The sequence below is a fragment of the Lotus japonicus genome, chromosome 1 (assembly GCF_012489685.1).
Source record: "Lotus japonicus ecotype B-129 chromosome 1, LjGifu_v1.2".
Classification (NCBI taxonomy): Eukaryota; Viridiplantae; Streptophyta; class Magnoliopsida; order Fabales; family Fabaceae; genus Lotus; species Lotus japonicus.
This window is the reverse complement of record NC_080041.1, coordinates 133907558-133968505: the sequence shown is the minus strand read 5'-3', so window position 1 is coordinate 133968505 and position 60948 is coordinate 133907558. Positions and strand designations below refer to the sequence as shown.

General features: G+C 36.8%; 12 protein-coding genes, 1 long non-coding RNA gene and 1 other non-coding gene across 18 annotated transcripts; 9 read left to right on the top strand and 5 right to left on the bottom strand.

Annotated features, from left to right (window-relative positions):
* The first annotated feature begins 1299 nt into the window (after nucleotides 1-1299).
* LOC130731129 (F-box/LRR-repeat protein At4g14103-like) lies at nucleotides 1300-3037 on the top strand. 2 transcript variants are annotated; one of them, XM_057583320.1, is made up of 4 exons: nucleotides 1300-1872; nucleotides 2005-2108; nucleotides 2198-2365; nucleotides 2448-3037. In XM_057583320.1, the coding sequence occupies exons 1-4, from the start codon at nucleotides 1365-1367 to the stop codon at nucleotides 2634-2636; spliced, it is 969 nt and encodes a 322-aa protein (XP_057439303.1). In that variant the 5' UTR covers nucleotides 1300-1364; the 3' UTR covers nucleotides 2637-3037. The 2 variants fall into 2 exon arrangements, with proteins under 2 accessions (XP_057439303.1, XP_057439302.1); XM_057583319.1 differs by having other exon boundaries at nucleotides 1301-2108.
* Nucleotides 3038-3252: 215 nt separating this feature from the next.
* LOC130731130 (uncharacterized) lies at nucleotides 3253-5115 on the bottom strand. The gene is made up of 6 exons (XM_057583321.1): nucleotides 5024-5115; nucleotides 4681-4795; nucleotides 4372-4541; nucleotides 3905-4178; nucleotides 3609-3772; nucleotides 3253-3478 (listed from the first exon to the last, which is right to left on the bottom strand). Exons 1-6 carry the CDS (start codon nucleotides 5070-5072, stop codon nucleotides 3321-3323), a joined length of 930 nt encoding a protein of 309 aa, XP_057439304.1. The 5' UTR covers nucleotides 5073-5115; the 3' UTR covers nucleotides 3253-3320.
* Nucleotides 5116-6104: 989 nt separating this feature from the next.
* Nucleotides 6105-6176, top strand: TRNAD-GUC (transfer RNA aspartic acid (anticodon GUC)). The gene has a single exon. It is a non-coding gene; the product is annotated as a tRNA-Asp (tRNA).
* Nucleotides 6177-6227: 51 nt separating this feature from the next.
* LOC130731128 (autophagy-related protein 18a-like) lies at nucleotides 6228-8696 on the top strand. The gene is made up of 4 exons (XM_057583318.1): nucleotides 6228-7117; nucleotides 7492-7708; nucleotides 7785-7911; nucleotides 8303-8696. Exons 1-4 carry the CDS (start codon nucleotides 6305-6307, stop codon nucleotides 8403-8405), a joined length of 1260 nt encoding a protein of 419 aa, XP_057439301.1. The 5' UTR covers nucleotides 6228-6304; the 3' UTR covers nucleotides 8406-8696.
* Nucleotides 8697-11757: 3061 nt separating this feature from the next.
* On the bottom strand, nucleotides 11758-14047 carry LOC130731127 (pentatricopeptide repeat-containing protein At5g43790-like). Its single transcript, XM_057583316.1, has one exon. It carries the CDS (start codon nucleotides 13938-13940, stop codon nucleotides 12453-12455), a length of 1488 nt encoding a protein of 495 aa, XP_057439299.1. The 5' UTR covers nucleotides 13941-14047; the 3' UTR covers nucleotides 11758-12452.
* A 3892-nt stretch (nucleotides 14048-17939) lies between these two features.
* On the top strand, nucleotides 17940-20422 carry LOC130731126 (dephospho-CoA kinase). Of its 2 annotated transcripts, none has more exons than XM_057583315.1 (4): nucleotides 17940-18268; nucleotides 19345-19509; nucleotides 19611-19756; nucleotides 19854-20422. In XM_057583315.1, exons 2-4 carry the CDS (start codon nucleotides 19402-19404, stop codon nucleotides 20305-20307), a joined length of 708 nt encoding a protein of 235 aa, XP_057439298.1. In that variant the 5' UTR covers nucleotides 17940-18268; nucleotides 19345-19401; the 3' UTR covers nucleotides 20308-20422. The 2 variants fall into 2 exon arrangements, with proteins under 2 accessions (XP_057439298.1, XP_057439297.1); XM_057583314.1 differs by having other exon boundaries at nucleotides 19342-19509.
* Nucleotides 20423-21863: 1441 nt separating this feature from the next.
* On the top strand, nucleotides 21864-23551 carry LOC130731124 (heavy metal-associated isoprenylated plant protein 36-like). Its single transcript, XM_057583313.1, has 3 exons — nucleotides 21864-22122; nucleotides 22243-22318; nucleotides 22484-23551. The coding sequence occupies exons 1-3, from the start codon at nucleotides 22066-22068 to the stop codon at nucleotides 23230-23232; spliced, it is 882 nt and encodes a 293-aa protein (XP_057439296.1). The 5' UTR covers nucleotides 21864-22065; the 3' UTR covers nucleotides 23233-23551.
* A 1990-nt stretch (nucleotides 23552-25541) lies between these two features.
* Nucleotides 25542-27431, bottom strand: LOC130731123 (uncharacterized). Its single transcript, XR_009016575.1, has 3 exons — nucleotides 27117-27431; nucleotides 26909-26978; nucleotides 25542-25880 (listed from the first exon to the last, which is right to left on the bottom strand). It is a non-coding gene; the product is annotated as an uncharacterized LOC130731123 (long non-coding RNA).
* A 462-nt stretch (nucleotides 27432-27893) lies between these two features.
* LOC130731122 (bifunctional protein FolD 2) lies at nucleotides 27894-30497 on the top strand. The gene is made up of 5 exons (XM_057583312.1): nucleotides 27894-28094; nucleotides 28173-28356; nucleotides 28452-28609; nucleotides 29290-29502; nucleotides 29976-30497. The coding sequence occupies exons 1-5, from the start codon at nucleotides 28002-28004 to the stop codon at nucleotides 30210-30212; spliced, it is 885 nt and encodes a 294-aa protein (XP_057439295.1). The 5' UTR covers nucleotides 27894-28001; the 3' UTR covers nucleotides 30213-30497.
* A 946-nt stretch (nucleotides 30498-31443) lies between these two features.
* On the top strand, nucleotides 31444-35925 carry LOC130731121 (protein LOW PSII ACCUMULATION 1, chloroplastic). 2 transcript variants are annotated; one of them, XM_057583311.1, is made up of 9 exons: nucleotides 31446-31802; nucleotides 31911-32014; nucleotides 32466-32601; nucleotides 33006-33237; nucleotides 33453-33610; nucleotides 33885-34076; nucleotides 34176-34276; nucleotides 34746-34842; nucleotides 35657-35925. In XM_057583311.1, the coding sequence occupies exons 1-9, from the start codon at nucleotides 31557-31559 to the stop codon at nucleotides 35729-35731; spliced, it is 1341 nt and encodes a 446-aa protein (XP_057439294.1). In that variant the 5' UTR covers nucleotides 31446-31556; the 3' UTR covers nucleotides 35732-35925. The 2 variants fall into 2 exon arrangements, 1 of the variants encoding a protein (XP_057439294.1); XR_009016574.1 differs by lacking the exon at nucleotides 35657-35925 and having other exon boundaries at nucleotides 31444-31802; nucleotides 34180-34276.
* A 3577-nt stretch (nucleotides 35926-39502) lies between these two features.
* LOC130731117 (dol-P-Man:Man(5)GlcNAc(2)-PP-Dol alpha-1,3-mannosyltransferase) lies at nucleotides 39503-44007 on the bottom strand. The gene is made up of 12 exons (XM_057583307.1): nucleotides 43754-44007; nucleotides 43503-43675; nucleotides 43351-43419; nucleotides 42831-42988; nucleotides 42681-42747; nucleotides 42531-42584; nucleotides 42191-42279; nucleotides 41521-41637; nucleotides 40389-40525; nucleotides 40228-40306; nucleotides 40026-40082; nucleotides 39503-39917 (listed from the first exon to the last, which is right to left on the bottom strand). Exons 1-12 carry the CDS (start codon nucleotides 43938-43940, stop codon nucleotides 39749-39751), a joined length of 1356 nt encoding a protein of 451 aa, XP_057439290.1. The 5' UTR covers nucleotides 43941-44007; the 3' UTR covers nucleotides 39503-39748.
* A 1114-nt stretch (nucleotides 44008-45121) lies between these two features.
* LOC130731119 (translocator protein homolog) lies at nucleotides 45122-45868 on the top strand. Its single transcript, XM_057583309.1, has one exon. The coding sequence runs from the start codon at nucleotides 45213-45215 to the stop codon at nucleotides 45756-45758; it is 546 nt and encodes a 181-aa protein (XP_057439292.1). The 5' UTR covers nucleotides 45122-45212; the 3' UTR covers nucleotides 45759-45868.
* A 1045-nt stretch (nucleotides 45869-46913) lies between these two features.
* On the bottom strand, nucleotides 46914-48713 carry LOC130731118 (xyloglucan 6-xylosyltransferase 2-like). Its single transcript, XM_057583308.1, has one exon. The coding sequence runs from the start codon at nucleotides 48470-48472 to the stop codon at nucleotides 47117-47119; it is 1356 nt and encodes a 451-aa protein (XP_057439291.1). The 5' UTR covers nucleotides 48473-48713; the 3' UTR covers nucleotides 46914-47116.
* A 7023-nt stretch (nucleotides 48714-55736) lies between these two features.
* LOC130731116 (thiamine pyrophosphokinase 2) lies at nucleotides 55737-58899 on the top strand. Of its 2 annotated transcripts, none has more exons than XM_057583304.1 (6): nucleotides 55737-55978; nucleotides 56069-56165; nucleotides 57314-57386; nucleotides 57578-57679; nucleotides 57931-58183; nucleotides 58569-58899. In XM_057583304.1, exons 1-6 carry the CDS (start codon nucleotides 55813-55815, stop codon nucleotides 58685-58687), a joined length of 810 nt encoding a protein of 269 aa, XP_057439287.1. In that variant the 5' UTR covers nucleotides 55737-55812; the 3' UTR covers nucleotides 58688-58899. The 2 variants fall into 2 exon arrangements, with proteins under 2 accessions (XP_057439287.1, XP_057439288.1); XM_057583305.1 differs by having other exon boundaries at nucleotides 55739-55978; nucleotides 57934-58183.
* Nucleotides 58900-60948: the final 2049 nt, after the last annotated feature.

Below are 60948 nucleotides of genomic sequence, written 5' to 3'. Positions count from 1 at the left end.
TGTAATTTCTGCTCCTTACTCTTACAAAGCTTGGTTAAACTTTCATCATGTCCTTATTCCTCAACAAGAACCAAATAACACAAACCAAGCTTCTCTTCATCTTCCATCACCAACACCATTTGATCCTTCTTTCTATAGCCATGACTAACCACTATTCTTCACCTCATGAATCCATCTCCAAATAACCATTTCCTCAACCACACCAAACCAGAACCTCCCATTTCAACACTCAAAACAAAACCTCCCACTTCACCATTGAAACAATTCCAACCTGAAGACACCACCTCTTCTCCCTGTCAATCGCCACAGTCATTCCCCAATCACCATAACCAAAAGGAAAAGATGAAAGGAAGAACAAAAACCCCAACATCACGCACCACACAGAACCCAAACCGCCATGCTATTAAGCCACATCTTAAAAACCCCTAATTTCCCCTATCACGCCAATCAGAGAAGAAGATGAAAGAAAACACCCCAACTGTCATAACCATCTCTCGGTCACCTTGGTTCTGATGTCTTCATCGTTTGCCTCTCCTCATCGTCGTAGCCAGCTCCATTGTCGCCCCAGCGCTCCATGGCATCGTCCTCACCGAGTCTCCATCGCCCCACCTCCTTGAACGCTGCCGCGTGTTCCAGCCGACTCCGTCGTCCCTCTCTCTCTCTATCTCCGCAGTCGGCTTCTCTCTCACGTTTCTGAAGATCAGGTTTCTGAAGAACCCCGACCCTACCATCACCTGCAACCGATCGCAAGAAAGGCACCGCCATTGGCAAAGGATATAGGTTCTTTTCGCGATTTGGGGTTGGTGGGTTTCAGAAGATAAAGAAGAAGATGTGGGAGGAAGATGAACACGAGAAGAGAAGAGGAATGGGTGAGGAGAAGAGGAACGGAGAAGAGAAGAGAAGAAGAAGATGAACGCGATTGAGGGACAAAGAGGAGAGGCAGAAGAAGATCAACAGAGGAGATCGGGAGAGGAGAAGCTGTGATGAACCCTAATCTTTCACTCCCTCTTACTTACTATGAAGATGAGGATCTGAGGAGCTTCCACTGTTTTTTAATTTTTTTTTCTCAATTTTTTTCTTTATTTTTTAATTCATTTTTAACGAAATATTCTGTTAGTTTCTCACGGAAGTGTAACAGAAAACCAATTTTGCAACCAGGTATAAACTTCAGGGATGGTTTTTGCTAATTTTGAAGTTTGGGGACGATTTTCGCAGGAAGGTTAAAGTTGGGGGACCAAAAGTGTAATTAAGCCAATTATTTTATTCACCCTGCCACTGCCAGCTAAAAAACCATCGACACTTACACCTCTGACTCCTGTGAATCATAAACTGATCCAGGTTTTGAGCGAAGGTTCGAACAGGACATGACAAAGGGTCACTGTTGCGATTGGATTAGCACCTTACCAGACTCAATCCTCTGTTTCATCCTCTCTTTTCTCTCAACCAAGCAAGCCGCTGCCACCAGCGTCCTCTCCAAGCGGTGGCAGCCACTGTGGCGTTCAGTCCCCACTCTCGACTTGGATGACTCCATCTACTATGACAGAGCCAAACAGGGTCATGCTCGTCTTGTTCAGCCTGTTTCTGCACTCGTTCATCTTCACCATCCCATCTACAAATTTCGCCTCAGGTGTATCTCTCCTTTCACTGATCCTGCAAATATCACCACATGGGTCAACGCTGTTGTGCAACGCGGAGGACTTCAACACCTTGATCTCTCCATCGATCGCAAGTATCGGGAACCACACATCAACTTGTCTTCCATTTTCAGTTGCAAAACTCTGGTGGTTCTCAAGTTGAGGGGTAGCAAGATCACCAAGTTGGAACCTATTTCCTCTGTTTACTTACCCTCCCTTCAAGTTCTCCATCTACAAGGTTTGACTTTCTCAGAATTTGGTTGTCTGGCCAAGCTTCTTTATGGATGCCCAGTTCTTAAGGACTTTAAAGAAAGTCATTTATTGTTTGAAAATGATTTCTTGATTGATGAAGATATTGTCACTGACATAGAATTTAAAGCCTTGCCCAAGTTGCTGAAAGCAGATATTTCTGATTTCCATACAAAGATTATGTTGGAAGTGGTTAATAATGTCAAGTTTTTGCACATAGATGAGGTATAATGTGATTTAATTTATGAATCATTATTTTTTTCTTTACTAAGTGAAATGTGATATTAGATTTCTTGTTCTTGTAACTCATGCAGATTGATGGTATTCTTGTTGAAGGCACAAGCCCCTACATTTTCCCCATGTTTCACAATTTGACCCACATTGAACTTGAATATAGCTATTACTATTATAATAATGATTGGTCTGAGGTAGTGGAATTGCTCAAGTCTTGCCCCATGCTTCAAGTTCTTGTCATTTACCAGGTTTGATTAAAAGGAATAGAATGATTGCTAGTGTTTATCACTTCTTCATTTCATTTATTTATTTTGTGTTTATTGTTAACAGCCATATTTTGATGACCATGTGTCTGATCTACCTCAAGAAACAGTATACCCACCATCTATGTTACATCTTAAAAGATGCACCGAAGAAAGATTTAAATTTGCAAGGTATATAACAGAAGATTCTAAAGAAGATGACAATATGCAGTGGCATTGGGGAAGGCTTGAGCCTGTGGTATCTGAACTCAAATGAGCCTGCAGGTTTTCTATCTTCTTTAAGTTTACCTGAAATATGTGTTTTCTATGTGCATGTTTGCTGAGGGAGAACCTAGATCTGCCTCTCTTGAGCTTTTGGTAAAGGGAGTCAAATCAAAGTGTTATGTGCAAAAGCAGTGGACATGAACTGTTTAGTTTATCACTCTATGTAGTCTGGTACATACTGGAGTATTTATAGATGAACAACATTACATTCTCATATAAAAAAGCAATTTAATCAGTTCTGTTCTTTATGTATGTTGAATGGCTATGCTCTGTAATTTTTAGCTGTAATTTAGTCCATTGTTAACTAACTATGAACTTAAGTACATTTTGCATGTATTGTATCCTTGGATCCAGAGCTTGTATGTTATGCAGACATATTGTGTTTTCCTTTAAGTTTAAGCAATAAGAATAATTGTTTTTCTTTTAAGTTTAAGCAAACAGAATAAGAGTCTTCTTAAACCTGATGCAGGTAAAATCTCTTTCACAACCACACTTTCTATTTCTAATACCAATATCATGAATTCTAACTAATTTATAATCATTAAAATACTTATTCTGCGAATAATATTTTTTATATATTACAATTTAATTCAACTGTGGTACACAGATTACTAATTAATTAGTAATAACATAATGACAGTAGCATTCAATAATACATGTATAAACATATTAATTATCATATTCCTGGTTTAATTAGGCCAAGAATTGTAAATTCAGCTTCAAGGATGCAACTATCACCCAACAAAAGCCCATTCTTCAGATCTCTAACTTTAGCCAAGGCCACAAGCCGTCTTGAACCCCACACGGAAGCCGACTCCGAGAACTTTCGACAGACTACAATAGAGAAAAATGTGAGATATTATAAGTGATGTGAAGAAAAAGAAAAAGGAAGTGAGTAAAAATGAAATGAAATAAAAAAGTATAGGTCAAAGTTGTTTATATATTTACATTCACATGGCCTTACATTTTTGTATAGCATGTTGCTCTCTGAGTTGGTCTTTTGCGCGCAGGATGCAATCGACAACAAGCTTGGTGTTGGGTGGGAGAGTTGACACATCCAAAACTAAAAATAGTGACATACTATTACCCTTTCCCTCAACTATTCCATTGGGGTATAAAACGAGTTTCCTGAGGAAAAAAAAACAACAACTTAGCCAAAGAACAATGTTGAAACGAAACTACTCCACACAATTGATTTTGAGTTTAGAATAAAGGATTAGATGATAAGGAAGTTAGAAGCGTTTGTGTATGCATATATACCATTTGTAGTCTCCCCCAAAAAATGATTCAGACTCGTGCTTTTCTATTGATTGGGAAAATTTGAATTTCCAGCTATGGGAAACAGTCACAGGTCCATGTAACATTGATAAGCAATCGCCTTTATGTGTGTTCTTGACAACGAAAACCTCAGCTCCAAAAACACAAGTATCATCAATCAGATATCCTTTTGAAGGGTCATTAAATGTGCCCAGGTCCATGAATTTGGGGACCCCCCACTCAGTTTTCAGGGCATGGAAACGCCTTAGACTTGTATCTGCATCATTTCAACTTGTTAAATTTTTTACCATACTCTTCCTGTAATTATTAGAAGTCACCAGCATATAGCACAATTAAAGAATGAAAAGCTAAAACAAAGAAATTAATTAATGATGCTTGATTACTGGTTAAGTAGTTGTTAGCTTTAAATGTTGGCGAATTAGTAATTTACTCATCAATTCATAATGTACCTTGAGTTGTAACATACTCATCATCAAGAAAATTGTATGCAGAAAAATTGACTATGGCTTTGACTTCCCAATCAACAGGTAATGAGCTTGTGTCCATAAGCACCAAATAAATAGAAACATGACCTTCTCCTTCTCCTTTTGTGTTCCCTGTTGGATAAATAGATAGGCTCCTGCGCGGCGGGCACATCGATCCATTGATGATATCAGATTGAATGTATACAACAGAGACGGAATCATAAAAAATGGATAGGAGGAGCAAGAATTTAACACATTAAGAAAAATTAACAATGTGTAAAAGCACATGCATACCATTTGTAACCCCCTGCTTCAAATTCTTCGGAAGCACATTTTTCTACTGAGAACTTGGAAAGCATTGAGAAGGACTCAATTCTGAATGTGTAATGAATTGGCCGAGTTTCTCTTCCTGTAAAAGACATTATACCACTAAATAAGAATAATTGAACCCAAACTAAACATATTGGTAATTTTAATTAACTCCCAATGGAGTAATTTTAATTAACTCTTGCAAAAACAAAAGCCAATGATAAATAATGTTTTCAAAAGAGCATTTGCTAGATTCATTTATCCGTTGATTGATGCCCCATATTCTTTGAAATAGAAAGGCACAAAAGTATGAGTATGACTATGACACCTTTCATGGGTGTTGTAGACAACATTGACTTAGCAGTTTTGGTTTCCATGATTGATGAATGCAGGCACAGTGAAGGACTATATATTTTTTGGTTTTCCAAGGTAGTGAAGGACTATATATAAGGAACCTTTTATCTTAAATTTTGAGTTCCTCAAAGATTCTAACCTTCACATGCATGTAGGTGCAGATTCTTTCTTTGTTCCATGTAATTTCTCTTCCCCCTGTGTCGTAACAAGAAAAGGATTGTTTGTTAGTTATGCATTTGGTAAAGATGCTTACACCTTAAGTAGCATTTTCAAATGGATCACCAATGGCATACCAAATACACATTTGAACACAATCCTTTTCCTATTACAGCAGAAACATGAAGAGATTGTTTAATTGTTTAGCAAAATTATCAAATATTCTTTCCTAGAAATTAGATTGAACTCCCTCCTTGAACTTTGTGGCCACATCATACGCCAAACAAAATAAGATTCTTTATATTTTCTTTGATCTAAAGTTCTGCATCAAAGGCCCCGGAATTTTACTAATTATTTTTAAGATTCTTAACTTTTTATGTATCTAACCATTGTAAAATATAGCTGAACTGCTGAATAGGGTTCCTTAAAAAAATCAAAACTTTTAGTAAAAAAATTATGAAATATGTGAATTTAGTCCATATCGTTCATAATGTGCATTACTAATACTTTTAAACGGCTGCAAAACACGTTAGTGGCAGTTTATACCGCCATAAAATGCACCGCATGGAGTAACTTTACTTATTTCATTTAAGTTAAAGACTAAAAGCAACTGTAATTTTTTTTTTTTTGGACTAACCAATCTAATTCACCTCCTCTTTTATTGGATTAAAATATTTTTTCAAAATACCTTATACAAAAGTTCTATCAACTTATATAGCAATTCATAAAGATCAAGCTATGTAAAGGTACGTTCAAAAAAGCTATGTAAAGGTGAGGTGGAAAAAGCTTACAAAGTGGTTTAGGCATAAAAGAATCAGGTTAACCTCAATACTAAAAGATAACAAAAGAAAATTGAAAATCTTAAATATTTAACACAATTAAAAGATTTCTTACAAGAAGTCGTTGTAGTATAGTGGTAAGTATTCCCGCCTGTCACGCGGGTGACCCGGGTTCGATCCCCGGCAACGGCGTATTATTTTTTATTTCCTATTTCTTCTTCCTTCTTGTTACTGTTCCTCACTCAAAGTTACATGGTTACGTGCGGAGTGGGAGAACACAAGAACAAATCGCACAATCATTTCCAATTCCAATTCAATCAATGGCAACCCTTTCTGAACACGCTTCACCACCATGGCCAAACCCAAACCCTAATCCCAATTCAACCACCAACCCTAATTTCCTCCCCGAACAATCTCAAACCCTCGACTTCGATTCCCTCATGCCTCCCCCACCGCCTCACCACGACTCGCCGGAGTTTTCCCCTGCTCCACTTCCACCGCTCCCGTCGCTGCTCCACTTATCCTTTAACCAGGACCAGGCCTGCTTCGCCGCCGCCGCAGACAACGGCTTCCGCATCTACAATTGCGACCCGTACCGGGAGCTTTTCCGCCGCGAGTTCGACGGCGGAGGGATCGGCCACGTCGAGATGCTCTTCCGCTGCAACATACTGGCTCTCGTTGGTGGTGGGTCCCACCCTCAGTACCCTCCCAACAAGGTCATGATCTGGGATGACCACCAGGGAAGGTGCATTGGGGAGCTTTCGTTCCGCGCTGCCGTTCGCGGCGTTCGGCTCCGCCGTGATAGGATAATTGTAGTCGTGGAGCAGAAGATATTCGTGTATAACTTCGCCGACCTTAAGCTGATGCACCAGATTGATACTATTCCGAACCCGAAAGGGCTATGTGCTGTTTCGCACCAGTCAGATTCTCTGGTTCTCGCGTGCCCTGGTTTGCATAAGGGTCAGATTCGAGTTGAGCACTATGCGCAGAAGAAGACCAAGTTCATCTCTGCCCATGATTCGAGAATAGCTTGTTTCGCTCTCACGCTTGATGGACAGTTGATCGCCACTGCCAGCTCCAAGGGTACGCTGGTTCGGATTTATGATACGGATCATGGCACGCTTCTTCAGGAAGTATGTGACTATGTGCTATGTAGTGTTTCTCAGTTTTTTAAGTTTAATTTATCTATGGGTTTTTGATTTGATTATGTTCTGTGATTTGTAAATTTCGTATGAATTGCTTGTTGGTGATGAAATGTTGTGCTTCAATGCTGTCTTTTTATTGAAGGTAGTAAGTTGAACTGAAAGCCAGATAGAATTAGGTCCAAAATGTCGATAGTAGTTTAGTATCTGGGGATATAAACGAAGTGCTTGTTTTAGCTTTGGTGTACTTAGAATCTGATATCTATTTCTGTTACCTTATTTTCTCAACTTTGGAACTTGGATTTACTATACAGATTTCACGCAATTCGTTCCTCATGTATAAATTTATCTGTTCTCAAATTTAGGTAAGAAGGGGTGCAAATGCAGCTGAGATCTTCAGTTTGGCGTTCTCTTCTTGTGCTCAGTGGTTAGCAGTCTCAAGTGACAAGGGAACTGTACATGTTTTCAGCCTTAAGGTTAATTCCAGTGTCCCTGCTGAGCATGGAAAGTCACAAAGTTCATCAAATTCAGACCCCACTGCTGCCCCATCTAGCTCATCTCGCTCCTTCATTAAATTTAAAGGTAAGTTTTCTTACTGTTTTTACTAACTAGAGTGTCTCTTTTCTCTTGTTGATCCTGTGTTACTTTGCACTTGCAGGAGTGTTGCCCAAGTATTTCAGTTCAGAGTGGTCAGTTGCTCAGTTTCACTTACAAGAGGGCACTCATTACACTGTTGCCTTTGGTCTCCAAAAGAATACTGTCATAATTCTCGGCATGGATGGAAGGTATGATTTGAGGAAATGACACAATGCTATCTTCTCTATATGCTATAAATGATAGCTTATCTATTTATCCAAGACGCCGTATGCTCTATTCTTCTATTAATTATAGTAGCAAAAGAGGTTGCCAATGTTATTCACTTTGAAGTATTGCTGTGTTGATGTTTTGAAGAAAGATCATGTATGAGTGGCAAGTGAAATGGAGTATTCTGAGTTTGCTGCTACTGTCTTGTACATTATACTTTTAAGATAACATGAAAAAATTGTAATGCTGTCCTAAATTTCCTATCTGGAATCAGTGAAATGCTTGCATTTTGGTTGACATTTTTCTATCCCAGTAAAGGTGGACTTTTATGTTATTTGATGTTAATGATTTGGAGTTGATTGTTCAATGCAGCTATTACCGATGCCAGTTTGATCCAGCGCATGGAGGGGAGATGGCTCAGCTGGAATATCACAACTTTTTAAAGCCAGAAACAGAAACAGAAACAGCCTTATGAGATGAAATCTTGTAGTGTTTGGAATTTAGATGCACCTTGTAATTGTAATAGATGGAGAGTGGAGTGAAGTAACGCTGACCCCTTTATTTTCCTTTATCATATACTCGGGTCGACCTTGTTGCTTCTAATGTAATATTGTAAGTATATAGTTTACTAATTTCTTTCAATGATAAATATTGAGAGCAGTGGCAAAGCATGCAATCTAAGGATGGCCATAGATTGCCTCCCCGATGGGACAATCTGAAACTAATTTTTAATGACACTTCGACATGTTTGGGGTTGTTTTTAGTATTACTTTTTTGGAATTTTTAAACATTACATTGATGATTAGACTGGTAATGAATATATAATGATTAAAAATTTGAAACACACCATTTCTTTTAAAATAAAATGATTAAATAAGCTTTTGGTCTATGTAATATACCTCAATTTTTAATTTAGTTTTAGTAATTTTTCTTTTTCATTTTTGTAAAATAAAAGCCAACAATTAATTACTCCCTTTGTTCCACAAAAAATTTATTTAAAAGGTTGTGGCACAAAGAATAAGATAACGATAATTGATAGTATAATGTTACTAAAATACTTTTATTTAATTTTACTAGTACTCTTTCAAAAAAAATTACTAGTACTATGTGCAACTATTAAATTATACTTGCTGAGAGAAGAATGTAGTTGAATTGTGGTTGATTAATATGAAAGGTGGTAAGTGAGAGAAAATTTATTAAATGAAAGGGTATATGTGAAAAAAACTAGCAAAATATGCATTGGTTTTCTAAAACAACAAACATTTTGGAATATTGAAAGAAGGTCCAAACCAACAATCCTTTCGAAACGGAGAGAATAATAATCAAGTTCAAATATTGTTCAGACTTCAGACGCGCAAACACTCACAAGGTCAGTGTGTCAATTTAGGTGCAATTTCATCACATTTACTAATTTTTTTGGTACAAAGAAGTTTAAAAAAACCAAAAAGGACCACGCAGCACTAACGCCTCAAGAAGACAGCACCTAAAAATTTAAGTGAATCGTCAAGTGAGACCCATGTCATATGTTCAGTTAGAAATTAGAGCATTTCCAATGCAAAGTTGCTAATTGAGTTGCTTAAACACTATTCTTGTGGGATCAAACTGTCACATAGGATTAAAGCAACCCATGCAAAATTTTCTCCAGCCACGGTTATTTTACTTTTAGTTGGGTTTCACTATATTTCATATATTTATATTATTTTAAAGTCATGACACTATTAAAGATCATGAATGAAAGAGAATAAGCAATCGTTGCTTAAATAAGCAACGTTGCTAAAATTTAAGCAACCTATGTAATGGTTGTATTCTAGGTTCACAATGAATGATACATTAGGCATTGAGGCACTAGAATGAATAAAAGTATTCATGACTTATGCTTTCTACATGTGAACATAACCAGGTCTCTTCTCACAAGACACATACACAAGCATTGTTAATCTAATGTCAACATTTTTTGTACAACTTTAGTTCCAAAGTATGGTTCTAATTTTGGGGTTGTATCATTACCTATAGAAACAAATGGAGCACACAATGTTAAACACATCAGAAAATAAAGTGAGTAGTAGGAAACTCAAGATAATAAGCTTAACAAATCACGTCAGAAAAAACAGAAAACGAAACTCTTGATCAAAACACATAAAATGAAGTGATTAGTAGGGCAACTCAAGCTGATAATCTAAACAAAGCACATCAAAAAATGAAATGAATAATATGAATATAGAAAACATACACATCAGAAAATGAGTTTAGGGACTTGGTTGAGAATCCAAGTAGATGTTAACCCTATCGCCTCAAAGTTAGGGTTTCTCGCTCTCCATGTCAAAAACAAAAACAAGATAAATGATTCTTGCAAAAACAAGCAATCTGAAAATTAAAACAAAGCAAAAATGAATTAACTAATAAAGAAGCTAAACATGTTACATGCGCTGTCATCCGCCTCCGCTTTGCCGCTCCTTTCTTCTTCTTCTTTGATTCACTTCAACTTGCTAGAAAAGTTGTTATGGAGGCTGATGAAGTTGGCATCTAGGATATGCTTAGCGTGGGGTAACATGTTGAGGTTAGAATGGACAATGTTTACAAAGGAGTTTGGTTTGATGACATCATTGTGTGCTTTACTCTTTCCCTTATCTCTTGCACCCCGTGATCTTTAGTTCGAAAAGATTATCCTTAATCTTAGAGAGAAATATCTAAAAGCTAAAGACCCTCTTCTAGTGTTTTTCATATTTTCATTGTCTTGAGTCTTTTGGTGTTGCTTTTTTGTTTGGTTAATATTACTTTACTTTTTTTATTTTGGTGTGTAGTCTAACTTATTTATTAGTTAATTCATCTTTGTTTTGTTTTAATTTTCAGATTGCTTGTTTTTGCAAGAATCGTTTCTCTTGTTTTTGTTTTTGACATGGAGAGCGAGAAACCTTAACTTTGAGGCGATAGGGTTATCATTTACTTGGATTCTCAACCAAGTCCCGAAACTCATTTTCTGATTTGTGTGTTTTGAACTTGAGTGTTTGTTTTCTATCTTCATACTATTCATTTCATTTTTTGATGTGTTTTGTTTAGATTATCATCTAGAGTTTCCCTACTAATCACTTCATTTTATGTGTTTTGATCTAGAGTTCCTTGACATTTTATGTGTATCATTCATTCTGAACCTAGAATACAAACATTACATACACAACTCCACGACCATCAAGGAATCTATATGCTCTTTTTGATTAGGGATAAATGCAAACTACTACCCTAAATTTACTCATGTACAATTTAGACCCTAATATTTAAAAATGTGCATTTATCCCCTAATGTGCACCACTTTTATACAACAATTAGCAGATCCCATGGAATTATGGTTATTGTAGATTCATGCTTCGATTTTTTTTCTTCAACATCCCTATTTATTTTCTAATTACATTTGTAATTATCACCTTATTTTTACTTCATTTCCTATTTTGCTGGAAACAATAACTATGAATTTTCCCTATTTCCTATGCAAAACTAACTCGAAACTAAGAAAATAAAATTGAGAAAAGAAGTGGATAAAATCTTGAAAATGTTTTAAAAAAATTATTATAAAAAGCTACTTATAAAAGTTCATCAATCAATCTAAGATTAAAGGTAAACAATATAACAACGTCATTCACTATTCACTTTATGCATATCTAAATTTAAGTTCAAATTCAAATCTAACATAGTTTTACAATAGTAATTAGTAACGATATCAACACAACCGCTCCAAATCTATCATAGTTCAACGTAGTTTAATAACAATACTAACAAATAAGGTTTTTAAACAAATATGTCAATGTGCTCACTGTCCAAGAACAATTTAAAAATAAAAATAAAAAATTATTCTGACCCGCGGGCTGGCTCGTTTAACCCGCGGGGGTAAATGGGTTGAGTTGCATTGACTCATATTCTATCCAAGTTGAAATTAGTCAACTCAACCCGGCTCATTTAGCCAACCCGTTGGGCTGGCCCGCGTGTTGCAACTCATATTGACAACTTACATCTAAACTTAATGCTCTGTTTGGTAGAGAAGAGAGAGTAGAGAAGAGAGAAGAGAGAGTAGAGAGAAATATGTGAGAAATAGAGTAGATTTAGAGGTTGTTTGGTATAATAGAGATAAAGGAAAGAGAGATGAGAAATAATGAGGTGGATAATAATTATTAGATAAAGAAAAAAATATTTTTTTTCAAAAGAAACTTGTATCTTAGATACTGACAATTTAAAGAACCACTTTACAGGGATAAATAAGGAAAAAAAAACAAAGTTGTCAAGCCTCTTCTCATCTCTTCAATTTTTAAGCAGAGCCCAAAAAGTGTCGTTTTTTTTTTGATAATTTGACGGGCCGAAGCCCAAAAAAAAGTATTTTCTAACATGTGCTAGTTCTCTCTTCGCTACGGTAAATTGAACCAAACGGAGGTAGAATCCTTTTTTCTTGTCATGTTCTCTCTTGGACATCTCTCTCTTCAAAGTCTAGTCTCTGATACCAAACATAGTGTTAAAGTTGCATGAAAATGCTGAGACACTATAGCAAAACTTGGCTAGTGTGCCCCTGTTCTTCAACCTCCACAGAACTACACCCCAAATCCTTTGTCAATTGTCTGTCTTTCATCATTCCCCTCACTTTCTCAACATCATCCCATCTTCCCATCTCTGCATACAGATTCGACAGATGAACATAATAAGCACTGTTCGCTGGCTCCAACTCAACCAGTTTTCTAGCTACGAACTCGCTGAACTCCAAGTCACCTTGAGATTTGGAACTAACCAACAGTGACCCCCACATAGCTTTGGTTGGGTCAAAAGGCATACATCTCATGACCTCAAATGCCTCTCTCAAACTCCCAGAACGAGCTAAGAGATCAACCATACAAGCATAGTGTTTGACATTAGGAATAAACCCATACTTTCCCTCAACCAAGAAACCAAAAATCTGTCTTCCCATATCCACCAAACCAGAGTGATTGCAAGCAGAAAGAACAGCAAGCAAAGTCACTTCATCAGCTCTAACCCCATCCTGCTCCATTCTATTAAACAACCGAATTGCCTCTTCCCCGCTCTTAGCCAAAGCTAGCCCTTTAATAACAGCATTCCAAGTAAACACATTCTTCTCCTTCACACTGCTGAAAACTCTCACCCCCTCTTCCACTCTCCCGCATTTCGCATACATGTCAATCAAAGCCGTCCCCAACACCACATCAAGCTCCCACCCATTCCTCCTTATGAAATCATGTATCCAAGCGCCCATTTCAACCGCGCCAGAATCCGCACAAGCGGCCAGAGCATTCACCATGGTGACCCTGTTAGGCGCCACACCCGCGTACTGCATCTGCTCAAACGCGAGCAGCGCGTCATCAAACTTGCCAGCATTGCGAAAACCCATGATCATAACAGTCCACGACACGACATCTCTGTGAGTCATTTCATCGAACAGTTGGCGACAGAGTGAGAGGAGGCGGGGTGAAGCAGCGTAGACTCCCAAGAGGGAGTTGTGGACGTAGATATCGTGGAGGTGGCCGAGTTTGAGGACGTGGGCATGGACGGATTGCGCCTGAGCGAAGTGGCAGGGGGCGGAGAGGGACTTGAAGAGGAAAGGGAAGGTGTAGTGGTTGGGGAGGATGGTGTTGCGGTGCATGTGGGCGAAGATGGAGAGTGGGGTGAGGGAGTTGTGGTGGTGGTGGGAGTGGGAGAAAGCTCTGATGAGGGAGTTGAAGATGAAAACGTGGGGTCTGGGGACGAAGAGGGTGAAGAGAAGCAGAGCGGAGTTGAGGAGGTTGTGAGACTGGCATACGGTGATGAAGTGGTGAGCGATGGTGGGGTTTGATTGGAGGTTATGGAGGATAAGTTGGGCTTGAATCTGCTGAACGTGAAGCCGAGAATGGCAGAAATCTTTGAGCAGAGTCACAGCTCTATCAGAGAAACCACTCATTCTGAGAGTGTAATCGAAAGTCAAAACAGAACAGAATGGTAATGTTGTGGAAGGTTCATCAATGCTACAACACTTGGAAATCATATACAACAATTCTCCAGAACGTTACTAGAGGAATTGGGGTCTGAAACAAGGTGAAAAGCCAATAGGAAATAGTATTTGAAGGAAGAAGGGAGAAATCGCGGACAAGAGAATATGGTACTAGTAACCCATAAGAGAGATTTGGTTATTATATATTTCAAAGAAAAGGCTGAATTGCACTTTAATTACCTCATTTGTCTATTCCGATTAAGTGATTTAGATCGTCTGCTTAAAAATAATCAATTTTGATTTTTTAAATCCATGATGTGAGAAAATCAAGTCATTCCACTAGAGGGGATTTTCTAATATGGATGAGAGATGAATTTCAAGTTTTTCAAGCAGTTTATGTGAGAGAGATTCGTTTCTTACATAATTGCTGACTATGGAGTTTGATCTTAGATAATGCTTGGTAATTGGGGCATTCTAATGTTGTCACTGTGTTTGCTAGTCGGGGAAGCAGTGAATGTTCTTACTGACGATACAAACGTTCATAGCTACTGCTGGAGAGAGAAAATTATCAGCATTTGCACCATGTTGAATAGAGATTGGGTTGGCTTATTCTCATGTTTCTTGATAGCTCAATTTGGTTGCAGATACTTTGACTCATCAGAGGTCTAGAGACGCAACTCCTTGGCAAATATGAAAATTTCATCCTTCCATCTTAGTTCCACTTTTGTGTCTTAATCTTCTTGTTTAGTTCTTTTTTCTTTTCCTTTTTGTTAGTGTTCTTTAACTTTCTAATATTTTGTACTAAAAAAAAATTATGAGTGTAAAAACAAGGAACATACAACTACTAACGAAATGTGTTTATGTGACATTCATTTAATGACGTAAATGTATAGGTGTGTGACAGGTAACTTTAATTCATTTAAAAAAAAGACTTAAATACTCTTTTGGTCCTTGAAATTGGAAAGGAAATCAAACCTAATCCCTGTGAAATTTCCGCATCAAATTGGGTTCCTAAATTTATTTTTTTAATATAATTAAGTCTTTTGACTCAATTTTGACCGGTCAACGGTCCAGTGGCAAGCCTAGTCAGCCGAAGATTGCCACATAGACTTTTTCACATCAATTTTAGGGCAAGCTTAAAAATACTGTTTGTGTTTTAAACAGTAGCCATGTCCCCCACTTAATAACCAATAAAAAGATGCCTAGTGTACTACAGTGACATGTCATTAATTTGACCAGCAAGTTTTATGTTCCAAATATGAGTCCTAAACCTTTTGAGTTTTGCATTTTATTCCCCAACTATTTATACTTTTTACTTATTTTGGAAACTAAACAAATGAAATTTACCCTAAAATAAGATTTGAGAATTAAAAAAAAGAATTAAGAATTATAATTCCTCTTTAGAAGTCAAAAAAAAAAGGTTCAGAGTTAGCCAAAAAGGGTTTGGAACACAGCAACCCTTCACCGCCGCCGCCGTCACCAGCAGCCGTCACGGTTCTCTCCTGCTCGCGTTCCTTTCTACTCCGTCACTTATCTGGGCCGCGTTGTTGTTCACCAGTTCGAGGTTTCTCCAGTTCGTGTTCCTTTTCTGGAGGGGTTGAACCACCGCCGCTGTCCCCGTGTTCGGTCCAAGGAATTGTAGATCGAAGAACCCAAGCCAAAGATGCTTCACCATGGTCGTCGTCCCTGTGCACGCTACAAGGAATTGAGATCGAAGAGTTTTTCCCTGTATCTCACTCCTTCGATCTCCGATATCTTTTCTTCGACGTCGCACCTCCATCTCTATCGCGATTTCACGATCGGTCGCAAGCTGCTGAAGTTGTGGCTGCCGAGCGAGGAGACTAAGCAGTTGGGTTGCCCATATCCTACCACGCCGTTGTCGCTCATCTTTCACTTTGCTGTTACCGGATAACTCAGTATTGTAGCTCTGATCCACTCCTCAGTCTCTTTGTAGTGAATAGTGATGCTTGTGTGCCTCAAGACTACTTTACAGAACCTTGCAAAGAAGGTGTTCGATGATTTGCCTCAATGAGACATGGCTTCTTATAAAGTGACGCTGGGGCTGATGACACGACAGGATGAAGCACGATGGCACGGCAGAGGCAGAGGCAGACGGAACATAGCAACGTCAGAGAAGAAGATGAACAAAGGAGGAAAGGAGGAAGAATTAGATTAACAAATTTTCCCCAAATAATTGTAGTTTTAACATATAATAAAATTCAAAATATAAATAGTTGGAGGACCAAATTAAAAATTTTATATAAGTTAAAATGACGTGGCACAATTTTACATTTGGCATTCACTAATTGGGTATTAGAGAAACACCATTATAACCCTCCCTCACAAACCAGCATGTAAAAAATATTTTAATCAATTTTAGTCTCTGTTTTTCCACCTTCATCTTCCTCCTCTTCCACCTTCTTCCCCTTCCTCCATAACTCAAATCCTTAAACCTAGAAATTCAAAACCCTAAAAAAACTATATGTTCATCATATTCATCTTATTCTTCCAAAACCTAGAAAATCAAAGGCAACAAAAAAATATTTTTCAAGGTAAAAGAACAAGGACTAAAATTGATTAAAACATTTTTCAAGGGACTAAAATTAATGTGAAAAATTCCACGTGGTCATCCTCAGCTGACTAGGCTTGTCACTGGACCGTTGATTGGTCAAAATTGAGTAAAATGACTTAATTTGATTAAAAAAAATATTTTAGGGACCCATTTTGATGCGAAATTTTTCCAGAGACTCAATTTGATTCACTTTACAATTTTAAGGACCAAAAGGTTATTTAAGCCTAAAAAAACTAGGCTTAATTGCACTTTTGGTCCCCCAACTATTGCCTTCCTGCGAAAATCGTCCTCAAACTTCAAAATTAGCAAAACACGTCCCTGAAGTTTACACCCGGTTGCCAAATTGGTTTTCCGTTAACTTCCGTCTAAAAACTAACAGAATATTCCGTTAAAAATGAATTAAAAAATAAAGAAAAATTAAAATTGAGAAAAAAAATAGTATTTTAATTGAAATCCAGAAATACCAACCTAACATCTCACCTTCATCGTTCTCTTCCCTTTCTCAGCCCCACTCTCTTCTTCTTCTTATTCTTCTTCTTCCCACTCAACCACCACACTACCACCACTCAACCACTGCACCACCACAACTTTCACGCCACCACACTCTGTTCTTCTCAACCCCACCGATCCCAACATTCAAATCAATTACGAAATCCAAATTTCTCCCAGCAAACACTCCCAAAAGAGAATCAAACCCAAAATTCACAAAGATCCCTTCCCTCTTCCATCTCCAAACCAACATTCACAGCAAAACCAGGAACTAAAATGACCAAGACTTCAAACCAGGAACCTCAAACACCAAACCCTAAACCATAGCCACAGGCCCCAAATTCCAGCTCCATGTTCTACTGCCGTGAGAAGCGGCGTCGATTTGGGTTTTGTGGGGGATGGGCGATTTGGGTTGATGATTTCATCAAATAGAGGTGGGGGTGAAGGAAGGAGTGGGTCTCGATGATGGTTCACGGCTTGGCAGAGGCTTCAATGATGGTTCACGGTGTGGGTTTGGTTGATGATACAGGAAGTGGGTCTCTTGCACAGAAACAACGATGGAGAAAGGAAAAAGCTTGGGAAGGATGAAGAAAATAGAAGCGGTGGTTGAAAACAAGTGAGGAATGAGGAAAGGTGAGGGAGCAAGAAGAGGATGTGGTGGAGAAGAGAGAAGGGGAAGAGGGATTTTTGAAGTGGAGGAACATGGATTTGTAGATTTTTTTATAAAAAAAAATTATGGGTTTTGTTTTATGAAGATGAAGATTCTGGGTTTTATAAGATTTAATGATGAAGAAGTTTGAAAAAGATGAAGAACCAATCAATACTTGGGTTTTGCTAATTTTGAAGTTTGGGGACGATTTTCGCAGGAAGGCAATAGTTGGGGGACCAAAAGTGCAATTAAGCCAAAAAACTAACTCCACATTCACATATCTCGCCCATTTGTCTTTAATCCGGAAACGCTTTTAAGTCTTTAAAAATTAACATGAAAAAGCAAAAACATGCGCATCCAGGGAATCGAACCGTGGGAGGGTACTATGATACCACTACACCAGATGCGCTTGTATCCTTGAAAATATTTTATATCCTTATTACACAGCCAATGTATTTAACGATGACAAAATACTGAAGACCGATTATTTTCGTTCTCGTTCTGTCGTTGCAGCTTCTCTCTCGTTCTCGTTCTCGTTCTCTTTCTCTTTCTCTTTCTCCCTCGACCAGACCTGGCACGGAGGGAGGATAGGACGGTGCAGTGTCGCTCGCACGGCCGGAATCCCTTCCCAGGGCGTTGGCTTCAAATCCTCGTTCCCTCCTTCGTGATTAGGTAATAACTTAGAAACTAACTGATTTGGGGATTTATCGATTTGCTTATATCCCCTGTTTTCAATTGCTTCTCTTTGTATTCTTATGTACTTCAATCAGATTCCCTGTAGACTGTAGTTCACCCCTGTTTTTCACTCTGCTGCCTGCTTCTATTCCTCAGCATTTCCAGTTTCACTTGTCTACTTTTTGATTTTTTAACATTTCTAATTGTTTTATTTCTTCTTCATATTCTCATTATTTGAAGGTAAGTGAATTGCCATTCTGATAGCCTAATATCCCATCCCTAATATTGTTTATAAATTAATCTTTTATGTAAAGTGTATTTGGATGTTAATGATTAAAAAGCCCTTGATGTATTGTTAAGTGTTATGTGACTTGAAGTTGCGCGCGCACTCTAAGCTCTTGCATGTGAATGGAATTCTCAGTGCTCTGTTAGTGTAAGTTAATCTTTGATTTGAGGGGCTGTAATAAAAAATTTGTAACTCTTTTACATGGTGATTTGATGAGGTAAATAGTGGAAGGACTTGTGCTCATGTTGCCCAGAAAAATTTGAAACTACATCAGTCAAGCTTGTAATTTCTGAGTTATTGGAACAAAAAATTGTTTTGATTATGTTAACTTGTGGTGCGATCATAATATTGTTTCTGTCTTCGCCTTAAATTTATAATCAAACGTAAGGTTAAAGTTGTAGGGTGAATTGGTGTAGCTACTAGTTCTTTTCTGGTTTGTGTTTAAATGAAAAATTGCTAAAGAATTTGGTAATTTTATGTTGTATAGTTATAAAAATTATAGTACTGAATACCGTTCAGTTTTCTTTGACATCATGTAGGATTAAGACTTAGGTTTGTTGATGTGTTGTCTCATGATGGTATACTTAATGTGGTAAAATTTCATTGTGATTCAGACTATGAAATTACTTACCCAGACTCCACAAAAATCCTGGCTCCGCCACTATGTTTTATGCTTCGTTATTTGTTCGTTTCCTATTGGCTATTGAAGAAAATCCAATTATCCTATACAAACAATAGATTCCATAAATTTAAAGAATTTAATTGATGTAATTGAATTTCCTAGAAGGTAGCTGGAAGATTGTGTTAGAAGAGAAGCTTGGTGTTTGTAGTTTGATCAAGGGGAATGAGGATTGTTGGACTAACCGGGGGAATCGCCTCTGGAAAGAGCACCGTTTCCAATCACTTCAAGTCTCATGGCATCCCCGTCGTCGATGCTGATGTTGTCGCTCGTGTAAGTTCCTTCTCCTTCTTTCCCTCTCTGTGAATTTTTAGGTTTCCCTTTTGATTTGTTCAAAACCCTCTCAAGTTCAAAGATTTTATTGAAATTTCCAGAATGCATTGAAGAAAGGGACTGGTGGCTGGAAAAAAGTGGTTGCAGCATTTGGGGATGAAATTCTACTTGACAATGGAGAGGTTAACAGGCCTAGACTTGGCCAAATTGTTTTCTCTGATCCCGATAAACGTCAATTTCTCAACAGGTATTCAATTTTTTCTTTTTCTCCATGTGCATCATCACCATGATCATCTCAAAATTGTATTTTCTGTTTCTAAGTTTCAATTTTGATCTTGTTTTAGGTTGCTGGCTCCTTATATATCATATGGGATATTTTGGGAAGTGTTTAAGCTGTGGATGAAAGGTTATAAGGTCATTGTGCTTGATGTTCCTTTGTTGTTTGAGGCTAAGATGGACAAGTTCACGAAGCCCATTATTGTTGTGTGGGTTGATCCTGAAACACAGATTCAGAGACTCTTGGCCAGAGACAGGTCTAGTGAGGAGGATGGTCGGAACAGGGTTAATGCCCAGATGCCACTGGATGTGAAGAAGAGTAAAGCAGATATAGTCATAGATAACACAGGTTCATTGGCTGACTTGGATCAACAATTTCAGAAGGTTTTGGTTCAGGTCACAAGTCCCTTGACATGGAATGAGTTTTGGCTTTCCAGGCAGGGAGTCTTGACCATTCTTGCTTCAATCACCTCAGGTGTTGTTCTTTGTGTAAAGGCATTTAGCAAGAACTGCTGTTCGTAGGCACTTGCCTTCTGATTTGTTCATGTATTCTATCAAGCTTAAATCAAATGAATACTTTTCTGCATCTCTTTTCCAAATTCCCTACTAATTCCACTGTTGAAGTTTCAAGATTAAATTTGAATTTGCAGCTTCATAGTTCTAAAATAACTGTAGTAGAAGCAGCATAGTCTTATTTTTAATTTTACGTCTCCTGTTCTTTCCTTTTATTGGTACTGCCCTTTTTTATTAGAAGATGGCTATAGTTGATTTGGGCGTAGAGTTTCTGAGTTACATATAGTTTTCAATTTGTTGATGTTGTTCTTGATATGGGCAAGTACTGACTACCGAGTAGTGAATTCATTACGTGTCTGACATGATCTAGCCCATAGTTACCCTATGGTGAGTCCAAATAGAGATGGAAACTTGCTTGTGTTCTGCATCTTTTAACATATTTTGCTCCATTTGGTGGTGACTTTGAATAGGGCATAAGCATTAGCAGAACATCTTTCATTTGTTTCCTTTATAGAGTATTACACATACATAACTTCTGTCATTAAACATGATTCGTGGTATAATATCTTGCACCGTTTGCTTTGTGTGGCCAATTCTTCATATAGGGGAAGATTTTCCTTCTTGTTAATTTATATATAAATTTCAACCTTTTGGAGGAAGTGTGATTACTAGCTTTTATGCTCTGAGTGGTCATAATTCCAAACAAGTTGAAGATAGTAATAGTTGAAAGTTTATTTGAATATTGTAGAAAGCTCATGTCCTGCAGTTTGAGTCTTACCAAGTATATTCCTAGATTAATTTTTTTTTTGTCACATTCCTAGAATATATTGTGGCTTGTGGTTTTGAACCTTCTTTAGCCTGAAGAAATGTTCAAAGCTTTATGACCTTGTAAGCTGAGGTTATTATGTTGCACCCCTTCATTACTGTTTAAACCTCCAAATGATAGATCCATGGGGCATGGTTCATCATCATATTCACATGGTTCCAGGGAGCTCTGCTATGGGGGCCAGAAAGCGAGTTGATGTACTTAAAAGTGATGAGGGCCTTAAAACCATCAGATCAATATGACAGATGAGATGCCACTGAAGTTGATTCAAAGAACCACTTAGACCCACATCACATTCTACGGAACCAAAAACTTAGAAAGTATTTGAAATTGAAAGTGATCAGGTCCTTTCTTAACCATGTCCATCATGCAATAAAAATATTGCAGAACTAGAGATTTTACAGCTTGCAAGTTAAAAATCAAACCCTTCTTAGGGGATATATAATTACACCACATGCTAACTGAATATCCTGCTTTGGGTCACGTGAGTGAATCACGTGACTTTGCTCATGTGTAATGAGCATAATGATGACTGCTTTGTGGGATATCAGGATATGTTAAAGGTGATGTGGCATCCACACCAAAAAGAGTGTTTTGATTTCTCCCAAATGCTTTTATACCTTCTTTTTATTGGAAAATGATGAGTGTGTACTCTATTTAAATGGGTCTACACAGATGAAAATAATATGTGAAAAATGTAATTATTCATGTGATGAAAAAGTTGAAGATAGGTAGAAAGAAGAAATGAGGTGAAAATTGGATGAAAGAAAAATAAAGTGTACCAATATGCATGATTACTTTTTTTGTTTATTTAACTCACCTCACTCCTTTTGTTTTCCCCACCCCTTGAAAACCACTAGCAACCAACAAACACATTTAGATCACCTTTCCTCATCCCTTAATTTCCACTCCCTCAAGGTTTACACCAACCATTCTCCCAAATGGCACCCAAGCCAGCTGAAGAAGAAGCTCCTCGTGGAGAAACTCTCAAGTACCAGGTAATCAACAAACCACACTTTTCACTGGTCTCTAAATCTGCATAAATATCACACAATCTGTTCAGTAATACTATTTCTGATCAACTTCACTCATTTGTAATTACTCTATTCATTCAACAGACTTGGGTTTTGAAAGTCTTGATCCACTGTGATGGCTGCACAAAGAGAGTCAAGAAAATTCTTCAGGGAATTGATGGTATCTTCCTTTTTTTTTCTTCTCATTCATGATGCATGGTATCTATTTCTTTTAAATATGTCGCCACTTCAAACTTTATCATGCATGTCTTCGCATAGAAGTAAAGAAACTAGTTCTATATTTGTAACAAAAGAAATCTTAATCACATGTTTGTCACCAATATAGGTGTTTACACAACAGAGATTGATCCTCGGCAGCACAAGGTTATTGTCACTGGTAACGTGGATGCTGAGACTCTCATTAGGAGGCTCACAAGATCAGGGAAATCAGTGGAGCTTTGGCCAGAATTGCCTGCTGAGAAGAAAGATAAGAAGCTTGAAAAATCCAAGGGTGGTGACACTAAAAATAAGGAGAAGGAAAACCAAAAGAATAGTGAACCAGTGGGTGATGGTGGTTCCAATGAGGATTGTATAGATGCTGCTGGTGAGGATTCAGATCATTGTGATGATGATGTGTGTGGAGATGCTAGTGGAAGTGGTGGTGGCGGTGAAGGTGGTAAAAAGAAGAAAAAGAAAAAGAAGAAGAAGAACAAGGGGGAAAACGGTGGTTCTGCTCCTCCTAATAATGGAGGAGGAAAAGAAATTAGTACAGTTGATGCACCAGTCCCTCAAAGCATAGTAGCCACTCCCAAGGATCTTATTACTGGCCCTCCAATTCAGCATGTGTATCCATATCCACACATGTACTATTCACCTCCACCACCTCCAGCACCAGCATATGGGTTAAGCTATAACACATCATATCCTGTTTCTAGTGCTTCTTATTCTGTTGGTGCTCCTATGGTGATGCCTATGCATGCTTACTCTGCTGCATACCCTCCACTTCCTCCACCTCCTCCACCATCTGATCCAATCAAGCACTATGGTGATGATGATGACGATGAATACCAAGGTGGATTTTGCTCGATTATGTGACACACTACCTAGTGGAGGATGATGTGTATGTACTAGTTAATAGTTTTAGTGTATTAATTACTTACTAGTGCTAATATTCGGGGGAAGTGGGGTTTAAGATTTGTAATATGAGCTACAAAAATAGAAATTAACTAGTTGAAAATGATGTGGACAGTGCAAGGTGTGGATGGCCTTCAATGCTTTGTCCTTCTTTAGCTTCTTTTTTTAACTTGTTAAAAGCTCATCTTTTGTGCAATTTGTAGGACAGGAAATCTCCCTTTTCCTCTCTATCTTATGTGTAAAGTATATTTCTGTGTACTAATTTTTCTTTTTCTCTTTTCATCTTTGCTACTGGGGTTACATACTGATAAATGGTTTTTTTGCTACTTCTCATGCATGCTAGTTGAAGTTAGCTAGCTGGCCAACTAGTCCCAGCTCAGGAGTCACTGAAGAGTGAATAATATATGTAGATAATTACTTCATGTGGGATATACTTGAAACATCTTTTGGAAAGCAATTTCTCTTGTTGGTTAAACGTGTGTGTAGACACACAAAAACAAAGAAAAAAGATAGACTTCAATCCCTAGCCTTTTGTGCTTCTCTTTTTTGCTAGCTTTGGCTAAAAGCCATGTTTTTGGTATTTCATTTGTGCAAAATTTACTTTGGCTGGAGAGATTTCAGAAAGGGCATCAAATCAATTGAACAAAAACCTGATTCAATTCAGTTCAAGTGGACCATTGTTAATGTTAACCAAGAAGGAAAGGAACATAGTAAAAAGAAGTGGAACCTTATGAATTATGATCCCCATCATCCATTTATCATGAGAGTCAATAAAAAAAAGTATCCACTCCTAACCAGAAAAATATATTGATAGTCCCATGGAATAATTATGACTGTAAGACTAATTATTAAGTCAAAGAAAGATCATAACATGTATGAATATAAAGGCATTTAGCACAAAGTACAGTCCACAGCCACTTGCCTTCTTCTCTGCTTTGTTCATGTGTTCCATCTAGGCTTTAACCAATGAGTGTTTTTCTTCTGCGAATGCACCTCTTTTCCAAATTCCACAACTAATGTTAGTTTTTAAGTTTCTTGATTAAATTTGAATTTGCAGCTTCGTAATTTTAAAATAACTACAGTAGAAGCAGCATAATGTTTATGCGGCTGCCCTTACGGTGGGTTAATTTAAAACTGGTCCACCATGGACCAGTTTCATTTGTTGTGTGATAAGACAAAAATATCCTCCCATTCTCAATTTTTTCCTCTTTTCTCCTTCTACCATCACCATTCACAAACAGATCTAAGTTCTTCCACCCTCTGGATTTCCAGATCTGGTTCTCCTTCCATCAGATCTGGTAACTCACACTTTAGACTATTAAATCTTGTTGCAGTGTCGTCTTCAAACGGTGAAGGATTTCTCGCCCCCTTTCTCCTCTTCCTCTTCTTCATCTTCTCTTTGGTTCTGGATTGGGGTGAGGGTGGGTGGGTTTTTGGGTGAGGGTGGGGTGAGTTGCGATCTGGGTGCGATGGGTTTTCGATCGGTGGGGTTAGCGGTGACGGTGGGGTGGGTTGCGGCTGGGCTTCTGAGTGGGGGTGGGTTTCTGGGTGAGGTTGGGGGTGAGTGTGGGGTGGGTTTCTGTTATGATGGTAGGATTTAATCCATGGCTTCTCCGGCAAGTGGGTGGGGCGGCGGTGGAGGGGGAGGGAAGGGAGAGAAGGAAGAACCGAGGAGCAGGGTTCCTGTCGGAGTTGTGGTGGGGCGGTGCTGGTGAGTGCCGTCGGAAATAATAGTGGGTCGCCGGAGTGAACATGTCACCGGAAATAATGGTGTGAGTGGGCAGAGGAGAAGTGATATGGGTATTTTAGTAACTTAATATATATTTATTAAAATGATTTTTTTAAATTCTAATTAATCTCAACCATTAAAATTTAAAAATTATTAAATCAACGATGTGTGTAAAACTGGACCACCGTGGACCAGTTTTGGGACTGGCCCACGGTAGGTAAAACCTGTTAGTATTAGAAGATTGCATTATTAGTAAGAAGATGACTATGGGTGTCTTAGGAAGAGTTTTTTTTTTTTATTTATTTAAATCACACCTCATTGGATTAAGAAGAAAGAAAAAATAGGCATAGAACCCAATACATTCACGTTCGCTAAAAGCAAAACCTCGATATGAAATCTCTTCCACTCAAACTATATTAGAGTAAGTGAAAGCATTGCTAACCAGAAAATCAGTGACTAAGTGTCACGACCCAAAATCTCAAGTCGTGACCGGCGCACAGACTCACACCCTAGTCTGGCAAGCCTCAATCTCACAAAATCATTTTCCAAACTATACACATGTTTCTTTATATTTTATAATAGTTCAACAGAACCTCCGTTACAATATCAACATTTCCAAAACAATAAACCTGTCAGTTGGTTTTCATCATAACCAGAAATTCCATAAAAACACAAATTCCAATTTCATCACTACGGTACATTTTTAAATAAAATAATAGATAACGATTCAGAATCAATACACCTAAGACCCCCTATAGCTGCAGATAACTAGAAACAATTACAAGACACCAATCGAGCCACCAACCAAAGGAGGCCTACCAATAAGATAAATTGAACGATCTGAATCTGACACCAGCTTACTACTTAGTTGCCTGTGAATCTGTGGAGGGAAAATAGTGAATGGGGTAAGTCACAATGACTTAGTGAGCAGTCATCAACCACCATGAACAGGAAAGGGAAACATAATAGGCACGAGTTTTTCATCATCAGTTCAATGTGAACAATATATATAATATTAATAAAATTGATAAGAACCATTTCAAATAAGAGAGCATCAACTTGCCAAGTTCATAATAATCATTTCAATGAAGCTTGATAAAATCCAATCAATCATATGAAAGCATTTGAAATCAGAAATATAATTTAAATCATAGGGTCACACATGAAGAACCATGAGGCGGCTCCATCTCGTTGATAGCCCTCTCCTCCTAAGGGATGGCCTCTCCGATAGGGGCGGCTCCATCTAACGGATAGCCCTTTCCTTTCTTAAGTCACATCGTGTCATCGGGGGAAGCTACATCTCGTTGATAGTCCTTTTCCTCTTAAGGATTATCTTACCCAAGAGGCGGCTCCATCTAACGGATAGCCCTCTCCACCCGGAATCATGTCATATCTCATCGGGGGAAGCTACATCTCGTTGATAGCCCTTTCCGTGCACTGGCGGCTCCATCTAACGGATAGCCCTCTCCTCCCGGAATAAAACTAGCTAGGTGCACCTAGGCCGTTACCTCCGCTAACAGCTACGGGGTTCTATCAAGAATCCCCAAAACCGTTTTCTCAAATCATATCAAGTCTCATCAACAGTCTCAAATCAGCTTTCCAATGCTCATCAAAGCTTTTCAAATTAACATTTTCAACATCAATTTTTCAATGCTCATAAAAGCTTTTCAAGTTCACAATCTCAATTTCACATAATTTCAAAATCAAATCAATGTAAATTCTCAGTTCATATAACTTCATAAAACATTCTCAAAATTGACTTAATAAAATTCACTTTGAAAGTACTCAAGAACTTTAAAAAAACATATTTCCCCAATTTTCAAATGAATAGGTAATATATCAAAATAACTTAAATTAACAGTTATAGAGAGAAACAAAATTATGTCACAGTAATTGAAAACCACTCACAACAAAGACGAATCAATTGAACCGCTCTCAACAGCTCCACGCCAACCGAACGAACCGCTAGCCAACGAATCTGGTCACCAAAATTTAACTTCAAACCTTTAGCCTTAATTATCTTATGTCGTACTACCCATGAGCAAGTACAAAACTTCTACTTAATTATAACATATGCTATAATACAACTCTGTAAATATATAGGTTGTGGGAATACCTCTATGAAATCAAAAAAGCAATTCTGCAGTTGATACTCCTCTCCTTCCTCATAGCACAAACCCTAATTCCTAAAATTATCCAACCGCTTGAATGCCAAAATCCTCCTTCAAAACCATGTATTATTATAGTGTGATCTAGTGTTGTTTGTGTGAAGACGAAAACGGAGTTGGAAGAAGAGAAGAGCATAGCAAGGGCGCTGTTTTTCAGAAAAGTAACGAAGAGGGAGAGAAATACATGGTCACACAAGGGTTTTTAGAAAACAACAGTGGTAGTGGGTAGTTTTAATAGGTTCTGTTATGTTCTCTTTTTTTATTTAGGATTGGTATTTGGGGTGAGGGCTGCGTGGGTTTAGGGGTAGGCTAGAATTATTAATATATTTTCCTTTTCTTTTTTTTTTATTACTTTCTCTTACTATGTTTTTTTTTTTTTGCACTATTTTTTTTTTCTAAAACGGGTCATTTCACTAAGATATGATTTACATAATAAAAAACTCGAAAACAAACGACAATCTCCAACAACAATAACTAAATATAAATTGTCATGGAGTTTCTTCCACCTCTGAAACAACTTGAGGTAATCCGTTTTGAAACAAACAACTCTCGAAAGTCAAGTTGAGAAGTCAACACCACCTCCCATCAGAAAGTTCAAGAATCCACCAAACTCTACCTATCATAAAATTCTCATAAAACCTAAATAAAAATGTATTAAATTTACAAAGACATAAAAAACAAAATTATTCCCATTTAAAAAATTAAATTAAGGGAGAAATTGACAAGTGGAGTTGTACTTTCCATCCTCACCTCACCACACCAGAGACCATTCCACGAGCACAACTGATAAGAATATCGGAATCTTAACTGACACAAGCGGCGTCACCGATCAAATGGCCACCGTAATCGACGGCAAAGCCGTCGCCAACACCATCCGATCTGAAATCGCCGACGAGGTCCGCCTCCTCTCCCAGAAATACGGCAAGGTAACCAATCCTCCTTTCCCTTCCCTTCGTTGATTTTCGTTTCTCGATTCTGAGCGAGTGATGATGATGATGCTGCAGGTTCCAGGGCTTGCAGTGGTGATAGTAGGAAACAGAAAGGACTCTCAGAGCTACGTGGGAATGAAGAGAAAGGCTTGTGCTGAATTGGGAATCAAATCCTTCGATATCGACCTTCCTGAACAAGCATCTGAAGCTGAAGTCATCAAGCAGGTCCACGAATTGAATGCTAACCCTGATGTTCATGGTTTGTTCAGTTCATCAACACTGATTTTTGAGCTTTTTGGATAAACAAATCATTGTTTTGAAGGATTGGTTTGTTGTGTTGTGTTGAATGAACAGGTATATTGGTTCAACTTCCATTGCCTAAGCACATAAATGAAGATAAAGTTCTCACTGAAATCAGCCTTGAGAAGGATGTAGATGGCTTTCATCCTTTGAACATTGGCAAGCTTGCAATGAAAGGCAGAGATCCCCTGTTCCTTCCCTGTACACCCAAGGCAAATTTCTCTTTAATCTGAATGTTTCATTTTACAGTAAACTCAATCATGTTAATAGTTTAATAGATTCTGTTTCCTATTTTATTTTATTTTTTTACTATTTTAGTTCAATCTAAAGGTGTTTTTCTTATAAACTGTTGAGAAAGATGAGTTTGGAGTTTGGACTAATTAAATTAGAAGGGGGGAAAAATGCAACAAATCTACTAAAGTAATCTGTTACTTTTTTAGACAAACTAACCTGTTGTTGATGTGTAGTTTTCAATCTTCATTAAGGTGGTCCTTCTATTGACTGAAATTTGGTGTGGTATAAGACTATAAGGTATAATTTTAACTTATGAGGTAGCTTCAGCTGAGGAATTGGTGTTTGATGTAATGTTTTTACCCTATATTGTTTTGGAGAGATTGTAAGAGTGATTTATTGAAGAAATATTTGAATTCCATCAAATATAAGAGTTGAATTCAAGGTAAAAAAAGAGCCTTACAGAAAGCACTATAAGATACGATCATTTAGAACAATTTTGTCGGAGATATTCTTCATTGGTCATAATTATAGTAGAAGTTTTGATTTTTTATTTATTTAAATGGCTCTTGCTGATCAAGAATGTGTAGTTACAATTTAGCTTTTGAAACACTTTCCCAAAATCACGAGTAGCTTATTTACATTGGCTACTTGTATGCAGGCATGTATTGAACTATTATCACGAAGTGGTGTAAGTATAAAGGGAAAGAAGGCAGTTGTAGTTGGTAGAAGCAACATAGTTGGATTACCAGCTTCATTGCTGCTTTTGAAAGAAGATGCTACAGTTACCATTGTCCATTCACACACAAGTCAACCAGAAAGTATCATACGCGAAGCAGATATTGTTATTGCAGCAGCAGGACAGCCAATGATGGTAACTAGCAAAACATATTTTAATTTACCTTCATCTCTATTCTAAGTCTTTGTGCAGTTCTTGTCTAGTTTTGAATTTTAGCTTTTAGAATTTGTTGGTTCTTAGTCTAAAATGTCATGGATATCATGAAGCATATTTTGGATCCATTGAGAATTAATTTACTGAAAGCTTATCTCTTGCAATCCCCCTTCCTTGTACACTTGTGAATATGTTAGGAGGTACAGCAGCTGTCAGATGTAACTGATACTGTTTAAGTAGCATCTTTCAAACTTAAAATTGATCTTCCTTTCATCTCATTGGTGTAGACATAGGATATCTATCTGAACAAACAAAAACCTGAAAACTCTGGAAAATTTTGTGGTCCACAGGGCCTTGTTGTAATCCATCTAGTAGCTATGGGCCTATGGCTAATTGTCTTCCCTATTCAGAGCTCACTTTATGCACAGTGATTTTTTTTTTTTTTACTGTTTTAGATCAAGGGAAGCTGGATCAAACCTGGAGCTGCAGTCATAGATGTTGGCACAAATGCTGTTGATGACCCAACTAAGAAGTCAGGTTATAGGCTTGTTGGAGATGTAGATTTTGAAGAAGCATCTAAAGTTGCTGGGTATATTACTCCTGTTCCTGGGGGTGTAGGTCCAATGACAGTCACAATGTTGCTGAAAAATACTTTGGAGGGTGCCAAGCGCTGCATTGAGCAGAATAGCTGATATTCCTATAAATTTTTTTCTTTAAACTTTAAAGTATATACTATTAAGTGGAAGTTCTTTGAGAATTTGTTATATCCTCAGTTCAGTTTCTGATAAGGTATATGAATGCATTTTATAGTAATGCAATGATAGATGTTGAAACTAGATAAGTTGATTTTATGTGCATTTGGATTTTTGTTGAACACAACGTGGATATACGTTGAACTCAACATGACAATCTTGCTTCTTTTCGATCCACGATGAACTTATTGTGGCAAGTTATAGTTTCTCCGTTGATGTCTTTGAGTCATGTGAAATCATGTTTGTCCAAAACCAACATAGACTTGATCCTTAGGAATTATATTTCTGCTTGTACTCTATCTTACATTTCATTAGGGGGCCATTTGATTCTCCTAACTAAGGCTGAGGCTGGTAAGATTTAAGGCATCGTAACCACAGTTGATAGGAGAAGTTATATATATGCTTTTGGTTTAGTCGCTTAATGCATTCAATGATCATTCAAGGTTAATACTATATGACGCACTCTATTGAATATATTTTTCATTGTTGAAGGAATTTTATGTTGTCCTTTTCTCTTCTAGCCTGCCTCCATGCTTGCTTAGCTTCAAATTAAGGCCTCAACCTTATTCTCTCTATTGAGTATCCTTGATTTAGCTTTATATTATGACTCTTTCTCGATTTTTCATCTTGCGTCGCCTCAAGCCGGGAGTGGTGCACAGCTTCAAGCTAAGACATTTTTCTTCATGGCTTTAAACCTAGCAAAAAGTATCATTGGCAATGTTAAAAGATTCCAAATAATTAGAGTAATGTCATGATAGATTGTACAAAAAAAAAATGGATGACTACACATTTAAAATTAAAAAAATTATAATCAATAAACCTTTTACAAATTGAAAAATTATGCCAAAATCATTGTCAAATTAATTTTCGTTTGCTCAATTTTTTTAATTTCATATAAAACTTGAAAATTGACAATTTAATGTAATCCTCAAATAGAGTATTGCCTTTGTTGGTTGAATGTTTAGTAATATGAAGTTACTACTATCTCATAGCAATCAAAATCTATTACTGAGCTAGTTTTGACCGACCTTAATATCCTGACTTTTTAGTGAGGTGTGAATGAAACTTTACTCTTTTCACCCTAGTTATGAAGTGATTTTGCAGATGTGGGTCCCACGCATACAATGATACTTTCCATAAGTGTGATCCTTTCCTCCTGTGTTTCAACCCTTGAGTTTTCCATCCACTTATTTTCCATTGAAACAAACGATGCCTGTTTGGATAACACATTAATCGCATCAAAGATAACAGTAACAAAAACCAGATTATGAAACTTGGTCGGCAATGGCAATGGCAATGGCTGTGGTTGCAGCAGCTCAGCAATTCCAATGCTTCTTCTTCTTCTCAGAACCAAATTCGATGATCAGAACCACAACATGGCCATGCTTACCTCTTCTTACACCACCGTCACGTAGAAAGATTCAATTCTCACTCATCTCACGCGCTTCCTCGCAGACCCCAGAAGCTGCTCAGACTCAAACCGCTGAATCCTGCGTCAATTTGGGTCTTGACCTCTTCTCCAAAGGACGGGTGGGTAGTATGGTTTTCTTCAACTTTTCCCACCTTCTACTTCATTTTCCAACCATGGTGTTTAACTGGGTACTTCAAAGTTCGCTTCTCTTTTTCTGGATTTCTCAGGTTAAAGATGCTTTGACTCAGTTTGAAACAGCGCTTTCCTTGAATCCCAACCCTGTGGAGGCTCAAGCTGCTTTCTACAACAAAGCTTGCTGCCATGCATACAGGTATAATATCTTAATTCAATGAATGAAAGTGGAATCCACAGTTTGCAAATTGCAATGTATGGTCTCTGAGTTCATGAGTGGAAGTTATGTTTGTGGGCAAGTGTTTAGTCAATCGAATTTGCTACTATATGGCTGTTATTCTTATTCATTCAGATTGTATCCACTACTTGAGTCATGGGACTTGTATATTGTGAGGTGTTCCTAGTGTTTGAATCAACTTATTTGCCAGAAGCTTCCCCCCATATAATTGATTATGCCTTTAAAATTAATTGTTGAAAAATTTCTAAACGTGTACTATGCAAGTGGGCATTTCTAGAATTGCAATATTTCTTCAGTTCCTTCATTATATAAACAAATTCAGTTGATTTACTAAGGGTATTGGTTAGCTTAGACTTCTGTTTTTATCTTTTCGTTCTAATATAGATGTTGTTTGGTTATTGTTGGTACGAAGAGGAGAGGGAAAGAAAGCTGCTGAGTGTCTCCGCACTGCTTTGAGGGAATACAACCTAAAATTTTCCACCATTCTTAATGATCCAGACTTGGCCTCCTTCAGAGCTTTGCCTGAATTCAAAGAACTACAAGAAGAGGTTTGCTAATTGGTTTTCAACGATTTTGAAATGCTAAGTTGTCTGATCTTTATGCAATTTTTGTAGTTGTCAATGACCAAATCATTTAAAAGCTTTAGCTCTTAGATGACTCATGAAGGTTCACAAATGACTTTTTATACATCTCTAACTATAGTAGCTTTGAAGATTATGATATTCTGTAAAATCATCGATAGAAAATACTTTACCTTATGTGTTTCCTGATTCCTCCTCTTGCCCCTGCTCCCTCTGCTGAGATAGCCTAAATTAAAAGAAGATAATGTGACAGTCGAACAGGAAAATCATTTGATTATTTGAAAGGAACTTATGACCCTGATTATAATCCTGTCTAATTAAGGATGAAATTTGTAGCATTGAATCTTAATGATATTCTGCCATGCGACCAGGCTAGGCTGGGTGGGGAAGATATTGGCTCCAGTTTTCGGAGAGATCTAAAACTTATTAGTGAAGTTCAAGCACCATTTCGTGGGATTAGAAGATTCTTTTATGTAGCACTGACGGCAGCTGCAGGAGTATCATTGTTGCTTACCATACCCAGACTCTTTCTTGCCATTAAAGGCGGTGATGATGCTCCTGGTCTCTTGGAAACTTCTGGGAATGCTGCCATTAACATTGGAGGTGAATAGTGACCCATTTAACTTTCTCTTAGAAACAATTCAGCTTCAGTTTTTACTAAGTTAGTGTTATTCTCAGCTGTCTTTGTGTGAGTGTGTGTGTGTGTGTGTGTGTGTTAGTGTTTTTCCTTTTAAGATGATTGCAGTGTGTGACACCTGAGAAAATACCTTCTAAATTGCTTCATTAAATGACTAAGCACTGGAATCAGCAATGTACAGGTATTGTTGTTTTTGTGGCATTATTCTTTTGGGACAACAAAAAAGAGGAGGAACAACTGGCGCAAATATCTCGAAATGAAACACTATCAAGGTTGCCTTTGCGCCTTTCAACTAATCGCATAGTTGAACTTGTGCAGCTACGGGACACAGTTAGGCCAGTGAGTATTTGTATTTCTTCTCCTCTTCCAACTTTTTATTTCTCGGAGCCCCTTCTGGCAGTAACCAATATGTTTACCCCGTATTTAAGTTTGTCAGCAATTCTGTAATGTTCTAATTATTACTATTTAGTAATAGACTAATATAGTTATCAAGTTAGAGCAGTTATTCTTTCTCTTTGCAAAATTCCTTTTCTTTTTTCTCTTTATTTCTTCCCTTTGGTTCCTTTCCTGTTCACTATAATGTCCCATGCTTTAACCACAGTTTTGGTTTTAGGTCATCTTAGCAGGCACAAAAGAAACAGTATCTTTGGCTTTACGAAAAGCAGAGAGATTTCGCTCTGAACTCATTAAACGTGGTGTTCTGTTAGTCCCTGTCATCTGGGGAGAAGGTAAAGAACCAAAAATTGAAAAGAAAGGTTTTGGTCTTTCTTCAAAGGCTGCTGCTGAGGCTCTTCCCTCCATTGGGGTAAGACTTGATATAACCATGTGCCTTCATGAAACTTGCTCTTCATCCAAAACTTTTGTTTCTTTGATGATATGACCCTAACCCATAAAACTTTGCTAGGAAGATTTTGAAAAGCGAACACAGTCCATAACTGCAAAATCAAAGTTGAAAGCTGAAGTTAGGTTCAAGGCTGAGGTTATATCACCAGCAGAGTGGGAACGGTATGTTATGATATCTTGTCTATATTATTGAATTGCCTACTGTTTTATTCTATTCTTCTTTAAATGAGGGGAAATTAGCATCAGCATAGCGAAAGGGTGGATTGATGTCAACTAAAGATGCATTTGGAAGAGTTTATTTGAACTTGTCTTATAGCATAAGAACTTAAGTGAAGTGTTTGGTTAAGCTAGTGAAAAAGCTTATGACATACCTATAAGCTTTATTGAGCTTATTTTCATATTAGCTTATGAATAAGTACTTATACCTGCCTATAAGTTATTTTGAACTTATTTCAATAAGTTTCTCAAATAATCTTATGAATAAACTTTATGTGATAAGTGCTTATGGACAGAAGCGCTGATTAAAGCTACTTACGCGAACGATTCCTAAATAGTGCATAATAGAGAAAAATGGAAAATGTGAGAGAAGAGTTGCTTATAGCTGCATCTTAACATGTGCTAACTTAACTAGGTGGATAAGAGATCAGCAGAAGGCTGAAGGAGTCACAGTTGGTGAAGATGTGTACATAATATTGCGCTTAGATGGTCGGGTTCGAAGATCAGGGAAAGTAAGTGCCATTTCTGAGCAAACTCATTCTCCATTGATGTAGAACTGTCATTTATTATCATGTTGTATGCCAACAAAAACTATGAACATTACAAGACAAGGATAAGATTTGATTTCCATGCCTTATGTGCTTTTTTTATAGGCAAATGTTAGTTGTTAGTAATGTTAGTAAATTAGTCCTCCTCAGGGTTCGAACCCTGGACCTTCGCCCTTCATCCCACCCAACCCTTATGTCCCTAGCTCTTGCCACTTGAGCTATCCTTCTGGGACCCAAGCCTTATGTGCTTGATAATACTGTCTAAATGGCAAGCAAGCATGAGGTGAAATGAATGGGATTTTAAGAATATCATTAAAACCAGCTCATCATTTGGGAGGCTTTTCTTCATGTGATGACTTGTTTTCAAAGCTTGATGAATATCATTTGAATTTTACATCTTAGGTGACACAATTGGAATTGCATTATTAGATGTTAGTTCTCAACTAATAACTCTCAACAGTGCAGTTTGATTCAAGGGGAATGTTGTGTGACAAATTCTTATGTTCTTGTAGAAATTGACAACTAGGTTTCTTTACTTTTATCTCCTTGATTGCAATCAGGGTTGTTAATGGCGGATAGCGTAGTGTAGCGGCAAGCCCAAAAAACGCTATTTCGAGCGCTATTGCGGCGCTATAGCGGCAAATAGCGGTGAATAGTGGAGTAGCGGTGAACCCCCAGGGCGCTACGCTATAGGCTATTGCGCCGCTATAGCGTGCTATTAACAAGCCTGATTGCAATACTAATCTTAAACTAATAAATGCTAATAATGCATTTGCAGGGTATGCCTGATTGGCAGAAAATTGTGAATGAGCTGCCACCAATGGAAGCACTTTTAAGCAAGCTAGAAAGATGAGAACTGTTGCATTGCTTATTTTTCTTCCTGAAATCAGAGGGTGCATTTTTAATTTAATTTTTTTCCTACGTTTAAGCATAGCCCTGGTATCATCGTCATTTGTAATGTCCCACAACAATATTTATCTGGATCACTAAATTAAACATTGTACATCCATTCCTCCACCACGTTCATTGCTACAATTGCCAGTTAAAGTTGCAGCTGAAGGAAGCAATATTAATATTTTAAAAAATATGCTTGAATTCAGTTTTAAAAAAGCGAGTTAAACTTGATTATAATTTTATGCAGTTTGAGAGTTATACTGTGATTTTAGATTTATTAAGCAATATTTTTTGCTTAGCTTAGTATGGCACATTACCTGTAAGCACCTAAAAAACTCCAAGCCAAGGTTTTACGGTTAAAATTTTAAAACAAGTCATTAAGCCTTTAACATTTGAGCCATATATAAAATTGATGTTATAGTTCATGACTTCATGTCATGCTAGTTTTCACTCTGAAGAAACTTGGCATGGATAAGGATAAGTACTAGCGGTTCCTTCCAGAAGCCCATTCCCAATGTCGAATTGTCATCTAGCCAACTGAATTTTACTTATTCAAACGCAACATCAATTCTTCAAGGGCTCAGGCAAAGAGCATTGTTGAATTAAATGTCTGCGTAATCTATACAAGTTATACATATTAAACTTTAAACGTTGTGTAGTTAATGCTTTGAATCCGAACCTAGTACCATTGATGCCCCTTCAATCTTAACATCACTTTCTCGGTAGGTTTTGAATGCTCTTCATCATTGTGTTACACGACTTTCTTCCAAGCAATTGGAACACCTTTGAACTTGAAAATTTACTAGATGGGTAGAAATTACCTACTTGTATGAGTTTGAAAATTCTCCACTTGTGGGGTGTTAGGTTGCTTTCTACTTTTAATTCGGTTGTTGTTATTTGTTGCAAACTATAGTACTAGGATTATTTTATCGTTGTTAGTATTCTAAGATTGACATCACCAAGCAACTCAATATTAGTCCTTTTCTTTTAGGCTTAAATAAGTTTTTAGTTCCAATTATAACGTCATTTTGGTCCATACCATCTAACTTTTATGGTTTTAGCATATAACTTTAGGTCATTAGATCTTGTATGTTATTTGGTGTGATAGGAAAAAATGACATGAAATCTCTCTTATAAGTCATAACCCTCTCTTCTCACTTACTTTCTAGTTTCTACCCAATCCCAATCCGTCTTCAAACAAACACAACATAAGGGAGAAATGAGGAATCAAACTATGTCCATAAGGATTGTAAATATTTTCCAACGGGTGACTGTCTAACCACATAGTCATCTAACTGAGGTTTTAGGTTGGGCCAATCCTGATGTGCACTTATGTGGATCTCAACTTAGCAAACAAGTCTTTGACGGTCCTCAGCCCTGAGGCTGAGTTATGAAGTCGTGAAGAAGCTTTTGAATTTGCTCTTACACTTTGTTGGTGCCTTTGCCATTTTTTGACATTTTTGTAATGACGAAGAAAACCGAGTCATCTTTTGAACTTTTTATTAGTGTCGAAGTCCGACCACACTTTTTAGTTCTTGATCTTGAATCTAGTTGACTAGCATATCAAATGTATATAACGATCCACAAAGAATTTTATTATTAAAAATGTATCATATTTGGCTTTACATCAAAATAATTCATATAAGATTATTATGTACACGTGACAATGATGACATGACCTATATAATAACAGTGAGATATTTTAATATCGAGACCAAAGCTAAAGTTATATGTAAAATCATAGACCAAAATGATAAAATTAGATGGTAGCTAATGACCAAAACAAAATCCGAATGTAAAATGTATAAATTAGCCTTTTTTTTTAAGTCATGAAAAGCAAAAGTGACATTTTCATGGAATAGTCCCTTGTTATAAAACTGAATACTTGATAAACAAGATCCATAGCCGCTCCCACTCCCCAAGTAAACTTGTTCTATAAAATGGTAGGAATGAAGAGTAGAAACTCAAGAGAAGAGAAGAATAAGAGCACCAAACCACCACTACCATAAAAAAACAATGTCAAGTTCTTTTTTTCTCTTAGCCTTGTGCTTGTTCATGGTGGCCATGTCCATATTTTCTCCCTCCACAGCAAGTGCAATAGGGGAGCACCACCAACTATGGTGGGTACACATGACAACACCACCACCACCCTGCCAAGGCTCCATAGAAGAATGCATAGCAGCAAGTGGTGAGTTTGGGATGGAATCATCAGAGCCAGAGTCCCACCGGCGCATCTTAGCAACCTCGCAGTATATAAGCTACAGAGCACTGCAGAGAAACACTGTGCCATGCTCTCGTAAAGGTGCATCCTATTACAACTGCAAGGGAGGTGCTGAAGCTAATCCTTACAACCGTGGCTGCCCCACCATCACCCGTTGCCGTACTACTTCTTAGATTACAACAAGATCAAGATCATGTTTTTTTCTAATTTATATTCTACCATATAAATAGTGTTTACTCCTCTGTTCTGTTCTGTTTGTAGTTATGATGATGATCATTGATCAGGTTATGTTTTACTCTTAATTGTGTTTCCTCTTTCATCTTTATGTAAATTATGTTGATCTAGTATAAGGTGTGTTTTGTTTTATTTGCTTAATCGAAAAATGTTATCATCTTAATCACAATTTTTCCATTAGAGAAAGGGAGGGACAGGGCAAAAGGAGTGATAGAAATATACCAATGAGGCTTATGCTTGTTTTGCATTCTCATGAATATACATAATTTCTTAGAGCTTAAAAAAATGGCTAGGTCAGGTGGTGCTGAGTTTTAAATTGAGGTTTGTAAATCTCAAAATCTATTTGTTTTTTATGCATTTACTTACACCTAGGCAATTATTGGGAACTGTAAGTGTAAGTCAATGGGAGTCATACCCAATGAATCCTCCATGTTAATTAGCTTTATCAATCCATATGAAATGGCAACAATGATCATCTCATCTGGGACTTTCCTTGCCTTAAATAGCTGTTCAAGGCTCATGTGCAACATGTGCGAAATGTAGTAGTTTAAGATGGGATATATACTATCTAGCTTAAATCTTGTTTCAAGATTTTGAAAATCAAGAAATGGCTTGCCATAGTAAGGGAATAAACTATGATCTGCCTCAACTTTCAGAGGTGTTTAGTAGTATACAAGAAAACTAATATAAGATCACGGTTAGAAACTGAATTACAGATACACGGAATTTAGCTAATTTAAAGCACACTAGTGTCACATGAAATTTTATAAACAATTGTATCCAAACTAACATACTGAAACTGATGCAAAATATGCAAGCCAAAAAAATTATAGCCATCAACACATTTCTACAACAAGTAGGGGCCGCCTAGTATTCACAGATTTTTTGGGCAAAGTTGTATAAACCCATATTGACTTGTTATTACAAGTCTAGACCCGGTTACCACAGAAAAAAAAGATACATGTTTCTTCAATTTTAGCCCCCATTTATTCTAAATCCTCAAAAGGAAGCCTGATCTGTTCCCCTTAATTCTGATCCTGAAATCAGATTAGGGCAAAATCGATAGGAGATGAAGTGGTGGCCCTGGGTTTCAACGGCAGAGGTGGTGGCCGTACCTCCAGGGCACGTGACGGTACGAGGAGAGGGTTGGGGTAGAAGGATGAGAAGGGGCCAATTGAAAACAACCAAAACTCAGCACTTATTCATCTATGCTTATGAATTACTCAGCACTTAAAAAAATACTTGAGTGGAAAATTAGAAAAGAAAACAATCAAGTTGAAAAAGAGAAAAACTATTCAAAATGTAGGCACCAAGATCTATCTTGATAGTTGATCCCGTATCTTGTTCTCTTATGCTAACTCCTTGCGGGAAAAAAACAATGCTACAGTATTACAGCATTCATAACATTGAGCTGTGTCATGTATGGTTAATATTTTAACTCTCCAAGATACATCACAAACATTTACATCAAAGGAAGTCGTGATAAGGTAAAATCATCCTTTTTCAGAAATCTATGGAGTTCTATTTGTGTTTGTGGAAGGATGGTTTATTTTCTGCGTAAGGATACTCAGGTGGAGCAGACCACAAACCCCAGAGAATTATTAAGTGGAGGCAGAGAAGCAGCGCTGATGAAATGCTGTTTGAAGGATAGATATTCCAGCAAAGCTCCACTCCCACGAACAAAATCAAACTGCTTGATTATATCAAGTAAATGATTACTTATGAATTCAATACAAGGTATAATCATAAAAAGATAATAATAATGATGAAGGAAAGCAACGATTATGGATTAACCTACCGCATCAACGTTGGGTACCGCGTTCTCCACAACAAATAAGGTAAGCTATAGAAGTACCTGTACCATAAGCCAAATTACATGAGTTAGCACCGCTACACTTGTTTGCTAACTTTCTATCTTTGGTTTTATTTTTTAATTTTGATGGACAAAACTGACCCAAGCAACTTTTGCAAATAATAAGGGTCATTTCCAGCAAACTTACCATGAATAGAACTGATAATGTAACGACCGAGCACATACAATGCCAATGAAGTTCCCAACAAACATTGTCGTCACAATATCTGAAAAAAGGCAAGATTAACCTATCACAAAACTGGTGGTAATGTTATCCGCTCAAATCCTACGTGAGACTTGAGTACTTACGTTCTTTAGTAAGGATCTTGATGAGTGATGAACTGCTCTTGCCAAACTTCTCAGAAGAGGAAGAGAAGAAAAGCGCAAACCTCAGTCTCGTTAAGACATACCGTGAATGCAAAAAGTTGAGAAGCCCTCCTTCATGTCTGTGAGAAACTAAATGAGTAAATATATATAATCCATCTGCATCAATATTTAATCTGATGTATAACAGAATCTGATATACCCTTATTATGATAGAAATTTTTGAAACGTAGGTCCATGGCAAGGCTAATATGAAAACATTACTCACACAGAAACATAATCATTTCCTACTGGGTGAAGTTAGCTAGAAAAATCAAATGATATCATTATATTGTCAAAAATCAGGTCTTTAGAGAAGCCATTTAGATTTAAATCCCTTTCACTAAATAGTTTTAATACCATGCCATGAACCAACTATCTCAGTAAGTTTGTATATCTAAGACAACTCTTCTCAACGGTGCCACTATTGGTCTTCTAACATATTCTAATCATCTTAGACATAGTTCTACCATCTCTTTGTCAATAGGTAACAGTCCAACTATCTGTAATACATTCACTCCTCATCTTATCTATTCTTGTATGTTCATTCAGTCATACTAACAGTGTAATCTCATCCCTATAAGACCTAGTCTATACTTTTGATGGCAACTTACTTGCTAGCATCCAATACCATAAAGCATTGTTCGTTGCTTGATTCACATTATTTAATGCACCAAAACATAATATGAAAGATCAAATGTATAACATGACAAAAAAAACTAATAAAATTTTGGTTAAAATGTAGAAAACTACCCCCTATTATAGGTCAATTGCAGAAATCGGTTCAAAATTCAGTAACTTGGACACCCTAAACTTGGTAAATTTTGCAGAGCAGAGCAAAGCTGTAAATTAAACCCCCTCATGCATGTGCAAAGAGCCCCCTCCTCCCTGCCCCTCAGGGAGTCAATATGCATTTTTCGGTAAGTTCAAGAAATTAAATTGCTGAGTTTTAAACCAAAATCTGCAGGGGCTTTTCAGCAACTAACCAAAACTTGAAGGGGTTCCTTGCGTTTTAGCAAAAAAAATTACAACAACCTATTTCTGGAAAGCAAAATAAAAATAGAACTTTTATACCTACTTGCACCATCTATAATTTGCAAATAAAGCAAGTGATATGAGGTGAACAGCCAACAAAAAGATCGCAAATCCCTTGGATACAAACACTGGTTCAGGGATGAATTTGAAGTTAACAGACCTGATAACATACAAACGAAATAATATATTAGGAACACCTGACTGAACCTTTAAAATTGAAAGGATAAAATACATTTTAACCCCTAAACTTAAAGGTATCACAAACTCAATACTCCAATCTCAAGATCCTAACCTACACGAATGGGTAGAGGTGTCATCACATGAAGATAACTAAATTATTGATAGACATTGATGGAGCCAGATGAAAAACCAACAGGGAAAAAAGAGTCATATTTCTGAATCTAAGACATGTAAATTATATTTCAGACACATTAACCTTTAAAATATAAACAGTAACCCCAATACAACACACCAAATTTTCATCACAGTTTTAGCTTACGTATTGTATATGAAGGCAGCTATCCTAGTGCCAAGGGGTTGCATGATGATCCTTGCATAAAATAAAACTTAAGATGCCCTTATTTGGGCTATTTCCCTTCTCTCAATCAACACTAATATTTGACAATAGAAACATGGCTTACAAATTAAGTTAAAAGTCTAATTTTTTTTAAAGGTTTCTTGGTTATATATCAATATATAATCTTAATAAGTACCAGAAATGGATGAAGACACGGCCAAGATTGAAGGCTCTTGATATGTATGCAACTGGATATGAAACCAGAAAAGGAAGCCCCAAGAATATCTGTAGCAGTATATCACCATATAGGAGTTTAACCAAAGTCACCAAAACTGGACACTGATCACCCTTGAGAACCGAACAATCTTGAATCCCCAAAAGAGAAACTCACCTGACAATATGAAAAGAATACTTAAGAATCAAAATACACAAACCCCCATGCATCTAAAGCATTTCACAGTTTGTGTGAGGTATCATTTTTGCAATTATAATTTGTAACATCACAAATATATAAAGGAAACAGAAACGTGAGAGACCTGAACCAGTGCTGCGCCAGCTAATGCTAGTAATACACCGCTGATATCCATAGCCTGCAAGTGTAAAGAAGAGGACGCTACATGAGCATTGTGGTGGGATTTCCAAGACACAATAAATGCAACATACTCCACTGTAGACATCATATGTACCTTCAGCATGAGGAGCAACAAAGGCGGAGCATAAAGAAGCACATTCATCTTTACGGAAACAGCCCCACTAACAAATAATTATGAAAAGCCACGTAAACATTTCAACCTTATAAAAAGATAAGCTCAGGAAGAGATCTTTTACGGTTTTACCTAAATATAATCAAACCCAGATTCCACCTATGGTGCATGAGTAAGAGCAATGCAGCATGAAAAAGCGTCATGGCCACACAATCATTGAAGAGACGAAGCACGAATATAGAATGCACCCGTTTCGACAGAGAAAGTAAGCAAAGTGCCCACCATGGAACCTGTTAGACATTCATGAAGAATGAGAACTAGCATCAATAACAAATCAGAAGAAAGCCAAGGTGAGAGTTAAAAATATTATTGAAGAATGAGTTCAGTTAATCATGCTACAAAGGGTGAGTTTGTTTATATACACAGTTCAGGGGTACAAAGAAAAGGAATCTAAGCCTGGTGTGCACAATTAAAACCTTCTAACAAACTAGTTAACAGAATAACTTGTAATAACAGAAACCAAACTGTTTCTAACAGAAAGCTAACATTTCTAACTATGCCATCTATCTAAATTCTAAACTGTAATAGAGAACAAACAACAACAACAACAAAGACCCTTTTGCTTTTGGTATTCAAATTGGTATCTCCTTACCACATCAGTCTTCACATAGATGAAGAGAACCATTGCCAGATTAATGATATACAACACGCCGAACAGAATCTGCAAAGAGAAAAAGTGAAACACATAAGAACAAACCATCAAGCACTGCTTCCAAGCTGATTCAAACATGGACATTGAATGACCTGAGCAGGGAAAACATGTCCTCCAGTAAGATATTGGAAAGCAGAGTAAATGTAAAGAAAACCAGAAGGGTAAACAAGAGGACCAGTGTCACCCTTGAGATTCCGGTAATCCCTCTCGCCTTGGAGAAAACCCTGAACCTGTGACATGTAAGCATCCCAATCGATCTTTGTATCTGAAAATTTGAAAAAGTTGAATCAAATCAGCATGTGCATTATGGAAATGAAGTTGAATTGAATGAAAGTGAAGTTACAGGGGACAAATGCGATGATGAGAAAGACGAGGATGGCATCGGCGAAGAGTAGAGCGACTGCGAAGGGTGTTTTGGGGTTTTGTAAAAAGGCGGTGGTTGCTTTTGATCGCGGCGGAGGTGCCGAACGCGTCACCGATTGAACGGCCATCGTCTCTGTGCTCTTGAATCTTCTTCCTCCCACTTCCATTGTGTTAGATTCCACAACAACCAACGACACTGTCTCGTTGAAGAAACAAACTCCTGAATTTTTATTTTTTTGGTCCACAAAGAAACTCCTCACTCTCTTCAATTCTCACTCTTGGGCCCAATCACATGGGCCATCTTGAGTTTAATTAAATCACCATATGTAGGTTTGTTCATTATTGGCTCTAGAGAATTTTTTTACCTAAAACCTTACCACATTAATTTTGTTTTTTAGGAAATGTTGATCGCCCCAAATGAGTATTGTCGAATTTAGATCTCCTCATGTGTTAATTTCACATTACAAGGTCACGTAAATGATCTAGACCTTTAATTTATTTTTTTAATGAAATCTGATGGTCAGTATTAAATATTAATTCTCGCACAATTTTAATTTTTTCTCTCCATATAACCATTACGGGTTCATATTTCGTTAAAATAGAATTAATAGTTTAGATCTTTTATATGACTATATCATGTGAAATTAACACATGAGGAGATCCAAATGAGTATTGTCCCTGTGGGAAGTGTGCTTCATGATCATGTTTGGTGAGGGTTCTCTGGATTTACAAGTTCTCTTGAGGAGGAGGATCCTTTTATGCAAAAGTCCTTACTCTTTTACTGTTTACATAGGTCTTTACCATGTCTGGGATTTGTGGTACACAAATATTACATGTTATTCTGATTCTTTTGGAGGTTGTGAAGATATTTTTTCTCCATAAAGAATAAGAATGTCAAAATGTACTGCTTGCGGAATATAATATCTCAGGTTAGGGCGGTTATGTGTTGGGATTAAAGTATGTCAATTCAATTCAAAAAGTGATGTTTCTTCATTCATACACTTGATGCTGTGTCAGCTGAAGACAATCCAATTGAAGTTGAACTGAACAGGTGTTGGTGTTGGAGTCGGTCATAACAGTGAAGTAGTAATGCCCTTATCCTCCAAGAATGAAATTGCCACGTACAGTTTTGGACCAGCTTCCACACTTCCATCTTCCAGCATCATCATCGACTCTGTCACTGCCAAGTGTTGTCTGTTGCACACGCGTTGAACCCTTTCTATCTCCACCATCCACGCGTCACTCATCTCTCACATCACAGTCTCAGTTCCCCCCAACCACGCGAGAAAAACACGCACTCCCACTTATTTAAAACTAACAAATTAAAACCCCTTCACTCTCCATCTCCAAAACTCGCTTAACTAACTGATACTACAATTATTCTCTGTTTTTCTTCCATTCCATCATTCTCTGTTTCATTTTGATCTTGAATTCCAAACATGGCTTCCACACAGCTCAGACAACGTGTCACCGCCACTGACAACGGTGCCAGAGACATCAAACAGACCAAACGATCAGTGATGGCCAAACGCGGCCTCAAATCACTCGCCATAGCCGTTTCCTTCCCTCTCACCCTCACCCTCTTCTCCATTTACATGACCTCCTCCCAGTCATCACGTGCTCACGTCGATAAGCCCTTCTGGTTCCCGCCCTCGTGGGCCCTGCATCTCACGTGCCTCGCTTCCACCCTCTTGACCGGTGTTTCGGCGTGGATGGTGTGGGCGGATGGAGGCTTCCACAGAAACCCTGTTGCCATCTTGCTTTACTTGGCTCAGCTCCTCTGCACGGTGCTCTGGAACCCTCTAGTGTTTGGTGCAGGGGCAGCGAGACTGGGCTTGGTGGTGTGCTTTGGATTGCTTGGGAGCATCATCGGGTGCATGCGTGTGTTTGGGAAGGAGAATCCTGTTGCGCGTGATCTGATCAAGCCTTGTTTGGCTTGGATTGCTTTTATCTCTATTGTAAATCTTAAGCTCCTTTTTCTCTGAATGAACTCGACACACTAATAGTATTATAGTAGTAGTATAGGTATAGCAATGCTCTGTAAAATGTCACTCACACCTTGTGTAAATAATATCTTGTACTCTGTTTCCTTTTACTTTTATTCCTTTTGGGTTAGTTAGATGCTTTATATTTTGTTTGTCAACAATATTATTGTTGTGAGGAATGTGTGTAGTGTAGTGGTTCTGTCTCTTCTGCAATTATTATGAGTAGCAACTCCAGATTTGATCCATGAGATTAATGGAAAACCAGCTTAGAGATTAACAGAATGGCCAACCAACCCTATCATAAAAATAGAATTCGATTAAACCAATGAAGTAGCTCATTGCAGCTTGGCATAAAAGATTGATAAATGAAAGAGCAGATGTAAAAAGCGTTTGTCCCAATTAAGATCAACTTGACAGGAAGTATTGACAATGCAATTTCAGTTTCAGAACCAACAGAGCAAATTCAATAGAAAAAAGTGAGAATGCAAACAAATGATGGCCTTTTCTGCCTTTGTCTAAAGTTTGTCTTCAAGCACATGTAACCATGTAGCGGGTCTGGCAACAATCTCAACTTTCCCATTGCCCTTAGTATAGATACCAATTCCTCTAACTACCAAAGTGCATGTTTGGTTAAAACTTGAAATCAATTTGAATTTGTGGAATCTTAATCAACAGTGTTGGATTTATTCCTTCATTAATTATTTATGACTGATGTCATAACTCATGAGAAAACTTTGTTAAGACAGAACTTTCAAACAAGGGATTAAAATCCAATACCTGAATAAGTGGACTATGTGCAGGACTACTAGCTGATACCAACTCTGTATGCCACTGCATGCTGATATGTAACATGAACACGAGCAGGTAATGAAGAATCATTGTACAAGTACAACAGCCACTATTATCATCTTCAACAAAGATTTTTTTGATATTTAACTCCACCTTTTACAATATTCCATAAAAGTTTGGCTAGCACATCTTGTTAAAAAGCTCCTCAAGAATTCCAAAATGCTTGGAATGTAGTGAAGGTTGAGACTTGAGAGCATCTAATAGTCCAAGGATATTTTACCATTACTTCACACCAATTTGTATTAAAATCCATGGACAGAATGATCTACAAAGCCAAGGTAACAGAAGCTACAAGACCAAGAGAGATAGTACCAAAGTTGAAGAAGAATGTTCATTAAACCAAAAAATATATATCCTGCTTTCCTGTTTCTCACAATATACCTTCTATAGCAAATAATCACAAGGAGACAAAAATTCTATTTCTACACCTAATTAAGGGCACCCTCTAACAAAATACCTAGACCTGACGAGTTTTCTGACTTTTCAACCACAACAAAAAGATAGGAGTCTCAGCTAGATGATGATGATACATGAACTGCTTTAAATGCTGGATGAAGCAAGCCAAGTTCATCTTTGACCTCAAGAGGATTGCTACTCTCATTCCGTATTCTCTTAACCCTCCTACTACCCAAAGACTTGTGAGTGAACCCATAAATCTGCAGTATCTGGTTATCTCCAAAATTGAAAGCCCTATCCATCTGCTTCAAGCATCTCTCAACAGGGTAATCCCCAAACTTCCCACAAGGCTTACAACCCACAAAATGAGTGACCAACGGCCACCTATGATCCCCAAAACCAGGGTGGTAATTCTCAATCATCTCCTCATACTTATCAACCAGAATACCCCAGTAACCATGCAAGTAATAACCATTCTCAAGATAAACCTTATCACCCCACAAGTCCCTCTTTTTCGCCAGCAAATAAACCATCGCTGATTGATCATCAGCTTCAAAAATAGGCCTGTCTTTCAGCTCCTTTGTCAGCAATTTCCCAGCCTCATCCCTGATTTTCCCTTTTGGCCCCATTGGCGCCCAGGCATCAAGAATATCCAAAGACCATTGGCAGTTCCTCAACAGAAAGCTCCCAGTGTTCAACCCAATCCAATCCTTCTGGTCATACACCATCTCTTTCCAACCATGCATCACCAAGTTAGAGTTCTTATACCTCTCCCACGGCACTTCAAATGCCATGTCAGTGAACATGGCATCACTATCCATCCACCACAGAAACTCCACTTCAGGATGAGACAAAAGAAGCTTCCGAATCAAAGGAAGCTTCGCCCAGAACCCTGCCATTTCAGCATCAAACAGAGCCATGTTGTAGAACACATCAATACCATGCAAGCGACAATAATCAATCTTGTTCTTAATAGACTTCAACAAGTAATGATCCCCAACAGGATTCTCACACGGTTTCGGCGACGACCCAGTTACCAGAAGAACCCGAGGCTTGCCGGGTCGAATGAAATTCGGGTAATTAGGGTTTTCACGAAGCCACTTCGATCTCTGTTCATCCCAATTGGAGATTTTGGGTCCAAGACGATAAGGCTCGTGAGGGTTCCGTTTCTCAGGGTCCTTTTCTCCTTCTTCTTCTTCATCGACCAATATGGTGTTGATGTCGAAGGCGTTGTAATTGGTGGTGGAATGAAGCTCACCGAGAACACGATGAGGCTCGGCAAGCTTCCGGGAGGATAAGCGGTTACGAAGGTCGACGAAGTCCTGCTCCGGCGTTCCGAATTTTCCGGCGCCGATGGTGCCGCGCAGGACAACAATGGTGAGGAAAAAACAGAGGATTGTGACCTTGCACTGGCTGAGAAATCTCTGGAATCTTCTTGCCTTTTGAGAACCCAAACACTTGTCTAACATTGTAAAGAACTGCGAATTGAAGGCGTAAGAGGAGAAAATTGGAGGATGGAAAATGAGAGCGATGGGGAAACACAGAAACACAAGACTAATTTTAGGACATGATTATCGTAATTGTTTTGTCGGCGAATGCAGAAACGTGTTTTTTTTTTTTTGTCTTCAAGAGAAAGCCAAAACTAGACAAGCTTTATCTAAAGACAGCAGAGCCTCTTTGACGGAACAACTATGATAATTATCTGATTACAAGATAAAAAATGCCCATAGTTCATTTAATAAATATTACTCTCCCTCCGTTCCAAAACTATTGTAGTTTAATGTTTTTACATAAAGTTTAAGAGTTTATTTATTGATGTTATAATTGGACTGAAACACTTTTATTTAATATGAGTTATAGAAAAGAGAGAGAATACAATTTATTGGTCAACTAATTGGTGATAATTGTGATTGGTGGAAATAAGAGGTAACACCAGAGAAATACAATATTAATTGAGGGCATGAGTGGAAGGAAATTAGATAAAGTGCGTTGAATATGTAAAACAACAATGGTTTTGGAACAAAGCAAAAAAGTTAAAACTACAATAGTTTTGGAACGGAGGGAGTAACAAAAGTTTTTAACTGTAAAAAAATGTTTAAAAATTTTAATAAATAGTATTAGAGTTAAATTTTTACAAATAAAAAATATTACTCAAATTTAATTAGTAATCGATATTTAATAATTAACATTGAATAATTATAGCAATTTAATAAGTTATTGTTTTATCATATGAAAATTCAGTAAGTGAATTAGAATATTTTAAATCAAGTGATGAGTAATATCTTAAAAAAAAGTCATAACATAGTTTTTGTAATCGAAACAAAGTAATTTTATCTTTTATAATTAAAATAAGTTATGAGGTAAATAATGTAAAATAGTATTTAGTATATTTAAATTTATTCAACTATATTGATAATTATTTTCTTTTAATATGTTTCCTCAAGTCATTTTTTACTAACATATAATAAATAAATAAAGCTACTTAAAATTTTAAAAAATATACTTTTACAAGTTTTTCTAAAAGTTGAGAAACAACAATATTTCTTAACATGGGTAAGTAACCTAACCAACAAAGAGATGACAAAAACTATAGGACAAAAACTTTCCAAACACCTGAACAAACACCCACAAAAGCCTCTAACGTCTACCATCCACGACAGCTCCACCACCTGTAGATCCTAAACGACACGAGCGAATAGGCTAGAGAATGCGAGATCGGCTGAGCACGAGGGCCACCCTTTGGCTCTCTAACTACTGAGACATCAATGGTCACCGCCACACACTGGAGAAGGACCCAATCCTAGAGACATATCTGGTTTCAAAAGTGCTCCAACACGAACTCCAAGATCTAGCCCACGGACAATTTTACTAATACACATATGATATGTTATACTCCATAGTAAATACTTTATAGCAACATTTTTAACTTTTAGAACTATTTTGTCTAAGTTATTTATTAATAAATTATATTTTGTATTATTAGTTAATTCTTTTTTGGTGAGAAAGAAAACATACGACTACAAAGCAAGAGCTAAAACATCCCCATACAAGAAAGGAACAACAATGTCCAAGGGAGTATCAAGCTTAGTAAAATCATATTGCAAACGAGCACTCAAGCCAACAAGACGATAATTCGTAGGACTATTAGCTCCCCGAGAAATATGGCGAAGACGAATACTCAATTCCGAACTAAAAGGAGATGAATATCCATGAAAAAATTCATAAGAGCAAGAAATATGAATATCTCATTCCTGAAAGTAGTCACAACTTCTAATCACCTCACAATAGATTTTACGTGCCCCACCCTTCTACTAGGCCGAGTTGAGTGGTGAGGGAGGCGGTGTTACCAACCTTGACACTCCAAGTTCAACAATGATATATACACACTTTATTTTGTTTCTATATATGTCTCTCCTCTTATCATTTATACATCTCATATTTTGTCACTCTTACTTTTTATTTTCTTCCTATCTCTCTCCTCATTCCACCTCTTTTTAAGGCGTGTAAGTAACATTTTCCCTCCAGGTTCCAACAATATATGTTGCCCTCTGGCTAACCTATGTGTCAAAATAGAGAGTGAAACTGGTAATCGAGTTATGATATGTTTCACACATTTTTTCTCTCCCATATCAATTTCACCTTCTTCCTCTTTCCATCTCTCTCTTATTTTTCCATCATATCATTAATCATATATCTCACTTCTCTTTATTTTATTTATTTTTCGTTCTAGAGGTGGAGGTGTGTGAGGTGTCAACAAAACATATTTGTAAACCATTATTATTGTAAGCATCTTTATCCATCACATTCACTAGAGTGTCTACACTTCATTCTTTACAATTTTTCATAGTGCCATATCATCTAAACCACTTACTAATTTTTTACTCCAACCCAAAAACTCTTAAAAGTGTCTCTTGTAGACCCCACAATCAACTACGTACTTTGGGTGATTAAATGGAAGCAAATATAATAATATTTTATATGAACATATTTATGAGAGACACATGAGAGAGAAGTGTCTACACTACCACACCCAAATTAGACAAGGTGGAAGAACAATTTCTCTCCAATGGTGTGAGACACTAGTGGGAGAGTCTCTTTAGTGTAAGACACTCCCATTAGAGATGCTCTAAAATCAAACATAGACCATAGTCACAGACTCACAGTGACGACGTGTCATTTCCGGGATGATAAGGAGTGAGGGAAATAGTGATAGTGTCGTTTCTGTGGGTGATAGAGATTGACAAAAATGGTGTTTTTGTCAAGTTCTTTTATTTATTTATTTTTATTTTTTTAGATAAGTCAAATATTGTATTCACACTTTGCACAAGGGGTGCTAAACCCAAATACAAAAGAAGAGAAAAAGAACAACAACAAAACTAAAGCACTCTAGAAGACCAGCATACCAAACGCATGGACAACTAGAGCATACTAAGAGCATGAAAACCAGGACAAACAAAACTTCCCAACCTACACAAAACAACCCACAAAACTCATGCTCAACCCCAATAAAAACAAACCAATTACACGGAGCACACACGCGTCAAGTTCTTTTATAACTTTATGAATTTTGTAATGTTATACGATATTCTGGCCAATAATATTTCAACACCCCCAGCTCACGGAAAATGCATTGGAGGGTATTAAAGTCAATTTATTTTATCAATAATTGGACACATTAACAAACTGAAAAATAAAACAAGGTAAAACTAAACGAGTAATGTTTCATCCACACCTCTCTTTTGAGGTGGAGAGGTGGAATGGTGAGAGAGATATGAAGAAAATAAAAAGTAAGAGAGAGAAAATATGAGATGTGATAGATGATAAGATGAGAGAGATAAAAATAAAAAGAAGTGAAAATTGAGTGTTTAAAAATGAGGTGTGGGTAGAACGTCAAAATGAAATAGTGCATTGAATAGGGAAAACATATATTGAAAGCTTTGACCTGGTCTAGGTTGATTTTAATTCATCCATGATAACTTTAATTAAATGATAAATTAGAAAAAATCAAAATTATCTACATTTTGGATTATTTTTTATAAGTATATTTTGGATTGAACTACCATGAATTAGGTTAGGTTAACTTGAAATCCAAAAATATTAATCGATTGTGTAATAATTATTATATTTTTATTTTTTTTAAGCAGAAGAATATTATTAAATGGAAACAAAGCATGAGGATACCTCCTCAATTAAGGTCATACAAAATATCATCTCCAAAACCCATTCTTAACGCTAAAACACAGAGAATGCGCTTCATTAAAATCTTACTAGAAAAAACTCAGTGCGAAAAGTTCCAATGAAGAAAAAAAGTACACAAAACTCTAAAAAACCCTAATGGAATCAAACAACAAAGAATCTTGTATCAATATCAGCACATAAAAACCATTATCCCTTCTTTATTAAGACGTTGCAGAATATTGATCCATATTGCCACCCTTAAAAACACAAGACTTAAATTTTGTTTAGATTGAAATTCTGGTTCTCGCACAGGACAGATGTCGAACGCGATGTTGGGACAACCGGTTCGACAATTGACTAACAGTAACAACTGATGTGCAGCACAATATTAAATCAACAAAAACAATAAAGAACACAGAGGATTGTTAACCCAGTTCGGTGCAACAACACCTACATCTGGAGGGCTTCGCCCAAAGAAAGGAAATCCACTATATCAAGATTTAGGAACTACAGACACTCATGAACACCTCAGTTCATAGTTCTTTTCCTAATCTACCCAGTTTTTTCTACTTAGTATATCGACCTAAGTATGAGAGTCCCTCTCACTTTCTCTCAATCACTGCCACAGTGATTGGTAACAACAATCAACACATGTTTGAAGAGATTACAACTCAACTAAAACAAACCAACTCTATGCCATATGATGATCAATGGAGGCAGTAGAATGGTGTACAAATAACATAACAAGGACTCACAAAATACAACCCTAAAACTCAATCCTTAGGTGCCTAAGGCACACTTTGCAACTAGGGTTAAGCCTCCTTAAATAGTCGTTCTTCTGGTCTTGAGCTTCAATGGGCTTGCACCAAAATAGAGTCAATAAAACAGATCTGGAACAAATCTTTTAAACCAGATAAGATTTGAACAAAAGATAACATCTTTCACAATTTAAACCAAATCAAATCTTCATCAACAGATTTGATTCCACTATATTATATTCCAGATAACAAATAGAAGCTTCTTCAATAACCCTAACTTGATTATCACGAAATCAATCCAAAGCTTCTAGAAAAACTAGTCAAACACACAGCAGATCCGCAGGGACAAATGTCACAGCACGACGTTACAACATCTGCTTCGACATCAGGTTGTTTTTGAAAAAATGCAGACAACCAAAAGTAACAACATAGATTACTATTAGATAAAATAATGTTTGATAAAATAAAGTTTTTTTTGAAATATTAATAAAATATAAAGTTTAAATGAGTGATTTTGTGTTTGAAAAACGCATTTTATTTAGATAGAATAAAGGAAAAACACTTATATATATATATATGACGTTTAACACTTTTATATTTAAAATTTTGAAAAAGAGCAAAATATATATATATATATATGTATGTGACGTTTAGCACTTTTATATTTAAAATTTTGAAAAAGAGCATATTAGTAAATCAGAGATAAATGTGAGTAATTTTATAATTGAGGTACTCTAACTAGAAAAGAGTGAACAAAAGATATCACAATCATACTTTTTTTTTTATTAATTACATATTCACATGTATAACATACTTAATTATGTTTACATTTTAAACCAAACATGATAAAATAAAACTTTTTTTTTTCTTTTAATATTAATCAGTAAAATCAACAAGTAGTTGATTCAAGTGATAAATCATACATACTTAATTCCTCTTAAACAAATTTTGAGTTCAAGTATTGTGATAGAAAAAACTCAGGGGAGAATTACCTCAATACCTATGAACACAAAAAGCATACTTAATGAAAGTTGAAAACTGAAATTGTAATCCAATTAGACTCTCCTAACATCAAACTTAACTCTATTTAATTGAAATAAAGTCTATTCACATAAATATCCTTTATTGTTGTGTTTATTTTTCTTTTTTTGTAACATTCTTAATTTTTATAGACTTTAATGGATATGCACTGACAGTGTAAAATAGTTTTACACAGACATCCAATTGAATTCCGCCAAATCAGAAAATATCTTATTCTTTTAATTAAAATTAAAGTCAAATGTAATTATCTCTCATATGTGGCATGCTTTGATTGGATGACTGTGTAAAACTATTTTACACTGTCAGTGCATATCCATTAAACTCATTTTTATAACATATGGGTTTTTGTAACTTTATTCTTACTTTATTTTCATAACGTACAATTATTACATTCTCTCTACCTATATAATGGGGAAGGACGAACAGTGTGAACTAAACAAACTAATAGTTGTGGAAATAATGAAACAACTTTCTGAAGTTGGATTGGCTAGCCTCATCACTAATAGACATACTTTTCAAATAAGACTTAAGACTTCCTCCTGAGATTTTTTTTCCATTCGGCATATTGGCTTTGGAGGTCATAAACAAACTTGGAAATTTTTGTTGCAGTAGGGCTACATAATCAGTCCTGGAATTATTTATTCCTAGGACATTTGCAACCTCATGGGCGCAAAAATGGAATGACACACTATTATTCAAGATAAACATTTTATGATCAGAGTCATACAATTTACTAAACTCTAAGATAAGGATTGCAGAACTCTCTCTCCCATGTTTAATTTGTGCCAACTTAGAAAAAATAGAGCTCTCCATTAGAGCTATTTTTTCATCAGGCAATTCAAGCGTGGCAAGCTTTTTTAAGCTTGGAACAAGCTTAACCGGTTGCCTCTGAGTTTTATCCTACAAAAAAAGATAATTAAATTCAGTCCCTCCATCTGTTTGCACAAGAACCCTAATTGAAAAGAATCAACAACTACCAAACTACTAACTGTCCTAAAAAATAAATAAATTTTTGATTAGTAGAGTATGAATTAGGACAGTTAGTTGATTGGTAGTTGTTGATATTTGCGAGCTTTTGTTCAGTTTCAAGCCATGATTGAGAACCAATTAGATTTAAAAATCAAGGCTGTGCAAAAAAAAATTGACATAAAAAAGAGTAAAAAGTAAAAACACACACACTCGAAGGAAGGCGAGCACTAAGTCGAGGAGTCACAATGAATAAGAATCTTGTAAGGGTTGGTTGTTACTCCCTCCGTTTTCTGTTATAAGTCATATTTTTTGAAAAAAATTTGTTACAAAATATAAGTCACTTTCTAATATTTAGGAAACATTAAATAATTTTTTCCAAGTTCACCCTCATATTTAATATGAAAGAGATGATAAATTTTAGAAGTATTAACTTGGAGAGAGAAAATCATAGGAAAGTAAATAAGGGTAATCTATGAAAGTAAATCATTTTTTTTACAAATCTAAGATAATTAGTTATTTGTACTTATATATAGGAACGGAGGGAGTACTTGTTTGACTTTGGTAGCACTGCTCCCTCGTGAATTGAACTTCATTGATCAGAGTCCAGAGTCATTCATAGTCAGAGACAGACAGACAGAGAGCTAGGCAAATGAATGAAGGAAACAGAGAAAACGTGTACCATTTCACCTTATGACAAATAATACTCATATAGTACTATTATGAGCATATATAAAAGAATATAAAATATTAGAGTACTAAATTAATAATATGGAGTATATAAACATTGCAATGCAATGAATGTTCTAAGAAGCAGAGCAAATAAATAAATTACACGAGAAGAGAAGAGAAGGCAAGGAAGAGAGATGGAGACGCTGTGTCATTGTTCAAAGTTTCTTCTTCCGCCGGAGGAATCCACCGCCGCCGCCGCTTCTTCTTCTTCTTCTCTTTCTCCGACCACCACCACCACATACGCTCTCGTTATTCTCAATCAACGACTCCCCAGATTCGCTCCTCTGCTTTGGGAACACGGTACTGCTCTGCTCTTTCATTCCTTCTTCAACTTCCTTCCATCTTTTCTCTTCATGTTCGTTGATTTGATTGATACCTACCTACCTGCAGCGAAGCTACGAGTGTGTGCCGATGGAGGTGCCAACCGGGTGTTTGATGAAATGCCTCTTTTCTTCCCTCATCAACAACCTTCCTTTGTTCGCTCCAGGTTCCTTCTTCTTCCCTCTTTTCCTTCCCTGTGGTTGTGGTTAGTTGTTTCGTGAAATTGGGTACTGAACGTGAGGTTCTGAGTTCTGACTTTCTTACCCTTTTGGGTTCTCTCGCTTTTGGTGGTCCAGGACAATTTCACAAAAACAGTTTAGTGCTTAAATTTATGATGGTGTCTACACTTGAAGGGTCTTTTTTTTTACCCTCTTGTAACATGTTAATTAGGAACAAGATTACAAAATCCCCTCACTTTCTTTGAAGTTTACTAACAAAGCGGCTATATTTTGTAACTTCCATTTTACTTTCTGTGTTTATCATGGGGATGAGTTTCTAAAGGTTATTTGTAGCTCTGCTATTTGAAGTGATAGAAACCGAAAGGAAATGCCCGAATGAAAAATCAATAAAAGACAAATAGTAATTTTTGTGAGTTTGTGTATGTTACTCCTGGCTTCACCCATGTATCCAAACACAAAATGAGTTGTTTTTGCTAAATATTGTACTAGAGATTCGAAATAAATCCATGTTATCATCAGTACAATTGATTATGTTGAAGCTGATCGATAGATGTAATGATGTATTGCTCTTTGTCTCTATTACTTGGTTTCTAGTAATGCTTAGTACTTGTCTGTTTCTGCTCATGGTGTTGGTGGCATTCCTATGTGCTGTATTTGGTATGACCAGGTTAAAGACATTCAATTATGTTGTATTTCATTAATTAAGTTTTCACTTATATTTATGGGAGTGGAGTTATGGAGTTTCTAGTTTTTCATATATTCTATGTAATTGTGGTTTTATTTCATTAATAGGTGGGGTATGTGTGGGTTGTATGTGTTGTCTACGCGGGGTATCAAGTTTCAGCCATATCTTCCAATGATTTGGGATAACTTTTTCTCATAACATGCTTTTTTGTACATTATTGCTTTCGGAATTGATGTCAATGGCATGGGCTCTCCAAATGAATTTTATTTACACCTCTAGTCTACAGAGTTTAATTGTTGGAGGACTGGGTTGAGTTAGACTGAAAAATATGTAACATGATGCTACTGTCATTACTTGTGCTACTTTTGTCAGTGACTTAAGAGCATGATTTGCCATCTTGAGTCTATGGTTGCAGATTTCTCACTATCTAACTTGCTAGATTTCTAATAGGTACAAGCCTGACCTAATAAAAGGTGACATGGATTCAATCAGGAGAGAAGTACTTGATTACTATGCAACGCTGGTATCTCTATCTATCTATGTGCTTATGGTTTTTTTGTGTCAATGTGCATGTAATGAAGAAAATTAGTTCAAAACTCAACTTTCTGCTTCACACCAAATAGAAATTATTTTGTTTCTATCATCCTATGTTACTGCTACATACAATCTCGCTTAAATCATGCCAATGGACTTATGCTTGTTTGCTTCGCGCAGGGAACTAAGATAATTGATGAGTCTCAGGATCAGGACACTACAGATTTACACAAATGTGTAGCATACATACGTGACTTTACACCAATTGTTGATAAATCATCAGTAAGTTGAATACATGCTGATACTTTCATCATTTAATTTTCTTTTGCGAGGAGGACACACAGAGAGTGAACTGATGTCAATTTTAAATCTAGCCTTAGGTAGTTTTGGGAAAATTGAAGTGAATCGAGTCTGGTGTAGTGTCAGCCTTTATCTGTTTTTGGTAGTAGAGAATTACTATACTGCTATATGTATTTAGTGGTACAATTGAAAATTTGGAATTAATCTCGGTTGTGCCCTGTCCCTCTAAATAGCAGCTATGTATTCTTGTTGCTGGAGCACTTGGCGGGAGATTTGACCACGAGATTGGAAATATTAATGTGCTGTGCCGATTCTCCAACACACGAATTATCCTTCTATCTGATGATTGCCTCATTCACCTTCTTCCTAAGAATCATTCTCACAAGATCTTTATTCAATCTTCGGTTGAGGGTCCGCATTGTGGACTCGTTCCCATTGGAATGCCATCTGGAAGTACTACTACGACTGGACTGCGATGGGACCTGAGTAAGTATTGTGTATAGTTGTTTCATCATAATGCTGGTCTAATCCTGTAGTCTGTAACTGAATGAAGATGTGCTCCTGAGGTTTTAGTTAAGTAGGAGGGCAACCATTGCTAGTGACATGCTATCACGAAATTTCAATTCTTCTGTAGCTGTTGTTAATCAGCATATATGATGGAATACTCTACCTGTGTCCATAGTATGTACTAATTAGCAGTTTACTAAAACACCAACACGTGACAGTGTATATACTATGCTTCAGTGTGATGGGGCAGAAATGGTTGATATGAATATGAACTCGTTATCTTTAATTTCCTTTTTCAATCATCCGGTTCTGATCTTGTTTGCCAGTGGAGTCTGATGATTAGCATTTTATTTGACTTTTTCAGATAACACGGAGATGAGATTTGGAGGTCTAGTAAGCACATCAAATATTGTCAAAGAAGATATAGTAACAGTACAGTCTGATACTGATCTTCTGTGGACTGTTTCTATCAAGAAGCTCTAGGTTCTACATGTTGCATGCTGCACTGATTTCTCAGATCTGCATTATTATCTTTACACACGGGGGCCTATTCCATTTAAAGCCCAGATCTTCTGTACGATTCATTCTTTTCATCTACTGTGTGAGTTATGGTAGGGTAGAGGGGAATTATTCATTGATGTGGGAAGTTCTATTCCTGAAAATTAATAAGCAATGGAAGTTCATTTTTCAAAGAAGTTACCAACATTCCATGGCTCAATTGCTTATTTTTATTTGTTATCCGCAATGAAATAATCAAAATTAGATGGCAATGGCATAAATCGAATTAAAAAGAGACTGCCTCTTCTTCTTGTCCTTGGGCGTGCAAGAAATTGACTGTATTAAAACGCTCACTATTGTAATTGATGTGATTTAGGACGTGTTTGTTTCACGGATTGAAAAAGAATACCTGAGAATCTTGTTCCTGAGAATCTTATGATGGGAATGCTATTCCCAGGCATCTTTAAAAAATTCGTTTGGTTCACAAAATCAATTCTTGGGAATCTTTTCCAATATTTTTGGGTATAATTACAATATATGTTTGGTTCAAAATGTGTATTCTTGGAAATAGATAGTAAAGTTCTTAAAATACCCTTGTTATATAACCACCATACTAATATATAAAAATTCTACCAATTATGTAACAAAACAGCGCAGGAAAAACAGAGATGAGCTAGGTGCTAAATTGTTATAAATGATGCTTTCTTGATGGACAAATCACATGGAAAAAAAAAAACTTTGTAAATACCCACTAAATCAACATTTTTATAATTTCTCCAAATTATGGTGCATGTACCAGTACTTTCCAAAAGCCAACAAGATTTAACAATCAATTCAACCAGTACAGTGTTAGGAAACTCAGAATATGGGTAATCAAGTGTTAAATAAACAAGGGATACCATAGGACATACTATTTCTTATATAACACATTATTTTGGAATGAAACAAGCACTAACATATACAACGGGACTGAGGATTCAGTTAGAAACTTGGTGGGATTCCTCCTGTGTAGTGGTAAAACAGGTAGCAAAAAACGTGGGTAGTGGATAGTGACAATTGAGGAATTTCACATAAAAAATATCATTCCCTTCTCATTAGGATTCAGCTTCCCCACCTCTCTATAGTGGGAATCACAAATGCTTCTGATGGGTATATAACTTACCCAGGAATGAAAGATACCCAGATTTTTTTTTTTCAAATCTGCTACCAAACGCTGGAATGTGCATTCCGTCCGAAACATTCCCGGGAATCTTTTTCCAAGCCGTGAAACAAACGCCCCCTTAGAAGTTAGAGTAAGTTAGTCTATATTTGTATTGTGATTTTCTAAAGCTGTTTTATTGTTCATGTTAGGGTCTGAGTACCTTGTAAGTTGTAAGAGCATCTCCAATGGTAGAAACTTATTTTGGGACTTAACTCAATTTTTGTGGGCCCAAATTGCCACATAGGATTTAAGACACTCATAAGGTCTTCATGCATATTTCACTCAAGTGGGTGAGATCTTATTTTACTTTTGACTGAACTCACGGTACCCAATATATTTATATTATTTTTTTCCCTCCCTAATTTTTACTTCGGTTATGGTATTAAAGAAAAGAGAAAAAAATATTATTTTATTTAAGATTCCACATTTGAGTGTACCTGAGCTAAGACACGGATCTTAGCTTTTGCTAAAATCTCATGCCATGTAGGATAGCTCCAATGGTGAGATCTAATAAGATCCGGATCTTATTTTAAGGTCCCAAAATAAGGACGACTCCATTGAAGATACTCTAAGTGCTGTTTCACTGACTGAGTTTATCCCTCCATTGAATCTCAATCGGAAAGAAATGCTGTGTTACAGTGTTTGGATTAATGTTGGTACACGTTCTAAAGCAGTTAACTTTTTTTTTTTGAAATTTAAAGCAGTTAACTTCAAAATATATATTTTGTAATTTTTCCCATAAGAACATTCTCAAATTTTTTATTGGCATTCCTAAATTACCCATTAATTTATCTCTTCAAATAAAAAAATTAAATAAAATCACACTCCCTCTTTCATAATAAATATGAGAGTAAACATGAAAAAAATAATTAATGCTTCATAAATATTTGAGAGTGACTTATATTTTGAGATAAATTTTTTAGCAAATATAACTTATAATATGTGACGGAGGGAGTAGCATATAATTTTAGTACTAGCATAATACTCCATGTTAATTTAATTACTGCTTTTAATGAAACACTAAACACTTCTAATTGGATCGTGG

Bases quoted from the DNA above. Each gene is read 5' to 3' on its own strand.
- LOC130731122 (XM_057583312.1), top strand. From the start codon at position 28,002: ATGGCCACCGTAATCGACGGCAAAGCCGTCGCCAACACCATCCGATCT. The intron at 28,610-29,289 runs GCAAATTTCTCT...ACTTGTATGCAG, and splicing joins TCCTTCCCTGTACACCCAAG to GCATGTATTGAACTATTATC. The intron at 29,503-29,975 runs GTAACTAGCAAA...TTACTGTTTTAG, and splicing joins CAGCAGGACAGCCAATGATG to ATCAAGGGAAGCTGGATCAA.
- LOC130731121 (XM_057583311.1), top strand. From the start codon at position 31,557: ATGGCAATGGCAATGGCTGTGGTTGCAGCAGCTCAGCAATTCCAATGC. The intron at 31,803-31,910 runs GTGGGTAGTATG...TGGATTTCTCAG, and splicing joins ACCTCTTCTCCAAAGGACGG to GTTAAAGATGCTTTGACTCA. The intron at 32,602-33,005 runs GTTTGCTAATTG...CCATGCGACCAG, and splicing joins TCAAAGAACTACAAGAAGAG to GCTAGGCTGGGTGGGGAAGA.
- LOC130731128 (XM_057583318.1), top strand. From the start codon at position 6,305: ATGGCAACCCTTTCTGAACACGCTTCACCACCATGGCCAAACCCAAAC. The intron at 7,709-7,784 runs GTAAGTTTTCTT...TTGCACTTGCAG, and splicing joins CTCCTTCATTAAATTTAAAG to GAGTGTTGCCCAAGTATTTC. The intron at 7,912-8,302 runs GTATGATTTGAG...TGTTCAATGCAG, and splicing joins ATTCTCGGCATGGATGGAAG to CTATTACCGATGCCAGTTTG.
- LOC130731130 (XM_057583321.1), bottom strand. From the start codon at position 5,072: ATGGAAACCAAAACTGCTAAGTCAATGTTGTCTACAACACCCATGAAA. The intron at 4,796-5,023 runs GTGTCATAGTCA...TGTCTTTTACAG, and splicing joins GTCTACAACACCCATGAAAG to GAAGAGAAACTCGGCCAATT. The intron at 3,773-3,904 runs GTATATATGCAT...TTTTTTCCTCAG, and splicing joins TTTGGGGGAGACTACAAATG to GAAACTCGTTTTATACCCCA.
- LOC130731126 (XM_057583315.1), top strand. From the start codon at position 19,402: ATGAGGATTGTTGGACTAACCGGGGGAATCGCCTCTGGAAAGAGCACC. The intron at 19,510-19,610 runs GTAAGTTCCTTC...TGAAATTTCCAG, and splicing joins ATGCTGATGTTGTCGCTCGT to AATGCATTGAAGAAAGGGAC. The intron at 19,757-19,853 runs GTATTCAATTTT...ATCTTGTTTTAG, and splicing joins AAACGTCAATTTCTCAACAG to GTTGCTGGCTCCTTATATAT.
- LOC130731124 (XM_057583313.1), top strand. From the start codon at position 22,066: ATGGCACCCAAGCCAGCTGAAGAAGAAGCTCCTCGTGGAGAAACTCTC. The intron at 22,123-22,242 runs GTAATCAACAAA...TTCATTCAACAG, and splicing joins GAGAAACTCTCAAGTACCAG to ACTTGGGTTTTGAAAGTCTT. The intron at 22,319-22,483 runs GTATCTTCCTTT...TCACCAATATAG, and splicing joins AATTCTTCAGGGAATTGATG to GTGTTTACACAACAGAGATT.
- LOC130731117 (XM_057583307.1), bottom strand. From the start codon at position 43,940: ATGGAAGTGGGAGGAAGAAGATTCAAGAGCACAGAGACGATGGCCGTT. The intron at 42,989-43,350 runs GTAAGGAGATAC...AATGTCTAACAG, and splicing joins TCTATGTGAAGACTGATGTG to GTTCCATGGTGGGCACTTTG. The intron at 40,307-40,388 runs GTAAGTACTCAA...GCCTTTTTTCAG, and splicing joins CAAGATCCTTACTAAAGAAC to ATATTGTGACGACAATGTTT.
- LOC130731127 (XM_057583316.1), bottom strand. From the start codon at position 13,940: ATGATTTCCAAGTGTTGTAGCATTGATGAACCTTCCACAACATTACCA.
- LOC130731116 (XM_057583304.1), top strand. From the start codon at position 55,813: ATGGAGACGCTGTGTCATTGTTCAAAGTTTCTTCTTCCGCCGGAGGAA. The intron at 55,979-56,068 runs GTACTGCTCTGC...ACCTACCTGCAG, and splicing joins TCCTCTGCTTTGGGAACACG to CGAAGCTACGAGTGTGTGCC. The intron at 56,166-57,313 runs GTTCCTTCTTCT...GATTTCTAATAG, and splicing joins CCTTCCTTTGTTCGCTCCAG to GTACAAGCCTGACCTAATAA.
- LOC130731118 (XM_057583308.1), bottom strand. From the start codon at position 48,472: ATGTTAGACAAGTGTTTGGGTTCTCAAAAGGCAAGAAGATTCCAGAGA.
- LOC130731129 (XM_057583319.1), top strand. From the start codon at position 1,365: ATGACAAAGGGTCACTGTTGCGATTGGATTAGCACCTTACCAGACTCA. The intron at 2,109-2,197 runs GTATAATGTGAT...TAACTCATGCAG, and splicing joins AGTTTTTGCACATAGATGAG to ATTGATGGTATTCTTGTTGA. The intron at 2,366-2,447 runs GTTTGATTAAAA...TATTGTTAACAG, and splicing joins AAGTTCTTGTCATTTACCAG to CCATATTTTGATGACCATGT.
- LOC130731119 (XM_057583309.1), top strand. From the start codon at position 45,213: ATGGCTTCCACACAGCTCAGACAACGTGTCACCGCCACTGACAACGGT.